General features: G+C 41.9%; 3 protein-coding genes across 5 annotated transcripts; 1 reads left to right on the forward strand and 2 right to left on the reverse strand.

Annotated features, from left to right (window-relative positions):
• Positions 1-23,108: 23,108 nt before the first annotated feature.
• Positions 23,109-43,941, reverse strand: phf10 (PHD finger protein 10). Of its 2 annotated transcripts, none has more exons than XM_088933771.1 (12): positions 43,767-43,941; positions 41,705-41,811; positions 41,450-41,580; positions 40,912-40,995; positions 39,477-39,601; positions 38,581-38,730; positions 37,943-38,052; positions 36,173-36,326; positions 33,313-33,468; positions 26,737-26,803; positions 24,984-25,172; positions 23,109-23,448 (listed from the first exon to the last, which is right to left on the reverse strand). In XM_088933771.1, exons 1-12 carry the CDS (start codon positions 43,833-43,835, stop codon positions 23,363-23,365), a joined length of 1,428 nt encoding a protein of 475 aa, XP_088789897.1. In that variant the 5' UTR covers positions 43,836-43,941; the 3' UTR covers positions 23,109-23,362. The 2 variants fall into 2 exon arrangements, with proteins under 2 accessions (XP_088789897.1, XP_088789896.1); XM_088933770.1 differs by having other exon boundaries at positions 26,737-26,845.
• Positions 43,942-45,762: 1,821 nt separating this feature from the next.
• c15h6orf120 (chromosome 15 C6orf120 homolog) lies at positions 45,763-48,900 on the reverse strand. 2 transcript variants are annotated; one of them, XM_088933575.1, is made up of 2 exons: positions 48,835-48,900; positions 45,763-46,743 (listed from the first exon to the last, which is right to left on the reverse strand). In XM_088933575.1, the coding sequence occupies exon 2, from the start codon at positions 46,684-46,686 to the stop codon at positions 46,129-46,131; it is 558 nt and encodes a 185-aa protein (XP_088789701.1). In that variant the 5' UTR covers positions 46,687-46,743; positions 48,835-48,900; the 3' UTR covers positions 45,763-46,128. The 2 variants fall into 2 exon arrangements, with proteins under 2 accessions (XP_088789701.1, XP_088789702.1); XM_088933576.1 differs by having other exon boundaries at positions 47,110-48,865.
• Positions 48,901-50,473: 1,573 nt separating this feature from the next.
• Positions 50,474-59,706, forward strand: ppm1g (protein phosphatase, Mg2+/Mn2+ dependent, 1G). The gene is made up of 10 exons (XM_088933773.1): positions 50,474-51,023; positions 52,768-52,837; positions 54,116-54,201; positions 54,885-55,014; positions 55,375-55,856; positions 56,391-56,507; positions 57,091-57,325; positions 58,167-58,296; positions 58,602-58,701; positions 58,997-59,706. The coding sequence occupies exons 1-10, from the start codon at positions 50,913-50,915 to the stop codon at positions 59,183-59,185; spliced, it is 1,650 nt and encodes a 549-aa protein (XP_088789899.1). The 5' UTR covers positions 50,474-50,912; the 3' UTR covers positions 59,186-59,706.
• The last annotated feature ends 1,242 nt before the right edge of the window (positions 59,707-60,948 follow it).

Genomic DNA, 60,948 nt, shown 5'->3' on the forward strand with positions numbered 1-60,948 from the left:
ACTCTCTAAAGTATTCTGAAGGAACAAAATTTCAATCTTTTCAAAATCATTGCAGACATGTGTGAGGACACTCTCTTTCACACGAGTCAGAATCACAGAAGTACACATATGGAGATGCGTATTAAAATTTAATTACACCCTCTTTAGGAATATTAATTCTTTCTTTCTAAGTGTATCTGTAAGTGTTTTTAGCAGCATTACTTCAACGCCACAGGCTCTTTTCCAGATCCAACACCTAAGTCACTTGCTGTCTAGCATGAGTTTTGGAAAAACAATTTGTATCTATGCCAACCCCATCTTTCAAAACTACACTGCCATTAAAATCCAAGTATTACACTCCGGCCAGAGTGGTAGATCAACCCTTTAAGGCAAACAACTATGTTTCCTCTGGTCATAAAATAACAGAGAGTTGCTGATTAAGAAAAGTGTTCAGTGAAAGGGGAGCACATGCTACCATGCTTGGGCCAGCAGGAAACTCTGCCTGCTTCCTCCCAGGAGCCCAGTACACTGTGAAAAAGCAAAAACAAGTGATAGATTTGGATTTGGATTAAGGGATTATGATTCTCCAAAATGTCATTTGGTGGGGTCCAATCACTTTTCAAAATACCATTGTTAAAGTCCTTTGGTAGTCATTTGGTTGTGTAGGAAATCTATTTCTATTCAAGTAGCCAAACATCTCTCCTGCAGTTAACAAAAGTTTCAACACCCTTCATACACAGTGGGAACTGTAGCTGTTATTGAGTTTGGTTTTCAAGAGACAGCAAAAAAAGAGCAAACGTTTATCTTCACTACACAGGTGACACTTGTTTCTTCCAACAGCCTGGAACAGACAGCCCACCTGTGACATTGAAGCTGACCGACCCCCAGAGAAGCAGCTGGGATGACTTTCTGGACTCAATAAGGTCAACGGTAACACAATGGAATGGACACTTTGCATGTGTAACTTTCCTTTTAATCCTAAATGTTCAACTGGGAGAGCCCCAGTATGTTTGTGCCTGGGAGAAGGATAAAGGAGTAAATATTACAGCTTATAAAGTTATATAAATGATGTAACATCCTTTTCCCTCACTTCTTGTGATAGCACCTATTCTGCTTGGCTTTGCAGGATGCATAAGTAGTACAAACTGGCTTCTTAGGGTGTTGAAGAAATGTCATTTTGACTCTAAACCACTTTAGTAGATTAGGAAAATGCAAAATTTCTACAAAATTCTGTAATGAAGTACTTGATCTTTAAGCATGTTCTTGATGTTACTTACTGTTCTTAGTTACTAAAAACTACACAATAAAAAGCAAACATATTCAAACTGAACATCACGCAACAGGGACAAGTTTCTGTTGTAACGATATATATGATCCAGAATGGACACAGCCCATAATATCTAATATTGCTCATGAAGATGTATTGTATGTATGTATTGTATTGACCATTAAAACAAGGTTATCACTCACCAGCAAGTACTCCTGAAGAAAGTGGTACACCCCTTTCTGCTAATAAGCGCCAGTGGTTGCAATCTGTGCACTGCGCCACAGCAAGACCTACTGCGTGCTTAAATTGGTGAATTTTCAGGATTTAATTTGTCCAGAAATGAGCCCGAGTCAGAGGTCAGTCAGTTGGAAAGCAGGCCTGCTGACAGCCTGACCGCTTGCGGGAGGCTAATGAGGACACACCACAAAGTGAACGGAACAAAGCCAGACAAATTACATGGCCTCATTTGTTGACTGGAATCAATAACACCAGTCACTTGTACTCACATTATTGGGTATAAGTTTGCCTCATGCTGGCAAAGCTACCATTCAAGAAATGTCAGTGCCTTCTCTTTACACTTGCCAGATAGCGGCGGGACCTATTGATTTTGTGTCCTTCGCCTCAGAGTTGCTGTGCTGTTTTATCCCTCTTGCAAGAAGCCAGGTTTTACTATTGTGGGCCCCATTGTTCCTGTCTCGGCAAAAACACACTATGGGTTAGCTCTCCTGTGTGATTACAGAAAAACTGTTGAGAGCCCAGGGATGAACACTTTCATTATACAGTTGTGATTCCTACAGGTTCTGTTACGAAAGCTGGATTAAAAGTGGATACTGGGATACCGTGTCAGACACTGTGGTTAATGGCATAAGAGGAGAACACAAACACCAAAGCAGGTTTCAACACCAGTGAGAGAAATCGTTGGGCATAGAGGTTGTATCAAATGTAAAATAGAAAGCGCGCATACAACACATTAAGGACACTATCCTGTCACAGCAGTGCAAGGAAGAGGAAAAATGGATATAATGTGATATCATTTAAGAAAAGTTGTTTGCAATAGGATTCATTAAACACTCTGTTAAGAGCTTAATCTAGGCAAGGTTTTTATCTATACATGAAAACATTATGTATAAGACCAAAGCTATCCCGAATCTGAATATGGAGTCTATAATTCTCTTGTAGCACAATGTTTGTGTCAATGCGTGTAGAGATTCTAGTCCATGTGGGAAATATTGTTATGGCCACAGGGGGTAGCAAAGTTTGCTATGTTTGCTTTCCCAGCAAGATCTGTACTTTTCAGAAAACTCAGAACAAAGGTTTTTGTTGTGAGGTGTTTGACTAGCTGCATGTAGGCTAAGATGCATGTAAACGCAGATGATTATATACACAGGCTAATTAACTTTTTCCACCATATTGAAACACATCCATTCAACAGTGATTTGGGCACAGCATCAATACAGAGGCAAGGCAAAGAAAATAAGAAAACAGAGGAGACTGAAGACACAGCGAAAGGGTGAGAGAAGAAAGAACATCAATATCATCAACACCCTCCTCTTCCTCCAAGCTTGAGCTCTGCATCAAATCCTTGTTCTGATCAGATTTGTGGTGACCAAATTCCAGCCATGTAAACTGAGCTTTATTATAAAGAGCTTGCCTGAAAATTCTGGTTTTCTCTGTTGTGGAATTCTCAGGCTACAACCTTTCTCTCCAGCTGGGCCGATGTTAGAACAGGGAGAAATTCCTATTCACTTTTGACATCCGTGTTCAAAGGGAGCTTTAATTCTTAGTAATCATTTTTATTACGACATTGTTTTTTTTCCTCTCTTTGGCCTATTTAAGGTGTTGAAATAGTTCTTTTGGATTACTTGGATTACCAGGCCAAAATTCTGGGTTTCTACACCTGTAGGAAGTAGGACTTTAGAGCACATTGAGCGTAAATAGCTGCCCTTAGTGTGAATTGTTTTACAGATTGTTGTAGTTATTACTAATGAATGTTTGTGTGTCTTGTTTGTCAAGTTTGAACTTGATTTATCATTCTATCACCAGAGCTTTGCCAGAGAATAAAAAACAACTCATGTTACCCACTGCATGGTTAATGCTGGAATCGCAAATAAAATCTGTGACAATATCTTTCTGGTTAAGAAACGAATGAAAAAAATAAAGGAATATTTATTTTCATAGATCTACAACAAAAAGTGGTGTTACACTCAAATTGACACAATTTAAAAAACAAAATCCATTATCAGTGTATTTTCTGGTTGTTTTTATCCTCATCATTGCCTTCGATAAGCTTTCTGAGAGGTTTTTCCTTTCAAATTACATCATGCGACTGAATGGCACCACTAAAAAAATTAAAATTGATTCCTGGTGTTTCTCTGCTGATTGTTATGCCGGGCCAGCAACTTAGGCATGGAGAATCAATTGTTCCGGAGCTCAAATTGCGGTCGAGAAAACAGGTTTATTGGAGAAATGAGTGATATGGAATGGTGATCTGACATCAGGGAACTGGGGTAACTGAGGCCTGGAAAATCCTGGGAAAAGATCCTGGAAGAACCCGAAAGTGTCCTGGGAAACCTGGAATATCCTGGGAAGAACCTGAGCTGGAGCAGACACACGCTCTTCATAAGACTCAAAGACAGAGCCCTGAGGAATGGTTCCCTAATGAGGTTAATAAGCCCGGCCTGATCCCATTTGGAATGGCCCTGACGAGCTCCTTCCACGTGTGGAATTTGATGCAGAAGCACTGGAGCTCGTCAGGGCATCACACTGATGACATAAAGATTCAGGTGGCAATGGGGTTCCTTAGGGTAAGTGAAAGTCCCCCCCACATCTGCATGGTTCAGAAACAAACTTCGATCCTGGGATTCTTCATTCGTTTTCTATTTCCCTGTAATTAATTAGTCTTCCAGACAGGAGATGTCAGACTAGTGTCCACAGCAAGTGCAGATAAATCATTGAACAGTCAGTCAGTAACTTTATTTTGACAATGCTGTGATCGAATTGCCCTAATCCTAAAGACTAATATCTAATACTAAAATGCATTTTGTTGCAGATTGTTCGTTTTTCATTTAATTCTCAAGTCCCTGTGGATAGGCTTATTTTAGAATGTATTTTTTGCTACGTGTATTAATAGTACACCAAAGACTTAGCAAATACAGATGTACAGACTTTAATTCTATTGTATAATCGAATGCAAAATATTTCTAGATACTTCTAGATACTCTGCACAAAATGTCTTCAGTGAAAAGCTAAATTCAGGCATTGCCAGCTGAGTAAGAGGCTGCATCCAGTAGGGAAGGAAGAACACTAATAAAAGGGAACCTTCAGTCACACAACTCTGCTACTAGACAACTTCTAACCATCTCCTTGTTGTCAGTAGCTACTGGTGCATCTGAGCAGCATTGTTCTGCGTCTGAACACAGAGGCTCGAAAACTCCAAATTCCTCCTACACAGCAAGAAATAAGAGGACATGAGTGGAAAACAGACAAAACAAGTGGAAACTACATAAAAGAGCATAAAAACAAGAACAAGGAGCACTTCTTTATGCAAAGGGAGGATTGTGGAAATTCTGGACATGGCTGTTGCTGAAGTCAGTACTGGCTTCCGGCTTCGCTCTAGAAACAATTAGACGAGCTGCTTGGATCAATCAGCTGTTAAGTGCCAGACAGGACAAAGGAGCTGAATGTTCTCCTCTCTTTAGCTTTCTTATGTTCTTAATTTGCTGAGCTATGACTGGATATATTATTCATTAATGTTTGATTAGCTCACGATGTGCCCATGTGGTGCAAAATAGTGGTGTGCAGATTCCTTCTCATAACTGCTGTTAAAACCATGTGTGGGTTCCACTGTCTTTGCCATTATCTTATTATTATTTTTATTAGTGGTGAATAATTATAGTGTATTATTTTTAAATTTTATTTTGAGTCCATCTTTAATTGTATATGTGGATTCCTAAATTGATGGTCAACATCTGTATAGAATTGACACCCCCCAAAAATCCTTCTCCTGAACACACTAAAATTTGTAGCGTCAGAAGCAACCTTCTCATTTTCTCTCATGTTTTTCCTCAAAAATCAAAAAAACAATGCCGAAATTCAGAAGAAACCCTGACTACATCAATATTAATGACTATTATTCTATTACAAATGAGCCCGACTTGTTCAGGCAAATTCTTTCACCAGTGCATGAGGTACATATTCATGTCTACAGCGTTTGTAGGTGTTTTTTTTCTTTGGAGGGTTAAGTCGCAGGGCTGGTGGTGTTTTCCCTCCCAGTGAAGCCTGGGCAACAGCTTAGCTGAGGAAATACAGCAAGACCTAGAGGAAGCCCTGTGCAGGACCCACCCACTATCTACTAAGCAGAGAAGGAAGAAGGAAAGAAAAATGTTCATGTAAACAGAATCACACCAGTCAAGCATCCTACTTGGCACAGTGCTCCCAGGGTCTCATTCCAGTTACTCCCAACTGTGGCGTTAAAGCCCCTGTTTTAGTTTGCTTGTACATTGCCTACATTCCTTCTTGTAAATAGTTTCCTTTCTGTAAATAGTCTCTCCAAAATGGCAAGCTATTACTGACTTTTTTCTTCATCTTTTAATGAACGTAAATATAACTTTATTTGCTGTTTCAAGGCAGGTTTTGGAATTCCACGCACATTATGCTGCTGCCTCATCGAAAGGCTTTTTTTTCTTTAAGGAAACTGCAGCAAAGGATCTCACACGAACTGAAGAATCCCATGAAGTCTCTTGTGATGCTGGCAAGCTGAGAGAACTGTTTTCATTTTAGAGTATAAACAAATCCACTGTTTAAACCACCCACTGGGGCACACCTCCCAGGTAATGTTCGAGAGGTTTGGATTAAACAGCTTCAGTTCGATAATTAGAAGAAAAGGAAAAGAAATATGAGACGTACGTTTCAGCTTTCATCTAATATTTTCACTCAGATGAGTAAATGTATAATTCTAACAAGGGATTACGCCTAAAATTGAGATTTTTTAAAATTTTTAACTCACTCTGCGTCTAGTGAAAATGTGTCTGTGATAGTAAGAAGTCACATTGCTTTGATAAACCTCGAGTCCTTTCCACAAACGTTGTTAGAAAAGCACAGTCCTGCCCTCACCTGTCCCTGTCTTTCACTTACTGAGATTTCCACTTCTCCTGTCACTATCAACATCATGCCATGAACTCTTTCTCAATGGGGGGGGGGGGGGGGAAGTGTGCTGGTGGGGGGTCACTGAAAAGATCAAGGCTTGTTAATCAGACCACAAAATCTCTCTCAGTGACATCAGAAATACGGCGGTCCTGTGTGGCGAAACCAGCACAGAACTATATTAACATTTCACATAGGTCTATATGAACTCTTAAGCCATAGAGGGTTTTTTTTTATTAAAATGAAATATAAATAACAAAACAAATCCTTATTTTGACTTATTTAGCTTAGTTGTGATCGAGTCATGTTTTACAGGAAAGAAAAGACCTGTCTTTCAGTCATGACACAGAAGAGGAAAAGAATGTAACAGTGGAGTATGTGCTGAAACTGCGGGGCCTCTCCGTGGCCCGTACTGCATGTGTATAGCTGCCTGTGAGAAACGTCAGGAACGTTTTCCTTTTGCTCTCCCTAATTGTCTCGTACTTTGTACAGGCTGATGAAGTGGAGTGGTGGCTCGACTTTGCAGCTCTACAAAGCAGTGGGATGTATTTTAGACGTAACGGCTTTGCTCCTTTTTCTGGATTTTTTAAAAGACTCGGTGGGCGCTGGTAACCACGCTGATGTAAAATGAAGAAATAAAGTTTCTGTGTGTGAGCGACTGTGTCCAGACCTGTGTTTCTGGCACAGTACTGTAGTTTGTTTACTGCTCCTTGCAAAAGCTGGATTATCTGAAATTGCGCTTTAGGAGGTACTCCGGGATGAAACCAACGCATCTAGCTGTTTCTTTCATTCAGCTGACTTTGTTGAGTGATCTTGCAATTTTATTTGGCCACGTAACTTTGCATTGCCAAAAACACAAATATATTGAGGCTGTACTAAGCTAATAAAAACAGTTATTAAGACAACTTCAGTGGTTTGGTAAAATTCGAATTAACATGACAGGACAATAATATAAGGTGCTAACATACTTAACATTTTAGGGGTGGCATTAACTTCCCTGGGTGAGGAAATATCAGCCCTAGCCACGAGGTCAGCGTTGTCACGGCCCCCTTGCTTATGAGGAATGAACCAGGGAGCTGCTGTGAGGGTGGAGACAGGGTGGAGGAACGGTGTGAGAAAAGATGTGTGCGACATTTATACATAAGGGAGCAGAGGTTTTGAGCGCACGTTTTGCAACACAACACAAGGCATTTCCGGTCATCACAATTCTTAAGACAACTACACAATAGCACTTGAAGGGGATTCTGAACGGTTTTATACAAGAAAGCTGAGCGATGATAAGCCGCAACATCTGTCCTGGAGCTGATGTGCTTACTGGAGCAGCTCAGGTGCTCTGGCAGTGTTTGCACTGCCGGTTCCCGCGGTCTGTGGTCAGAACTAAGATGAAATGAGGGGAGGGGTGGGGAGGGTTGAGCTCCTGCTGCACTTAGGGAAGTCCACATGACCCTGGACTGCATCCAGAACTGCTGCAGAACTCTGGCCAGTGAAATTGAAAGTAGGTATTGCAGAACGATGAATATCAAGCTGGTATCGCAGACTAATAAAAGGCAAACTGCACAGATCTACAGTACGTGATGGTATTCATTATCAAGCGGAAGTGGGAATCCAGCAATATATCATATTTCTACATATATTTGTGTACATTATTTTAGCTTTATATTTGTATCTCACAGCTTTGTGAAAGGAGATAATGCAGGAGATAAGATAGGTTTGGCAAACAGAAATAATTCGTTTTTGTTGTGTCTTTGATACGTTTTTATTTCCAGGGGGAAAACAGCGTACGTGTATATGCATGGCTGTGGTTGAGGCTGTGGCTCGCTGTGAACAGCGTGCCCTGGTCTGGCCACCACACCACCAGAAGGATATTGCACTTCCGTTCATGATATCTGGACTCCCTGAGAGAACTGACCTGCCAGCAGACCCTATAAAACACTGCTGGAGCCCTGAGGAAGTTCCCATAGACAAACAGCTGATGCTGGAATTTCTATAAATAGTGCAGATGTTTAAGATTTCCATCTGGTATAGAGAGAAGTAAACAAAACAAGCAAACATTTGGTGAACTCTTTCCCAGTGCGATATGAAGATCCTGTTTGTAGCCATTACCCAGACATCTCTTGGGTGATTCAAATATTTTGTCACCACCCTCAGTCTTCACTGGTCTCAGTATATACTAAATAGTCTTCTTAGGCAATAAATGTTAGACTTAAAAGGAGCAAGTAAAAATATAAGCTGACGCAGCTACCTACTCGAACTTCTTCAGTCTTAGACCGAGATAACCCAATGTCTGTAAATATATTACAATGTCTAAAAGACCAGAGATGAGAAGGAGATCATGTATGCAGATGTTTGTTAATTTAGACCTTTATAGATAATTCTACTTATCCTGGGATCAAATTTACCAACTGTGAAATCTGTCTGAACATCCCCCATTTCAGAAAGACAACTTTCGAGAGCCCTGCCTGGCCCATCATGCATGGTTCTGGGAAGTAGGACAAAACCCAAAGCACCTGGCAAAAACATACAGGAACACAGGATGGGGCTGAACATGGAAACGCCTCACAAACAGGTGTCCCAGGCTGGAGTCAGCCCCAGGATCAAAGAGCTTTGAGGCAGCATTGCCAACCCATAACACTAGTAAGGATGGAAAAGGAAATCAGAAAGCATGGTGTTTCGGTGCAATAACAACACAGGAAGTCCAGCTTTACTATTCACGCGCTGTGAAAGCAAGTAACCTCCAAGTCATCAGCCCGACTGGTGATTCTGCACCAGCAGGTGCTGGTGTATTCATTACCACCCCTTCTTGTTATTTCTGCAAGTTGCTTTGCTTCAACGTGTCTGCTACATACCTACTTATTATTGAAATCACACTGCAGTTAACAGTACAACATCCAATAATCAGCATGCATTTAGAGAAGGGGGTCTAGCTGGTAATCTATGAACATAAAAATAATCTAGTGAGACCACATGCCTCAGTGATGATGGATATTGATGTCTGATTGGGAGAAGAGATATGTTTCTTGTCTCCACTTGCTCCTTCAGGACTGTGCTGTGCCCAGTTTTTCAGCAGCCTGATGTTGTAGAAACAGGTTCGATTGTCGGTGTTGCCCTGCCCACATGACTAGTCAGGAACAAGATGGTTTCCTTGGAATCTGTGCCCATTTCCTATCTGAATGAGCAGGGAACTAGCCTTTCCTTACTGAGAGCACTTCCCTCCCATATCCTGAGCCCACCCTTCCAATCTTTATCACTGACTTAACTGTTTCAACACTCCATAGGAAACTCGAGGGGAAAGCAGTTACAGTGAGCACTTAGGTTATATCCTGAGAACTGCTCTTCTGTTATCACTAATAATTTGCTTAGTCATTGCATTCGAAAAAGCTGTAGGGCAGTGACTCAAAAGCTCGGTATTTGACAAATACGTTTTGCGCCCTGTTCCTATATTACAGTGGATATGCCTAAAAACGAAGCACGTTCAAGGTTTTTTCATTTGTGCCTGTGTCGTATATGAATTCCATTCCACTGTTTGCAAACAAAAAGTGCTGTGAAAGATTAGACATTGGGAAGCGTCTCACAGCTTCGGACAATCAAGGGAATTGATAACGATGGTCAGCTCTTGGGGTGAGTGCAAACGTAAGCCATTTTGTATTTGATCAGAATTTGCGTTCATCAGTTATTTTTCTTTATAAATTCCCCAGTTTGGAATGGCCAGTCGTCAGTTGTCTGAGATTCCCAATAACACTCCTGCAGGACCGTGAGAGGTGACAACTTCAGGTGAGTGTGCTTTGTTTGCGCTCTGTGAGCTGCACACCTCCCATGACAGAGGCTGCATTGGGGGAGGACTGTCGCAGTTCATAAACAGGATGCGTTAGAAGGCCTCTTGCATTGAGTTACTAGCCGTGTCAGTGCATATCACTAACTAAAACAGCTGAAAAGAATAAGTAGATTGTTCAAACATTAGGCTTTACCATACACTGTTTGTATGGTGTGCTTTGGCTTGTCTTGGTAATGAGATATGTAATCCAATACCCTACTAAAAAGGGAAACATATTTGTTTAATCTTTGCTTACTCAGCGACGGAAATTCTGTTGCTTGGTGTAGCCTCACAAAACCCTTACTGTCTTCATTCTCAAAAGCACAAGATGTATAAGGTGTCCCAGACTGACGAGAGCATTACTTTTCACCGATGGCATGGAAACAGCAGATGTGCAACCTTACTGCAGATGAAATCCCAAAGCGCTAAACAGGCACACCTGTGCCAGATCAGTCAGCTCCAGCCTGGATTCTCTGATTCACGCTGGCCTGGGTCTTGCCCCAGAATCTCAGGCAGCCTGCTCTGGATCCTTCACCGGCACTGACATACAGCTAGAGAAGCCCTTGACAAAACAGGCCAGCGGTGTCCCATGTACCCCTGAGAGACGCCAAACAGTGAACACTGGCACCATGACCCTCAGAGCTCATTCTGGGAAAGACCAGATTCCGAACGCTGGGCCCCTGTCAGCTGATGACTAATTGACTGAAACACAACAATCTGGTCACAGTTAAATGTGTGGAGCCAACCTGGAGCGTAGGATGACATTTATCTCACCAACAATGGCTCCTCAAACATTTTTAGACTCTACTCTTTAGACTCTGGCTGCCTGCATGTGTTTCGTTGTGTTTTCTGGTTAAAAAGCAACATAATATTCAAAATAACATCCTCATTGAGGATGTTTGGTAGGGCAGGAAGACATTGTTAGTGTGACTTTAAATTAAATCTATTCTGAGCTGACATAGTGTTGAATCACACTCACATTTTTCTTGTATGCGAAGTGTTGCTCCCGAACAAAATGGCTATGGCGAAACTTCTGGATTTTGAATCACGGTTCAAACAGTGAGGCAGGCTGTTAGAAACAGACGAGTCTTTATGGTTTTTAACCATCATAACAAACAATTCCCTTCAAGATGGTTAAGTGACCTCATTCACGTTTTGTGATGGAAATTGAACGACACGATTGATGCTTAATAAAAAATTAATTCATTTAATCAGAATGTACTGCCCCCCAGTATGCAAAACCTCTATTTTACTATTACACCATGTCATTTTCATGTCCTAAACCATTACTTTTTCTTCTGAAAATATTTCAAATAAATAATTTTGTCTGCTTAATCAGATTGTGGGAAAGGACAAATGCCTGTTGGAACACTCTAGAACTGAAGATTTGTATGACATTTCATTCCAAGACTTCAAAGATCAAATGAGAAAAGAACATACATCCTGAAATATTAATGGGAAAATAGTGAAGTAATAGACAGTTTAACTTGTCCTTTATCAACCAATGAAAAACTTAATGTTGACGTTTATAATTTGTAGAATATTGACACATTGAAATGCAATGATTGAAAAATAACTGCAGAAATATCTTCAAAAATAAAAAAGACTGGTTGATTTTAGTTTTACTGTGAATATTAAAAAGGTATCCCTTTTTAAGCTTCTGCGTAACTACAGAAGAAAAGCCATTTCACCCAGTACAAAGGCACTTCCCTTAAAATAACAGGCTAGGATGTTTACATGCTCCACAGAGAGGGTCTCAATTTGCATTAATGAATTCTATTTCTGGAGTACTTGCCTGGTTTTGAAAGTGATTGTGTAAGTAGCTTGTTAAAAACTACATCAAGCTAACACAGGATAAGCAAATACATTGCTTCTAATTATCCCAGTTCACACCAAATGAGGTTCAAATCCTTTTGATGACAGCTGCCAGACTTCAACAAAAGCGATTTTTTTTAATAGTTCAATATTGTTGTGTCTAACATTTACATATCAGTAATACTTTAAGTTTAAAAAACAAACATTTTTTTTTTTAAAAAGTAGCATTGCGGGGGACCTAGTCGACGAGGATGTAAATACAGATAAATGTGTATCTTCTTTTGTGTTTTAAGAGTTGGAAAGGGGGGAAAAAAAACCTTTGTATCTGCGGGGCTGAGGGAGGAATCGTCTTTGCTCGGCCTGGGACTGTGAAAGGCCGTGAACAGAAAATGGAAACCCACTGAGCAGAGAGAACAAACTCTCTGGACCTGTCTGACATGCGGGTCACAAGGTCAGGCTGCACCACTGTAGGCAGCTTAGGAGACTGGAGGTTCTCAGTAACCCTCTGATACCATTTTGACAAACAGGCAGATGGCAGGTGTCACCACTGACAAAGAGCCATCTGTGCCTCAAGAACAGTCCCCATCATTCTCTCACTGGCTACTTCATTAAACTTTCCACTTCATAAAATGACTGAGCTCCGCAGTGCCAGTGTGTGAGGCCCCACTGTTAAGTTTCAAAACACAGCACCACGTAGCCCCGCTACACAGTTTTTTTTTTTCAACCAAAGCAACAGAAAACAGGTTTGAAACTTTCCGGGTTCTCAGTTTGGATACTCCCACCTCCCTGCCCCAACCCCAACTCGGTCTTCCAGATGTGGCCATTTCGGAGAGCTTCAGTCCTTGCTTTGGCTAAATCCATTAGTAGATAACCTGAATGATAAAAGAATCCAATTTGTTAAAAACACATGTCTGTCAGGCAGATATGTAACTACTGGAAGCAGAAAAAAAAAGAATGCTGGTAAGATTTTCCAATAGAAGGCAAGATCAGTTAAAAGCACGTTTGTCTACATCAGGTCTTACATATTTTAGGGAGTTTTGCATATTCAAGCAAAAAAAGATCCAACTAGAGAAAAAAAATATGATTCCTTGAATCAATTATCCAACAGACCATAATACCATCAGGAATATTGCACCATGAGTCCACAAGCAGAGAAAGTCAGAGTTTGAAATTCCACCATGAGGCTGTGATTCTGTCACAGCTTCTTAAATGTGAGAAGCTGAGATCAGTAGCTTGAGAAACAGCAGTACAGGTCTGAAGCTTCTCTGTTACCCATTTGAAATAAGATCAAGCTCAGGGTGTCACTATCCGTGGTACAACCTAATTCTATAACTGAGGGCTGATCTCTTTACTACCAGTCAGCTGGGAGGTGTCAGTAATACAAAGTAAAAACACACAGCAGAAAGCTGAATAAATAATGGTAATGTATTTACATGACAGTGGAGGGCATCGCTTATGGAGTCCTGTAGCTGTGATCCTTGGAAGAATGCATAAATTGCCCCACCTCCTAAGCTTCCACAAAAGAGAAAAAGTACATTTTTGTGAAATCCCATTTAGTTAGGAAAGTCCCTCCAATCTTTGGCGTAACTCCAATGGGGCCATCAAGATTGAAGCACAGTTCAAAGAAAACAATTTGACTTAAAAGCATAGCTATGTTTTGTTGGCAATGTTGTTATGTGTTGTTCATACCCTTCAACATCCGTTTTGATCCATCAGGTCTCAGTTCTATTTCTGGTCTTGAATCAAATTTTAGATTAAGTGTCTGTTTCTCCTATTGTTTTGAATGTGTCAGTTAGTTCCCTGTAAAGTCTATTTTCTTACAAAGTACAGAGATTGTACAGATAAGGACTATACAGGTGCATTTTTTTTAACATTTCCTCCTTTAGGCAAACATATACTCTGTACACACATATTTAGATATTTTATATTTGCCTCAGACTTTTCATGGACATGTCTGGTCTCATTTTAACTTGCAGACAGACTCATCTGGCCTCCATGCAAATAAAACATTACATGTCTTTAGGAAAGATAATTGCAAATAAGAGTCACCAAATTTCCTGTACGCTGGGTGCCCAGTCATTTTGGGAGCCAGTTCTTTTCAATCCAAGCCTGCTGATACAATCTTACAGCCCTGAGGGGTGACAGGAAGGGCACAGATTGAAAGGGCCTAACATACCCACACATGACCTGCGCCAATCCTGCCAGAAAAACGTCACGTCTTGCAGGGTTGTTGGGTTCTTTCCAGCACATCAACCTGCCTTGGACAAGGTGTATTCTTGGACAAGGAGTTCCAGAAAATAGAATGCGCTGTGAGGTCTAGGTGCCAGAAGGTGAAATAGAGGCAAGACCTCACTGAGATATTCAAGATGCTGAAAAGAGCAGAGGTGGCTCCTTCTCTTATTCAGAATAAATTAATCCTACAGGGCACTGGGAGTAGAAGGACTGGGATTTTTGCAGATGGGACTGGATCATGCTAAATTAATGCCCTTTCCTCCCAAAAGAAACTTTAACTTTAAAGTTAGTTCTCAAAATGATGTTCTTATTCTTACTGATATCCTCTAAAAGAGAGCTTTACAGGAGTCCCGATCTCTATTAGATATCTATATCTTGATTTATATACCTGTTATTTTTACAGATAATGCTTTTTATGAATTCAGGAGATGGGCAGTGCCGGATATGCTAGATTCAAAAATGTATTCTTGAGACTGGTTTGGGAAGAGCAATTCATCATGTTGCCGTGAGTGTATTAACTCTGTCATCTATCGGTTCGATACTCTGTTAGTGTGATTTAGGTCTGGAAGCCATCAGGATCCACTGCCTGTCTGGATGGCATTAATAATTCTACTTTTTTTTTTAAATGGCGTCCAGAGCAAAGTTCAATAAGAGAGTTGAAATTCTACAATTTATGTTGGAAAAAAGTCATTCAAAATGAATACGTTTACTATACAGTAGAATGTATTGGTTGACGGCACCTTTCTACTGTTTGTACACTTGTGGAAAAATGCAACACATAAGCATTGGAGGCATATTTTAATATTATATATTTTAATATATAAGTATTATTAGAAAGATATGATGTGCCTTATATGGAAAAGAAGATTATCAAGAAAAAAAAATTCATTTGAGGAGTTTTGTACTCATGATTTCAAGAAAGGCTTGGAAGAGCTAGGAAGACATTTTCACCACGCCACATTTAAAGTCACGCAGTGTCTAGAAACCTTTTCAGAATTCAACACATCAGATTTTTTTTCTAAATGTGGGTGCCTTTACCCACAAACTTCTAGAACTGCTGATGCAATCGGTTTATCTTGTTACACAAAGTTAAGCTCGGATTTGCGTTTGTGTCATTGAAAATGAAGCAATCATAAATGCCATAATGAGTGGGCATCCAATCCATTTGCCTATCCTTCCTTTTTTTTTTCAATTGAATGGTTACACGTACTGTGTTACTCAATTCTCATTTGAAAGTCTGAGAAACAGTGTCAACTTGTCAAGAGTATAAAAAAATAAAATAAAAAAACTGAAGAATCTGCCTTAAAAGAACATTTGATAATGTTCCTTCAGCAAGCAATCGGTGCAAGGCAGGCTACACCCTGGACAGGACACCAGTCCATCACAGAGTACACACAGCCAGTTAACCTACCAGATATGACTGGACTGAGGGAGGAAACCGGAGCACCCGGAGGAAACCCATGTAAACACAGAGAGAGCATACAAACTCCACGCAGACAGCTCCCCTGGACTGGATTTGAACACAGGGCCCCAGCTCTGTGAGGCAGTAATGTAGAAAATTGTCAATGAAAAAACTACTGTAGTATAAAAAATGTGTTGTTTTAAAACTAATTAAGATCTCTAATATGATCTAAAAGAAAACTATGGCTGCAAAAAAAAACATTTTTCTTATTTATATTCAGATAAAAATACATTATGGCTATGAAACCATCGCCTTATAAAGAAAGCAATGACAAAATAAGGAAAAGTTTCATAGTCTTTCACAGGCATAATTGCTAGACAATTACATTCATTGCTGAGAAGAGCTGCATTGTCACACTTAAATGGCGTTCCTGAGCTTAAAACTAAATAAGATATCTAGCAAGTGACAAAAGATCAGTTCTGAAAACAAACTGCCAATGGGTTAACATACACCGATCGGTGTCTCATAAAAAAAATCTGTCTTTGTGAAATACTTGTAAGTTGGCTTTTCTCATTCAGTAGCAGAAGAACGACTGGGAAGTTACGGTGACAGCTGTAAGCTGTATCTCTTCCTGCGGAATCCATCATCTTCTTGTTGGGCCTGAAGTAAATGAGTACTCCCTGAGGTCAGGGGTCATGCTCACTTTCCCAGGAGTCCACCCAGCTAGAACAACTTTCCCCTTAAACAGGAAGGGAGTGCATTGGCCATATGCTGTCTTCACTCAAAAGAAATACAATTTTCTGCAGGGGTGGATGAGACATATTCACGGTTTGGGACAGGAATGTGAAACTCTTCTAGGAAGCAGGAGTAAGTTGTTAAAAAAAACGAAAAAAAAACAAGGACAGAGATCAAAGGCTGCTCAATTATGTCAGGACTTTAACAGGCCACAAAAGTCGACATGGAGACAAGGCAAGGGAGGCCTGCCCCATCGCTCAGGCTCAGCACACTGGGGACAGAAATGGTTATTTGAGCTAATTCTGCAGCTCCATGGGTAAAACAGCTGTAAACCAGAAAGGAATGAATAAAAAAATGTGGCCATGACTTTGGAAAAAAGGCATCTCTCCACAAAACATTCCTATTAAACAGTGTCCTCCAGCACAATGCTGTAGAAAGACAAATGAGACCAACTGATGAGTTGAAGTCATTTAAATTATATATATTCCCTTGAAAATAGCTTCCAGGCTGCCTTTTGAAGGGTCTAGAGTTTGTATTGTCTGTTACTGTGCAGACCAAAGGATTTGAAGAACATCCTGTTGAGTGAGCTAATAGTTTCAAAGTTTCTGTTTGTGTGGCAACAAGGGTAGATACAGTGTCAAGGATGATATGTGACAATATTTTCCTTGACGTGTGTTAGAATCAGGTTTTCCTTTAATGGATATTGCCCACATTTCATACTTGCTTCAGCTTCTCCGTCTGTTCTTTGCTTCTGTAAACAGTCTGCTGGCCCTGGTCGGAGAGGGGAAGTGTGTTCCAGTGTTCGTTGAGAAAATGTCACCTCCCTGATATTGGTTTAATTAGACAAGATGATCAGGATCTTGGGTGGTGCTGCTTGCTGTGCTGGGGCGCTGGGTTCAAATCCAGACCTGGGGTACTATCTGTGTAGAGCTTGTGTTCTCTTGTTTGTGTGGGTTTCCTCCAACAGTCCAAAACATACTCGTAGGTTAACTGGACGTAGGTTAATCCGATGGTCATCTTTTCTGAAATTACCCCTGTATTTCACATGCACCTGAAGAGGTGTAGACAGCCCACTCCTTGGCTGCAGAGACAGCCCCACTGCGTGGCACAAAACTGAATTGTGATGTTCAAAACAGTGCTGGCAAAAAGCTTTGCTTACTGGATAACTCTTTCTTTTGCAGCAAGATCTAGAGACACCAGCTGTCTGAAAAGCATGATTAGCTGTGAAACACTTTCCCTGCCAGAGAAGGAAGAGGCAGAAACACTTTGTGCCTTCACTGCTCTATGACAGTCTTCACTGGTTACTGATAAGACTAATTTCCTGGGTGAAGAAACAGCATTAGTGATTTGCCTCCCTGTGAAATGATCCGTGCCAGAGTATTTCACAGACTTCATTCTGCTTTTTGAAAGCTCTTTGCTTCCACTAACTCCTGTGGCTGAAAGGGTGTTTTCCCAGGCTTCTCCAATTTTCAAGGAGATTGGACCAGTGATTTCTAAATTATTGTCACAATATCAGTCTGGTAAAGTTTAACAGCCTCCAAATGAACCCATGGTCTCTGTATAACCGAAGATTGCCTCTATAGTTCATCCCTTCTGTTATTAACAGGGTTACATTTACTTTTTCCTTTTAGTAAAAGGAAAATAAATGCTCCTTTTAAGTGAACTGGGATATTAATGGGACATAATAGAACTTGAAGATCTTCCCACTTTTATCTCAAGAATACAAGTTATAAATAGGATTTTCAAACTGTCCCCTTATTTGGAAGTGTTATAGCATGTTGAAACTCACAACAAAACTTTAAACCACAACATAATTTTAAATTACATTTTCAGTCCAAATAGCATTCCTTCCAGCAGCGACCTGAAGTTCTTCTCAGGTTTTGGCTTGTTCCTGTTGCAAAACTCCTATCCAGGGGGCACACACATGGAACGTGCATCCCGATGGATGCCACATAAATCATAAATCAAGTGAGTGTCTGATAATACATTCCTAGAGAGAAACTGCAAAAAATTTCTTAGAATGTGAGAGATATATGTGACATTAGGGTGCTCAATCTCTGAGTTACAATCTCTAGTTATACTACTCTATAAGATGGGTAGTAGTAGAGGGTTTATTGCCATATGTACACATATACTAGAATTCTTAATCGCAGTGATCTCTTGGGACACACACAGTACAACAGACAACAACACACAATGTAGACAGTACATTACAAGTATAATAATTAATAACACCAACAGGAACAATAACACTGTTGTGGGACAATAAATAATGTAGCAGTGAGAAGACTTGGTAGGTGGGTGGCACAGTGGTGAGCCAGTTGGTGTTTCTGCACCCCAGTACCGTGATCCTGAGCTCGATTGCTGCCTTCGGAGTCTGTTTGTGTGGCTTTTTGCTCCAGTTTTCCCTCACCTTCTGAAGATGCGTAGGTGAGGTAACTGTCTCTCCCTGGGCATCAGCTCTGCTCCTCACTGTGTTACTAAACTATAAACCAAGTGGCTTTGGTGCTTCTCTGCCCTACAATCCATTCTGATCACGGACGTACGCAGACAGATTGTCACATATGACTTCACCAAGCAGAGAAGCCAGGATGCTCAAGGCAGACACAAGCAGAGCCGATACAGAGCCGATTACCCAATTCAGCTCATGTTTCCTCCTCAGACCAGTATGTGATACAGGTATGTGGCTCTGTGGCTAAGGATCTGTGGCTGTGGCCCCTGTGGCAGGAGGGTTGCTGGTTCAAATCCTGTGGCTGGCAGAGGAATCCTACTCCATTGGGTCCCTGAGCAAGGTTCTTATCCCCAGCTGCTCCAGTGGTGCCGTATAAATGGCTGACCCTGTGATCTGACCCCATGCTTCTCCCCCTGCCTGTGTGTCTCATGGAGAGCATATTGGGGTATGCAAAAAGACAAATTCCTAATGCAAGAAATTGTATATGGCTAATGAAGTGATCTTCTACACATGACAGCTTAAGAAACTTTTCATTGTTTATATAAAAAACCGCAGAGCACTCAACTGAAGGCAACTTCTTTATCCACACCGAGAGGGTGGGGATGTGCAGATAGGCTCGTTCAACCCGCCCACTCATCGAGCCCATCATCTTACAGGCTCTGCAGCCGCACACAGGAGGATCAGTGCTGATTGGAGCAGAGGCACGTCACCCCGCAAGTCAGCAGACACCCCGGAGGGTGCCTGGCTCACCAGGACTGAGAGACGCAGTTGTGAACTTGTGATGGAACCAGTAAAGATTAATTCCATGCTGAAAATATAAGAAAATAAACACGTTTCGGCCGTGGAATCTTCTTCAGGTGTGTGATGAACTTGTGTCATGAACTTGTGATGCCAGTACCAGGGAGCCCAAGCTGTCCTCAGACCAAGGGCCTCTACCAGCTGAGCTACCCAGGAGCCCCCCAGGTTATTAATTCATTTACCTGAGCTGCCACAGATCTGGAGAGGCAAGACAGTCCTTCTACTGCCTCTGCGGAGATACCTGAAGAAAGATGAAGGGAATCCTTCCTTGAAAAATAAAACCGGCAAAAATAGAAATGAAAAGTCTGTTCAGTTTTTATATCCCAAACTGGCCCTATTCATTCGTTAGCAAAAGAATGAAAGGGAAGTCATGGTGATGGCCATAAGCTGTATCTCCTCCTGAGGAATCCATCATCTTCTCCTTGGGCCCGAAGGAAAGGAGTACTTCCTGAGGTCAGAGGTCAGGGAGAAAATGGCAAGATAGCTTGCTACACATTTCAGTTTGGTCAAGATTTGAGCGCGTGCAGTTCCATCTGCTCCGAACCCGGTGCGTCAGGTAATGAGGTGACTGAGACAGCAGCGGTACAATTGCTACGAGTGCTGCATCTGCTCAACTGTCTGCACCGCGTGGCCTGACCTGCAGGTGACCTTCCAGTGTAGGGTTAGTGTTGAAACAAATGCCACGTTAAGGTGAAAAGGGAGACGTCCTAGAAGCCATGTCAAACTTCACGTTTCTGTTCCTTGTTTTACCCAGCTCTCCATCTTTTCCGGGCTTCACAGCTTCCCGAAGGTGTTCAGGGAAGCTCTGAAAGGCATTTACAGCATGAACCGATGGCACGTCTGTTATTCCCAACGGGAGAGCATCGTCCATGGAGCGAGGCAACAGGTGCTTTGCAGGCCCACGATGTAGCAGCTCTGGAGCTTGAAGCCAGTAAATAATGCATGAGGTCTCTCAATTGTCAAGTGCTCCTGTTGGGACAGCCTGGCAGTGGGATGAATCATTACAACCTGGTCTTCAGCTCATTACAGCCATTAGAGAGGATCAGTCCTTAAAACCTTGTAATGAGTATCAATAAGCAATGAGTTTTTCCTTTTTCTGAATAATTCACGCAGCGATATCTGGTATCCCCCAACAGGACTTGAAAGGAGAGTAGGAGGACAAACCTTGAGCCCTGCCCAGTTTGTGATTAGGACAGCGTCCTGCTGTCCTTTCTGCTGTCTAGTGAAGAGGAAGTCTTATCTATCTGTATACGTCTACAGAAGAGGATATGAGGGCTCTTATCAAGTATTCAAATGCTAGAGAACAAGCCTTCTCACTGGAGAGAACCAGGGTAGGGAAATCAATGGTGGTAGGACACTTCTTTCTAACTTATTTTTATTTAAATTCATGGAAGGTTTTTTCTTTTTGTAAAAATTTAATAAGGCAGCGATATGGTTGTATAAATGTGAAATTATTCAGTTATTTTTTTTCTCTTATTGCAGTATTTGGAAAAGTGGAGTCAATCCTAAAAGGATTAACTGGACTGGCTGTTATTTTAGCCCTCATTACAAAGTGTGTTTGAAACAGCCTCCTCTAAGTTTTAAGGGTTTACAATTTAAAAAAATCAAACAGTAAGGAGATGTTGGATTTATTGAGAACACAAAATAAGCTTTCTGCTTGGTTCAGCTATTCCTTCCTCATAAAAGATTTATTTAAAAATCCCATCTTACAATACCCTGTGATTTTGAAACAGTTCTGCAGGTCATAAAAACGCTTACAAATGAGAAGAGGCCATACAGCCAGCCTAGCATTGTTGATCAAAGGATTACATCCAGCTGTACATCCAGGTTTTTGATATCCAGGGGTATCAGCTTCAACATATCTGGGTAGCCTGTTTAAAAAATAGTTTGTGACAATTTATCTATTCTAAATGCTAACAACAACACATCTTAAACTTGTAACGCAGCCTGCAGAGAACACCGCTTTCTCCACCCTCGACACTACGAGATCTACCGAGACGAGTGAAGTGGCACGTTGTCGCCCTCCAGTGGCGACTCTGACAGGGACGGGGACATCTCCGGGAGACAGCAGGTCAGCGTTAGGCAAGCATCCGTCAGACAGGTGGTGCAGCCTGTTCCAACTCAGCTCAGGTTTAAAAGACAAGAAAAAAAACCCAGTGAAATGCATTTTCTTTTTTGCTCCAGTACTGTAGCGAAACATATCGAAGACCATTTAACACCTGTAATGTCCACAGACAAATTAACTTTCACTGGTTGACTAGCCCCATGGGAAGAGGCGGTATCATCTATACACAGCTGCAGACAAACAGCACAAAAGATGAACACATATCATGGCAAGTAATCTGGCTCCATTTCAGACATTTCATTCACAGCGTACACGCCTGTGCCATTAGTGGACAGCACCAGGCATCTTCCAGGTGTCTAACTGGTGGCACCTGGGCTGTGCTCTGTGAAATATACATGAAGCAGGTATTGTTGCTCAACAGCCTGGCTGTAGACAGGATCATTACACAGCACTTGTCAGCTCCTTACCTTTATTATAGCTGACACTCCATAAGAAGCTTGTAATGAGCCCAGTTAATGAATAATACATGCCAACTGAAATCCTAGAGGGGCACTTCTATTTCCTACAGCTAAGAAATAACTACAGAGCACCAGAATTCATGTCACTATTTGGATATGTGCAACCTAAATGCAAGTATTCCTAAGCTTCCTCTGTGAGGGAGTCTCTAGTCTACCATACTTTTCAAAAGGTGTGCTACATTGGCATGGATTACTATGAGCACTCTGCACCTTAAACATCCGTTTTCAGTTGTCAGTTAATTTAATGCAGTCCATCACTTAGACAGGGACAAGTACTCCTGAAAAAAGCAGAGCAACTGAAATGTTCTTGTTTTCCCTTTTCAGAGCAGAATTAACCATTACTTGTTCCTCGACAACCCACAGACCCAGCCAGCCTATTGTTTGACTGTGGGAGGAAACCAGAGCACCAGGTGAAAACCCGTGTAGACATTGGATAACACACAGACTCCACAGAGAAGGAGCTGGCATGAAATCTAACACAGAGCCCAAGAGCTGTGAAGTGGCTATGTTAACCATCACATCACTGTGCCACATAAACAAAAAAAAAACGATTGAATAATTCAATTATCATTTGACAAACTATACTTATATTTAAAAAAATACTTATTTTATACAGAAAGGTATATTGTTTTACTATGAAGTGGTAAAGATGCTTCAGAATGTGACCTACAGGTGCCTGATAAGTACAGTTTAAAATAAGGGGTTTAATGTAGTCACAAATATTGCAGAAAAACTGGATAAATCCAGTGAGTTTGGTTCCATTGAAAAATCCAGACTTTGGTCGCCCTTGAACGAACACTGCACACGCGGATCTTCCTCACGCTTGGCTGCACCGTTTTCAAATGTCCTGGAGTTTAGCAGAATGTGAAAGGATAAGAGGACAACGTCCAAGTTCTTCACACAAACACGTTTCCATTTTATTTCTTAGAAAAAACAAATGACCTGATCTGCACATTTAATACACCACAACAAAGGCAGACACATCATATACATGATTGTAGAGCGTTTTTGCTTACACCTGAGAAGGAAAAAAAAAACTGAAATAGGTAGCCCTCGGAACCGCTTCCTTGAGTTAACTCTTTGGCTGCTGTGGCTCTCGGACGGTGTGATCCCACAGCAGGGCAGGGGAGGGGGGTGATTCTTACATCAGCCATCCCTGTTGGCCTTGCTTCTTCTTAATCCCTTCTTTGGGGCCGGCTGCTCCCTCACGCAACAGTCGCACACCCAGCATCCTGAAAAACACACAGGCCACTGTCCATTCTCTCCCTTCAACACCTCCGCACAACGCAGCCGTTTCTTGCACTCGGAGACCTCACGCCAGCAGCTCCCAAATCCCAGTTCCCAGCGGGCTGCGTTCCAGCCGAACCCCCAGTGACACAATCAAACCCTCCGTTGACTTAATAAGAAGAAGATGAATCTGCTTTGTTCCCAGAGCTCTTAAACGTGTTGGGAGCTTGAACTATTTTGGAAGTGAAATAAAATCCCAAACTTGCGACGAGAAGGGAAATGCAAATACTCAACTGAAGCAAATTCTTAGATCAATTAAGGCTTCAATTATCTAATTAAGGAGGGGCAGAATGACAGCAGGAGTGTGGGTCACTGGGACCAGGGTTGGCCTTAAGCTCTCCGACACCGTGAATTCTATAAAAACAGCCAGGTCAACTGGAACAGCTTGGCATATACAATAAATAAGACAGCGCATCAATACAATGTATTTGTGAGGTTCCTTTTATGATCACTCTTACAGTAAATCTCAATAGAAAAAATGATCACAGTGAAAATGAGATTATGGGGACCATAATTGGACAATTATGTTGAGGAGCCTTCCCTAGTGTCTAATTTACTGATGCCCTGTGCAATGAGCATGTGGATTTCGGTTATCTAATTAAGCATTGGCAAGCTGCCTGTTCTGCTACAAAGACTAAGATGTCAAAGCCTCGTAAACCATCCAGGCATGATAATTCAGGCTTACCTAAAGGACTGAAGGATGAGCATATAGGAAAACTGAAAAATAAGGTCCATGTGATAACCAGTCCAACTGTGCATGCTTTTCACTGCGTCACTGTCCTACTCAATTGTACATCACATCAAACCTCAGTGGTGCAGATGGGACTTATAATTACATCTCGCCACTGTGCACTGCAAGTACATACAAGTAGCCAGCAGCCATATCACTCTGCAACTCACAACTGGCAACCCACTGAAGCAAAGCAAGTGTGGGCCTGGTCCCTGGATGGGAGACTCCTGGGGAAAACTAAGGTTGCTGCTGGAAGAGGTGTTCGTGGGGCCAGCAGGGGGCGCTCACCCTGCGGTCCATTTGGTCCTAATGCCCCAGTATAGTGACGGGGACACTATACTGTAAACAGGCACTGTCCTTCGGATGAGATGTAAAACCGAGGTCCTGACTCTCTGTGGTCACTAAAAATCCCAGGGTGTTTCTCGAAAAGAGTAGGGGTGTAACCCGAGTGTCCTAGCCAAATATCGCACTGGCCCTGACCAATCAAGGCCTCCTAATAATCCCCATCTATGAATTGGCTTCATCACTCTGCTCTCCTCCCCACTGATAGCTGGTGTGTGGGGAGTGTACTGGTACACTATGGCTGCCGTCACATCATCCAGGTGGGGCTGCACACTGGCGGTGGTGGAGGGGATCCCCATTACCTGTAAAGCGCTTTGAGTGGAGTGTCCAGAAAAGCGCTATATAAGTATAAGCAATTATCATTATTAATTATACAAGTGACAAGGTTGTGAAGCCTCTCAAGTTTACCTAAAGGAATGGCGTCCACACCGACGCAGAAGGTGTGGAAGCCACGGTCACACTTGTCGCAGAACATCATCTCCTCCTCGTGATGGGGCTGCTGGCAGACCGTGCAGGTCTTGCACTCCATGCACTGCCAGGGGTAGGTCTTGATCAAGGCCACCAGCGCGGCAGTCATGTCCAGGCAGGAGGGGTGGCCTGCAGCGGACACAGGACACGCCGTTACCAAGGAGCGCCGGGCGGCCCTCAGCGCGCTCTCCAAATCGATTCCTGCCGAAACTCGGCTTTTTATTAGAGGGGGGGCAAAAAAAACGTTTTCAATTCTCATTGCTGTTGTCTTGCAAGCAAAAATCTTGCCTTGGAGCCATAAAGCCTACATGTTGCATTGGTAAAAAAGAAAAGGAAAACACAGCTACGGTCAAAGCAGTCTGAATTGTTTTACTTTGTACGACAGCCTACGTGCACGTTTGGCGTCTCAAACTCAGGTCCTGGACAGCAAGTCTTCTGGCTTTTATTCCCAACACATTTATTTAGTTACATTAGAAGGTCTTATTAACAGCATATTTGTAATACCTCCTACCAGGGTCTGAAGTGATACATTGGGAATCAAAATGATAATGATGGAAATGTTTTGTGTAACCAACTGTAAATTCCATAAATGTCTGGTTCAGAGAATAATCAGGTTAATCGTTTATCTGACTACACAGGTTGCAACAAAGACCAGAAAACACAAGACACTCCAGCAACTGAGTTTGAGAACTCTGCTGTTTGTATTGCCTTAACATGATTCAAAGAACCCCTTAGTGGTCTATTCTCCAAAGAAAATTAAACTTTTATATGCAGTTAGCACACTTATTTTGGTGATAAACTGTAGAGAGTATGCTAACATTATTTCTCACTTAGTAATGTGATGCATTACTATGAAGCATGGCTGCATCAAAATTAACATTTAAAAGCAATTTAAAAATATATTAGTCAACAATTATATGACAAGTACCATACTATATAACACAACATCACTTTATTAGCCCTATACAATTTCTTGTATTATGAATTTGTCTTTTCGCATACCCCAGCTTGCTCTGTATGAGACACACAGACAGGGAGAGAGAAGCGTGGGGTCAGAGCGCAGGGTCAGCCATTTATACAGCACCCCTGGAGCAGCTGGGGTTAAGGGCCTTGCTCAGGGGGCCCAACAGAGCAGGATTCCTCTGACGGCTGCAGGATTTGAACTGGCAACCTTCCAGCCACAGGCACAGATCCTGAGCCACAGAGCCACCGCTCCACCCAACAACTGAGAGAGAGAGAGATGGGACAGAGCGTCTCTCTCTGTATATTAAGAAGGACTGAAAATTAAGATTGGAATGCTCTGAGCAACACAGGATGAACCATGACTGCATTAACCATTTACCTACATTAACCACCCCTGAAGTAAAGAACAGTTATTTGGTACGACATTAAGGTTTCAGGCTACGGTGTCCAGGATTCTGCGTACCAGATAGTACTCGGCAACAAGAACACAGTTTGCATGTCAGCTGGATTTGAAGACTCAGGCTCTGTGCTGTAAACTCTGTTACTACCAACATGCTGATAGTGATGATGTGTGGCAGCACAAAAACCAGATGTGGGTAAAACTGCTATGGAATGGGAGTCTTTTTGGTTTCCCAGCTGTACCACTTTTTAATGGGGCCTGCAAGCTATTCTGAACAGCTTTACTTTGTGTGTGGAGAGTGGCAATCAATCAAAAGCTAGTATCACTTACCACTGTTGCTGCACTGGGAGCAGTGAATGAGACTTTCAGGCTTCCCTTTCTTGTTGGACTCCTTACCCTTCAGACATATTCCACATATAGCATTTGGAATGACCTTTGGCTGGAAGGGCAGAACAATGCTATAAAAACCAGGACAACAGAGCCTACAGCAGGAGTGGACATTGGTATCAGAAGCAACACGGAGACAAAAAAAAAGTTGAAAAAAGTACTAGAAATCATTCCCCTCAAACAGCTTTGTGTGTCCAAACTACAGACAAGAAGTTATCAACTTGCAGGCAAAACACAATCTTGCCAACAAATGTTTTTCAGATATTCAGCCAGTTTTTAAGCTTGCATCTCTCTTTGCAAATATGTAGTCGTTTTCCAGACGCTACAGAAATGTGGAATGATGTACTCCGTCTGCAAAGCCTTGTAACTTTTACTGGTTGCAATTTAAATATTACATGTATTTTCATACTAAATCATTCTAGATTTTCATAACATTTAGGTATAGATTTTTTTTTTACAAAAGTAGAGCCTGCTGAGGGTTAGATAAAACTTTAGATTAGCTGCTTTTCTGAAGTTTAAGTATGCTTTAAACAACAATAAATGTAACGCAGAATTTACCCAGGAAAACAATCTACATCACAGTCAAGAGACACTCGTATTCAACTGGTTCTGTTACTGTAATTGTTAGGGTAGCAGAACACATTAGAACATGGGAATAACACATTGGTGGTTATCCTCAGGCTCACTCTTTTAAAAGAAGCTCACAATGTCACTTATATTTTGTGTGCACATGCATAAATAAATGTGACAAACCCCAAACAATCTGAAAATTACTGTGAATTTATAATCCCAATCAAACACTGCTTGTCTTCAAAAAACGGCTCCACTACAGTCGTGCATTTCCTACCTTCCTACAGCATGATTTAAGCGGAAAGAATAGCAAAAAAAAAATCAAGTGTAACCTAGCAGGAAGAAAGTAGCAGAGAGGAAAAAAAAACAATAGGGATTACAGCAGAATTTTCAGGAATGTGCAAACTCTTTATTAGGATCGGAAGCAGGGCTTGGACAAAAAGTACAATGGAGTGATTACATAAAAAAATAAAGGCCCCTTTCCTGCAGTATACGCACAGAACTAAGGTATAGCAATGCATCGCTGAAGTATGCAAAACAAGGACGTCGGAGAGGGTACACAAAAAAAAGTTTACTTCCTTGCACTTTAAAGAAACAAGAGAATGTTTATAAAGAGTGGCAGAATAATACTGTCTTGACTCAGTGGGTTTTGACTTGGCTGATGTTTCCTACGCATGAATTAGCAATGCCCAAGTAGTTTCTATTAATTAAGATTCAGTCAGGTAATTCCTGAAACAAATGAAATGGAAAAATGTAACCAGAAACCATGTGCATTCTGTCACTGTGGAAAAAAGTCTCCTTAAAAAAAAATGCACCTACGTTTACTAATTTTTTTACTTTACCTAAAGATTCAGGGTATGGACAATACCCTAGAGGCCTTGCTGTCCGAACACTAGCACTGTCAAAACCTTCAGTGCCCACTAGCCACTCGGGAGAAAAAACTACAACTGAATAGCGACTCCACAACGTACAAATTGACCACATTAAAATGAAAGCAACACGAGAACAGAAACCTGGAAAAAATCAGTTTGTAGTCCTATTAAAAAAAACCTGCTGCTATAAAATACCAATTCTGAAACAGCTTGACGGACTAGTATTATAACTGCAACCTTGCTAAAAACAAATATGTGAACCCCATTTTTTTTTTACAATTTGCCTGCAATTGCTTTAATAATGTGAGGAAATTCTTCAAGGGAAAAATATATTTCAAGGGACTCACTATCTATGGTGTTGCACTAAAGAAAGCAAAACAAAAGGCACAATTAATTTTCTTAAAATTACAAGATAACTTCAGATAATATTAGGCATAGATGCAGGCATAAAATTCCCTTTTTTAAATGATAAAAAAATAACTAAATGCGAGAATATGAACTAAAACATACCAAAAAGATAAAACATACCAACGATTAAAAATTACAATAGTAACTGTTTTTACGATCAAAAACACTAGAACTTCTTTTCTTCCCACATTTTTGTAGAAAGAAAAAAAAGTGGAAGCTTAATGAAAGAGGCAGGTTATTTTTAAAAACATTAACATATTTAACAGACTTTTATGTTTGTTTTGCACTTATCTCTAGTTATGTGTTCTGTCAACCCCAGCGAAAATAATTTCCAGAAAACTTGTCACTGTTGAAAGTGACAGCGTACATATAGCAGCAAGATCTCTTTTGAGGAGAATGTCCTAAATGAAACTGTATGTCCATAAAACTACTCTTTAATGAATCACAAGAACGTAACCCTGGAGTTTAAAATCCAAGAATATCAAAATTCGCCCTCTAAAGATGTCCCTTTCTTTTAACTCTTTATACCAAAAATAAGTTTTCGTGACAAAAAAAGCTGCAGAAGAAGATGCTAGAAAAGTATTTTGTTTCATGCTTAAGAACCTACTCTCGGACAACGGGATATTATTATTATATGCAACGAAAACTGTCTAAATAGTGACCTATTCTTGCGTTTTATTTCGGTAGAAAGTCTCGTGGAAAAATATTAGTGACAGCCTTACAATACAAATACCAGCAGCACAACAATTTCAAGACAAGTGGGAAGATAACATGCAAAATATTCAGCAAACACTGTATATCACCATAAAGTACTTCACAGTTAAAACAGTTCATAGTCTGCAAAAATATTAGCTTTAAGCTAAAACACTCCTGACACCACAGGTGTGCCAGTTAAAGAATGCCATAAAAATAGCTGGATAGGTTTTGTGCTACGAAAGAAAACCCTTACAGATCACTGAGGCTAATCCACAAAAAAACTATTCTACTTCACACAGGATCAAGTTGCTTCTAATACGATCTGTACTGTAACTAATGTAGCCCCAAAACTGGGCTATTATTTAAAAAACAACACTGAACATTTCTTCCTGTGCAAGCCTTTGACCAGAAAATGCCAACCCTTCATTGAAAGAAGCTGAATGCGACTGTTCTAAAGTGCAGATCAAAATGGGAGCTGTGGTTCAGAGCTTTTCAGAGCAGAGAACTCAAATGCACAGGCCAGCTGGTGTGCTTGTTTCCCCCGAAGAAATGGAACTGGAAATCCAGGAACGTCTTTAAAGTGCTGATTCCGCTAGTGCTATATTAACCCTCAAGAGAGGTATAAAACATTAAGTGAAATTTACAGATAAAATGTTTACAGTTAACATTTTCCTGTGCATTATGCTTAACAGTCTATTCTATATTAGTGTTTTTCTAAAGCAATAATGAAGGACAAAATCGGCATCCCTTCTGGTTTGGCGATAGTGGTAGTTAAATCTATTTTTCCGGATCTGTAACATTACAAGACATTCTACAGCTGCAATAAGGCTTCTAGCTTGGTCATTCTTACAAACTAAGTATTTATTAGTGTTGCAGAAGGCAGAGACAGGTACTGGACACCCAGTGCAGGATTCACAATACAAGTTCACATAATTCTTTAAGCTTTTTTTTAACAAATTTATGATGTTCCTTTTCTAGGCTTTGTATCTTCACACGTTATATCCTACACTTTACCGTGAGTAACAAAGAACTGTTTCATAAAGTAAATTTGCTGGGCTTTTAGTACTCATTTTCTTCTTGCTTCAGTTGTATATTATGTATATTGTACAGTACTCTGAGTTTGTTGAAAAGAATTCCGAAATAAAATGATCTCTCTACTACAAGCAAGAAACGAGCTGCAGCAGCAAGGAGGTGTACTATATGGGTGAAAAGCTGTGTGACGGCAAAAGTATTTCTCATTCCTATCAACTACGATTTCGGACAAGCACCAACATTTAACTGTAGTGCTCAGACACAGCTGTAAAAATGTTAATTCAGATAACTGAATACCTTCCCCATTACTACATTTATCAGGGATATAAGCAATTAAATATTATAATCAACAAATTCCACTACACTGGTGGTCTTAGAATCAGTTATTGAACATCTTGAAACTTTATATGAAAAGTATAATGAGTCCTAGGGATTTCTAATTAATTCTAATAATTACTCAAACCATGACAAAAGAAACTATAACCACTAGTAAATATGCGTCTCTGGAACATGATACCTCAGTAATGTTCAAGGTAGTGTTTGCTGCCATGAAGATTAATCTCCTTCTGCATCCCAGGTAACTGACTTCTGCAACGAGCAGTCCCACAATGCTGATGTTTTGCAGGGAGGCAGGACGTATTCTCAACAATGATCAGACTTATTATCATCAGTACTGGTGGATAGGCACAAGTGCCACACGTTATGTTTTCACCCTTGTATAAAATAAAAGGTCCAGATTTTCCCCTTACAAAAAAGTAAACGTCTTCCCACAATCCGCCTCTGTAACATTTGAATATGTAGCCAATTAAAGATATACTCTGATAAACACATCTTCTGTAAACATCAAAATGCAATTAAAGGGAGGTAGGTGAAATGTTTCTTAGCATTATAAAAGTAATTCTGAACACAGAAATATGTGATTGTGAACCCTTCAATCCTTCAGCTGCTTAAAAAAAAGCAAGGACCACCGACTTTAAAATAGTAGTAGAGCATCTAACCTAGTAGATGTATGAGGACTTTCAAAATCCCCTCAGACTTCTTCATTCTCCGGTTCTCTTTTTGACTGCAGGCCTGGGGCACACCCATTGTGCACATTTCACTTACTGAATCGGGTTCAATACGACACTCCCGGCATGGCGATTTTTTCGTCATTTTTTCTGTCGTATAAGTGGAGCACACCGTTTCCCCTGCAAAACATGCCTGGTGTTTCTGTCCACAAAACCTGCCTTTCCAGAACTAATTCTCAGCTTCCCTCGACTCCACCATGTAGATTTTTTCTTACCAATATCCTGACATTCAAAGACTGCAACAGAAAAATAGCAAGAAAGATGTTGGGCAGTTTTTTTTTTCCTGGTGAATTTAAAGAGACTATCAGGTTTAAAGATCATCCAAATAATCTAACCTGAAAGCAACAGCAATTTATCAACACTAACGCTCAAAACCTACCTCCTGCCACGTCTTCTAAACTGACACTTCTGTGAAGCTGCTACTTATATCTGGTTGTTTCCAACACAAACATTTCCCTTTTCCATTTTACTGCATTACAACCTGACAGCGCGATATTTCTGGGTGTCCCGGTTTGTCTCGGAAAGGACTCACTAACTCCTTTGAAAGAGAATGCTTTGCAAAATAATTCGCAGCTGTGTTAGCTGCTTCGATACTCAAGGAGTCCATTTGACCCAGACTCTTCACCAAACTTGTGCCCTCCTTTGAAGAGGCCTGGGCACCACTGCCAATGATGTCTCTCAGAATGACGAGCGTACAAATTTAGATAAGTCTAAACATGCCCTAATGTCTGCAGTGAAACAAGGAGGAAAATATACAGTGCAATCAATTATAAAAACGATTCAGTTAAGCCACACAGTGCCTTTTTAATAGATAGGTTTTCTGTATGTTATTTTTTAACATACAAATGGATGTGAAGGTTTGTAGCCCGCATTTTACATTTCCGTCATGCAGACCAGCTACTTCAAACCCAGACTATGCTGCGAATGACCAGTTTTATGATCAGATTAACAGCACTGCTACCATGCTACAAGAGTCCAATTGGTGCAGCAGCCTTGGTGGAAAATCGAAAATCAGATCTTTCGTGAAACCAATAAATACCGTTGAAACTTCCATAAAATGTTTTGGAGACATAGGAAAACAGATTTGGAAATACAGGATATTGTCACACATGCCTCAGGCCTGACCAACCTCACTAAGTGCTCTTTTGATTCACTGTCTGTGCACCTCCACTGACTCAATAAAATGGCAGCATGCCCTGCACCACTTTCTGTCAACCCCAGAGTCTGACCATATTTAACATGACTGCACCTAAATAATCCATCTCGATCTTGGACATCCGTAGTGTGACCTTACAAATAAGCATAAATCAAGCCAGCTCTATCCAAAAGCTCTCAAATCCTCTGGATGGAACAGTAAAATGTTTTTTATGCCACTAAATAGAATATAAATCTAGTTGTTAAAGCCTTTTATTAATATCAAACGTTAGCGGTTTTGCCTCTGTTCACTTGCCTTGCAGTCCTACTGACAGGTTATCAGCTCAGAGGTATGTCATTAAAAGGCATTTGTAAAATACCTAAAATACCAGGAGGCCCAAACCTTAGGAAAAAAGGTCATAAAGTAATTCCAGAACGTGTCACTTGGAGATACTAAAATTATTGCTCTATACGATCCGAAGGAGAGACGGAGACGTGGGCCCACCTTACTCGCCCGGCTCGGAATGCAACAGGAGTGGAAAGAAAGAAGACACACTCCGGGGTTAGGGTGACAAGAAAGCCCCAAGAGAAAATGAAGCAACCTGGACAGATTGTGCGTGGCGTCAGGTCGATTCTAAAACAAAAAAAAGCAGCTGCCGGCATGTTTGCCATGTGAGAAACGAAGGGAGGAGAAAGGTTCTTTTTTTTTTTGCGAAAAGTCAGGGGCTTTTTTCTTCTACCTTGTACCCAGGGACAGATTTGTGTTGCACAGAACGTTTGGAACCATCTTTAGCTGGAGTCGCCGGCCTGTCCTTCGACTTGGACTTCCCCTGCACAGAGCTTTCCTGACTCTCGGTGGGACTGTCCCCATCGGACGTGTTCCCAGAAGAGCTTTCCTGTTGAAAGAACATGAGAACATGAGCTCAGGGTCAAGGAGGGCCATGTGGCCCATCGAGGGAGTTTAACTGATCCGTGGACCTCATCCAGCTGCTTCAACAATGGGGGCAAGGCAGCTCGTTCCCCACTCCCACAACCCTTTGGGTAAAGACATACCCCCTGTTGACAGCTTTGAACGCACTTCCACAGAGTTTCCACTTGTTTCACTGCTCATCCTGGAGAAATCCCCTGAGCTGACTCTGTCAGAGCCTTTGAAGATTTGGAATACTTGTATCAGGTCCAGATTGGAAGGCCTCCAATGCTGTGAACTTGACGCGTCTCCCGTTTGGCAGTCCTTCCAGTTAACTAAGCCGTGCACTCGGGGTAGCTGGGGGACAGCACAGAGCAGTGGGTGAGCCTCTGGACTCTGGCAGGTTACAGGTTCAAGTCCCTGGTGGTGTCCTTGACCACCTCCCCCCCCCAGCTGTACAAGTGGGGGGACCAGCAGGGCTGGGGTAATTCCTGTGCTACACTCACAGGGAGGTGTGGGGAGGGAGTCACATGATCTCAGGCAGGACCAGCTCTGGGCACAGGAGAACTAGGTGACTGACCCAGGGCCGCCAGGGGGTCCCCCCCCCAAATGCAACACAATATAGTGTTTTTAATCACCACATTCAATGGGAGGGAAAATATTAGAAGCCCATAATCATATTAGATTACGACTGATCACAATCAAGTATGTAATAGGCTTTTAAAGTGCAGAAAAGAGCTGGCTTAGCAACCTCAAAACAGAGGCATGCCAAATCAAATAACTGTAAATACAAATCATTCCATTTTATGCAGTATTAATGTGGTTTGGAGTCTGTCAGATCCATGAAACTATGAACGGTAGACCTGCCACATATTCAAACTAGACATGTAGAGTACTTGAGGTGATTTAATAGATTCACGTTTCTCGTAATTGTACACATGCTGTGCGAGTTGGGTGGCTAAACAGTACAAAAGCTCAGCAATTATACTTAATCGACATACAATGCATTGTTTTCCATGCAATTTCTTCTGTATTTCAATGAATGGGGGTATTGTGAAGCCAACCTGTAGTCCTTCACAATCCAGTCTCTCTCCCAGTGACAGCGGCAGGAGCAGAGAGGAGCTTTTCAGAGCTCAAGTTGACTAAAACACACCTGGCACAAGACCAGCTCAGTGGACAAGCATCGGTCATGCAGCAGGTAGACTCCTATCGCATGAAGGTGTACATTAATTGGTTATGATTTTGCCTCCCTTGCCAAAAGTGAGGCAAAGTGATTCATAGAACAATATTTTTATAATTCCCATCTGTTCAGCCTTACTGATTTCACCTCCCTTGTTATTGAGTGCACTCGCTTTTTCTTAAATTTCACACTTAATTCCTTTCTACAAAGATTTCAGTGCAGTAATTTTTGTTATAATTTTCCTGTTTATTGTTATTTATGTTCCTATTCAATACTTTCAAAGTTAAAATTAAATCTTTGTAAAACTGTGTGCTTCTTCTAAGTTATTCATTACGTGTTCTTCAAAGCTTTCTTGTTATATATTTAATTTAATTGTTCTAAATAGTAAGATAAGGTTGGGATGGGGGCTGCTCATAATAGTGTATGTGCAAACTGTGATCTGCAGGGCTCCCAGAAACCTGGGGTCTGCCCCAGTCTCACAATGACTGAGTCCATAGTGCCACCTAGTGGACCGATGACAAATTCCAACCTCAGGTTTTGAAGACCTGAGAACGCAAGGGTTTAACAACACGAACATGTTCTTAGCAGCTCATCAATTGGACGATCTCTTCCTGAAAGACGCCAGGGTAACAACTCTGATGACACGGGTGGGCAGCTTCTTCCAAATACTCGCAAACCTTTGAGTAAGGAAGCCCCTCCTGTTTCTAAATCCACTTCCCAGTGGTTCTTCCTGGGTGTTTTCACATCCCCGAAGAGGACAAAGGCTACTTCCTTGGCACACAGCATGAAGAAATTGATGAAGCCAGTCACAACAGCCACATGGCTCATCCTCTTTTATCTATCAGAGCTATGACTCGTGTGGAGGATAACATCACAGTCTCACGTGATGTTTTTCTGTTGGTTCTTTGGACAGACATCATTCCTGTTGTCAGGCCTAATGAGATTTGGCCTGGAACTCACCTCTCAGGGGGCCCTCACCTCAGCCAAGGGTGCATGGTCCCCCACTTGAACCCCTTGGCTGCGTTTCTAGACTTGAGTCGAATTTGGAACTTTTACCACATACCAAGATTCTCGACTGAAGTCTACGGCTGGGAAAAAACATCCCCCTTCCAGTGCTGAATCGACCATCCTTTAGGAGTTTCACAATGCCCGCCGTAACCTTCCCATCATGCCATTCTTTACATTAAAATATTTTTGACACCTCTTCCCAAACAATGAGGGGGCCTCACAGTGTGAAATGGCCCGGGCCTCATCTGAGTTCGCTGAGGGCCTGCTTGCTGTCCGTCAAGAGATTTTTTTAGCAATGTAAAAGAATAACCGGGCCAGAATATGTGCCACACCAGATGGAGGGCCGACATACTTCAAAGCCTGAGTAAAATGACAAGGGAGAGTGAAAGATTCTCGGTGACCTATCAAAACACAGCGGTGAACACAGGTCGCTCCTGCTGGGCCTTAACCTCACCGGAGCACCCCTGCGAGGGAGGAAGAGCGAGAGGAAGACTTCCCCTCTTACCGAAGAGCCCTTTGTCTTCTTCTTCCCGTCCCCTTGGGGCTCCTCCGCATCGTCGGAGTCGCCCTCGCTGTCCAGGGCCGGCAGCTCGGGGTCCAGCGGGGGCTCGTAGAGGGCGGTGTTTAACGGCAGGTAGCGCAGCTCGTTGGGAGAGTACCTACGTTGAGAAACACAAAACCCGGGACTCAGCAATTATTCTTCCTGACGGGGGTCTCCAGCCTATGTCCTGCAGAGCCCCCCTCCAGCAGGTCTGAGAGGCAGCCTTTAAATCATCTGGATCCCTGGAGCTATGAGCACTTAAACGAGTGGCCTGTGTTCAAGGTCAAGCTCACTGTCGTGTGTATGCAAGCTCAATGAAATGCCTGCGTGTGCGTTTTCCTCACATGACAAAGACAAAACGGATGACGTAAAAGAGGACCTGACAATGACATCGAAAATGACATCACAAATCTTGGAGGGCAATTACAATTTAAACCAGCATTTAGAAAGCAGGTGTGTGCAAAGTTCAGCCGTAGCAGAATCCTGAGTTCTGTGTAAAACAGAGGGGTGCAAGTGGGGGAGGATTTAAGAGGTGGAGTTGAGGAGTCTTATGGCAGTGGTAGAAGCTTTCTTCGAACCTAGAGGACCAGGCTTTTATAAATCTTCTGCCTGAAGGAAGAAGAGAGAACAGTGCATGCCCAGGGTGGCTTATTCGCCGGTCTGAGGCAGCGTGTGGTGAAGATGGTCTGGATGGAAGGGAGTTCTGTACCGGTGATGGCCTCAGCTGTCTCCACCACCTTCTGCAGTTTTGTTTTTCCGTTGCGTGAGCTGAGCAGTTGCCATACCAAACTGTAATACATCCAGTGAGAATACTTTCAACAGTGCATCTGTAGAAATGCATGAGTGCTTCAATTAAGCAATTTCAAGATCATTCAGAACAAAATATCAATTGCTCAAACAAATGCTCCTCGTGATTAAATAACAGGCTATTCGGGATGACTCATTAGAATAACCAGGTTCTGGAGCAGGCAGATTCCTCTGTATACCTATGCATGTTGTGCTTCTCGACAGCCATGTAGTACAATTTAAAATCCCAACAACACACTCGCTGATCGACACACTAGGAGCCTGCACTGAAAATCCCGTTAGGTCTCTGGGAGCAGGAGAGAGAGATCAGACAGAATGTGGCGCGTGTTTCACAGGGTTTGAAACTATCTGCAGGCCAGTCTCATGCCTTCCACCCAACAGGATGCTGAGGATGTGTGGGTTTGAACTGCATATTTCAACACTTATCATGCATTCAACAGGACTGAGATCTGGGGACTGTCCAGCGATCCAAGGCCTTCCACGGAAACAAGTGTTATTTCCCTGGAAGCCCCTAACATTACAGCCAGTGAATCCAAGACTGTCACATGCATGCACACTGAACACTGTGATTTTACTCATACCTCTCCACCACAATGTTTAGACAAACTCAAGGTCTGCTGGCTACCTCCTGGCAACAGATGAAATAGTATTACATCCTGCTTTTACACAAAATCAATTTGGAAATCGATTAAAAACAGCCCGAGAACAATTTTCAGCAGTGCAGCCACTGAGACACTAGTGGGATCTTCAGACGTAAACAAGCTGCTCAGGCGTCACCTGAGACTCCAGAAGTATGGAGACACAGCAAAAGCTGCTGTCTGGACTTCACACATAGGGCATTGCATCACTGGACATGACATTTATAGGCAGATGCCATGGCCAGAAAGACCAATGGGACAGAGACTTTTAAAGGAAGCGTTTTGATACCTTTTGTAATAGTCCTGAAACTGGCCAGGGATCAGGGCTACAGGGTAAGGCCCCATCTTGGTTCTCTCAGGAGGCAGGACTTTGTACTTTCCTTGGGGCACCTGGATAATCTGCAATGAGTGGGGAAAAATGAGACAATTATCGGCCTATACAGAACCTGCAATACCAGTGGACTGCGCCAACGAAGAATAATTTCACAGATTATAACCAAGGAACACATCGTAACAAAACAGCCAGTGTTGGTCTCAAACCAACAAGACATTGGAACCAAACTGCATTCGATCAACGATTACATATGATGGGACAATATACATTTTGTTTTCCTCCTTAGCATTGCTCATGCATCCTCCCAGCCTCTGTCACTACTGCTGTCCCCGAACAGAGACAGTTTCAGCCATGCACACAAAAGCCACCTCAAAACAGGTATTGCTTAGAACCCCCTCCCGAAAGCCAGGAGTCTGAAAGAGGACAACAAAAAGCTAATGAGACAATTCCTCTCTCAGCTTTCTTGCCAGTTTCTGTTGCTTCCCCATCTTTCCTGTATAGGCAGGAGCACACGTTTTTCAATGACACGTCGCGATCTACACGACGGGATACACATCGAAACTGCACTCGGAAAAGAAGACGTCACCACTTGCATGCGTCTGGAGGTCAAAATAAGCTCTTCTTTCTTCCATCCGCTCCCGGTTAAAATTGCTGTTGAACTCGGCGGCTTTCTTCGCAGCTTTCTTGATGTACTCTGGTACTTTGCTGGGTTCAACCTTCTGTGGGTTCTGTTGCTGCATTTGCTAAGAGAAAGAGCACATTCAATTCAACCTCCTGGCATTCAAATGCAAGTGTGCGTTTAAGAACATAAGAACAGTTCCAAATGAGAAGAGACCCTTGGACTAATCTAACTAACATAACATCACTTTATTAGCCCTATACAATTTCTTGCATTAGGAATTTATCTTTTCGCATACCCCAGCTTGCTCTCCATGAGACACACAGACACACAGACAGGAAGAGAAGCTTGGGGTCAGAGCACAGGGTCAGCTATTGTACAGCACCCCTGGAGCAGCTGGGGTTAAGGGCCTTGCTCAGGGGCCCAACGGAGTAGGATCTCTGGCCGTTAGTTACTAAATGATCCAAGAATATCATCCAGCTGTTTCTTGAACAAAACCAGGATATCAGTACTTCACTAAGTACCTCACACGAATTTTAGACTCTCAATATACAACGTTACATCTCCCCCTCCTGGGTTAGCCATGTTTCTATGATTCCAAGTATATCATAATTGCCGGCAGATTAGGTTGCCTTCAACGTTTCTTCCAGGACGTGGCGCAAAGACAATTTCCAGATACACGACAGCAAAGCAGCATTAAAGTATGTTGCCTTAATAACAAGATTATGATTTTTAATACAACGAAAGGTTTCAGATTAGCTGCAATGTGATCAAGCTCCATAAAAGGTAGTTGTAACTACTGAACATTTGACTGGTAAATAGTCAAAGCTGAGCCATCTCAGTACCAGTCCCAGGATTCAGGGTACTTACAGAGTACTCTTTAGTGATTCTCTGTCGCTCTCGCTCCTGAAGAATAACTGAATACTCAGCGTGTTTGACTGGGTACTCTTTAATCATCAGGTCAATGACTTCATCGCTGCGGACAGCCGTCAGCCCTGTCAAAAAGGCAAACTGTTAAATCACACATTTACAAAAGGTCAAACAAGATGTGTTTTAACAATGTCTGTATAGGTTCAAAACCTGGTAACCATTAAATTTGTGAAACATTCTGGATATGCATGAGAGGGTGAGGTATTTCTATAGCTACTACTTTATCAATCTCAAGAACAGCATTTTCTTTTTCCACAAGTGCTTTCTGACCAGCAGCTACAAAATTGAAGCAAAAGACGCTGTTTTTTTTTTCAGGTGTCATTAATCACAGTAACGAAGGCCATGAAAGTTGTTCTTCCATCTGCTGCCCATCTGAATTCCTCTATATTGCACCAATAATTTAACAGCTCTTTAGCTTTCTACTCTTTGGTTTCTTCCAATATTGTCTATATGCACAAGCCGAGAAGGGTAAACTAGCCTCACTACAATTTTAGTGGCTGCTTGCAGCTACAAGTTACTCAGAAACACACGTGAGGAAAGTCTGAAACGAGAGGAGGCCATTTAGCACATCTAGGTCTTTTGTTTTTTTTAGTAGCTAATTGCTAGTAGCAACATGGGAACATGTTTGGGAAGCTTGTTCCAGATACCCATTAACCCAACAAGATCAACAGCAGGGAGCAATTAAAACTTTGATTAACTGTGCTAAGCCATTCCTATTTTGTAACCGAGAGTGTTTTCAAACCTAATAAGCTAAAAACTATCCCAAGTGTCACTCTCTGGATAATGTATATCTCAGTTGCTGAGAGAAACAAACCGGATCATAAATGATATACTTGAAGCTACATTATTTTCCTTCTGTGCAACTTTGTGCATTTCAGTCATTTCAATCTGCCTCAGGTGAAGTCTAGATTCATAGCTATGAGGTTCAGTTTCTCTTTACTCAACTTCATTTGTCACTATACTTACATGGGTGCATAGTATAGTGAAAAGTGTTTCTCATTAGTCTCTCAGGTGCAGTATACAAATAGAACAGCAGACAAGACAATAGACAGAAATACAATAACAACTACAGTGTAAAACACAGTATGGTGCCAGTGCAAAAATTATCAAAAACTGTGCAAATACACAAACAGAGAAAAGTATACAAACAGGACAAAAACAGTGCAAAAGTAATACAGCAAAAAAACAGTGCAAAAATAATCCGGCGATTATTAAATAGTAACAACCAGTACAGTTTAAGTACAATTTTGGCTTGCATGCAGTTGTCGTGTATGTAGTGGTGTAGGAGTACAGTCATTGTGGGTACAGGAGGAAGTGAGGAGAGATCATAGCATGATGGGAGGGAGTGAGGGCGTCACCAGCTTGACCGCTTTACCTAATGTGCACTGCGTTTCCGTTATGACATTCTGCTCTCTCAGGTACAGCTTTTCCTTGTGGGACAGGTCCCGCCGTTCCAGGTCTGTAAAAAGAACAGCTGCATGTTAAAGCAGTAATGTCTCACAGTGAAGCCTTGATCACTCAGACGAATTACATCAGAATCTTCACCTTTTTGCTTCGCATGCTTATTTCACTCATACTCCGATTTTACACCAAGATAAGTGCACTATCTTAATAGAAGCTCCGAACTGCTTCCTGTGCGTCACCACAAAACCGGGCCGACCCAAACTCCAAACCTGGCTTCCTTCAGCCCACAGAAAACCCCCCTTGAAGCAGTGGCAGATGGCAGGTGGACTTAAGTTATCATCTGGTTTAGGCCAAAGACAGAGGGAAGAAACCAGATGTTTGGAATGTTTCTTCTGAAATAATGTTAAAGCAAGGCAGAAAAATCACAATTCTTTTATTGGTGAGGGGGCAATGTCATCAATGAACACCTTTTTTGTGTGTTTATTGGCATACTGGTGTCGCAGGCCTACCTGGATATTTGCGCTTGAACGAGGTGACCCCCAGGTATTCGCTGACTTGTTCCTGAAGCATGTAGTATTCTCCTGTGTCGTCAGAAGGCCATTTGTACTCGATGAGATTTTCTGCGGGGAAGTATGTGGACCTGAGAAGAATGATGCTATTTCAGGGATATATGGGCACATGAGCTTTGTTATCCATGTTATCTATACACAGGTGTTTAAGGAAATCATCTTAACTTCCAGCAAAGACCAAGATGATGTAAATACCCCAGATCCTGGCTGGAAGTGTCACAGCTTCTGGAGCTGTCTCCCGATCCCATTCGACGACGTTTGGGAGCCTGGCTTCCATCATTGGAATTCTCCTCAATATCATCCTAAGGAAGAGAGGCCAATCAGAATATACGTTTCATATATTAGAATACGCTCTATATGTTTAGCTACACTGTATGTTGCCGACTACAGATGACTTTGCGCAATAGCTGCAAGCAACAGAGCTTCAGAATTTAATTTTAAAAATGTAACTTGAAATTGACATGCAACAGTGTGCACTGCTTGTTTTATACAAAGGGCTGTTAAACCACCACAGCCAGCTAGACGCGTCTTGCTAGCACAGCGGTCTTCTTCAGAGCCAACGGAGAAACACGGCCCAGAGGACACGACTGGGAACTACGTGGAAGCACACCTAGAACTGAGAACAGGAGACATAGGAGGGTGCAGGCTGGATAGGCCTCCTCTGGTTTTCATTCGTAAAACACTTGCCCACAGTTCAGAGCTTCCATACATAAAACAAAATCACTCTGTGGAAACAATAGAGAGGATATGTCTGCATTCTGACCTCTTTAAGTAACAAAATTTGTCCAATAATAATAATTGGATTGGATTTCAGCACTGATATGAATCTAGAAAAACATCAACAGCTTCCTGAGCACATCTGCCACATTCACCACTGGAAAGTCCAGCAGAAAGTCCAGCAGGTAGTGTGTGTTCAGTCTGTTGCTGCTGTATGTAAAATCCCCAAGGGGCTCCTTCAGAATGAACAGGGAAACATGAGCCTGAGCACACAGGGGGACACAACGGGGATGTGTGCTCACAACTCAGAATTAGACACACGTCATTTCCAGGGGCTGTGGGAGTCTGGATTAAGCTACTCAGCTAGTGAACCTGACACCTTCACTTCTTTCACAAAACTGCTGGCTGTGCCCTTCAGATGAATTAGCTATAACTAAACAGGCTAGATGTGCCTAGCCTCAAGAACAGCTTCCAAACTATGTGTTATTTTGTACACCATTAGTGTTGAACTGGTTTTACTTTTTACTACTTTTGAAGTGCAAATCCAAAATCAATTTAAATGCAAGCTTCGTTTTATCGAGATATCTCTTTGCTGGCTCCATCTACGGACAGTATCTTAATACATCAAGCACAGTATACCGCATTTTAAACCATTCTGCCCTACATCACGTCCACGTTTTTACAAAATAAGTTTTTTTTTAATTAACAAAATTTCATCGCTGATACACAAATGAAACTAATATTTAATTTTGTCACAGGTTACCCAATATCAAGAGAACATTCGTTATATCAATGATTCAAAATAAGACGTTAAAACCTCTTGCCAAAAAAAGGTTCCTAAAGCACCACCTATTTAAAAAAAATAATTTAAAATATTTAAATATGTCTGAATAGTTCTATCCTCCTTCCTAAATAACGCCGTTTTCGGTCCCATTGCTGAAGTCAATGAAACTTGAGCACATATCCAGTTAGGTTTTTTTGTAATCTAACATTACAAATGTACGAAGACATTAATCTTTGTCTAGACAGTAGCAAACGAGGACTGAGCGGAGAAAGACACGATTAAATAAATAAATGCTCAACTAAAAAATCAGAAATATGCACCAGAAACTTTTGACTTTAATGATCATTTTGGATAAAGCGAGTAGTTATGGTACAGACTCAGGTACGTCTTGCAGATGACAGTAATTCTCGCTTGATCAGACGCGCTCTGCAAAACGCATTATACAAAACCTGTCCATATACCTCCTTAACCAACAGCTGAACACTTGCCGAATACGAAACAGTGTTAAGCACACCTCAAAACACACACACAAACAAAATAACAAAATACAGACATGCCATCATCCATCCAATACTGTACCGATGGCACTTTTGATGACCGAGTTTTCCCAATAAAAAACAAAAGAACTTTGTCAAATCGACCGTGATCTCTTTCCCGTTTCCGTAGAAAACACTTTCCGTGTTATACTTCTGCCTCTGCAGTGCACCTAACCTGGTTCACTGTGTGGCTTCTTGCAACTCGTCTTTCTTTTCTTACCTTGGTGGAGTGTGCCCCCGGAGTAGCAGGGCTGCTATCACACGATCTCGACGGTAGGACTGCAGCCATGTTTACACTCTGCGGTCTCTTTGTCCGGCAGATATAAAGCTACCCCAAGGAAACAAGCTACGCGCAACAGAAAGTACCCCCGTTCGTGGACTGTGTATCCTTTAAAGTTTTTTCGGCTAATTTTAACATCTATACAACCCTGCCTGAGATGTTCGCTACGGATGCAGCCCCCAGCTCGTCAGATGTAACCATTATTCTTCATAATAACGCCACAATATAAAACTTTTAAAGTTTCGTTTTTTTAAGGCCGTGGAACAGACTAACCGTTCTGTTTATTTATGAATGTCAACTTTTTTAAAAAGGTTAACCTGCATTAAACCTGCAGTTGCGATTTCGATTTACAACAGTTTCCATCGATAAAAAACGGAAAGGATCCTAACTAGGAGAAAAATGGCGGGGACTCGGGGTGAACTACGCGGAGAATAACATCATTTTGATTGATGGGCGTTTGTAGACGCCATCTTACCTAGGTATCAACACAGTGGATCGAAGCCACTTCAGCACAATATTTCCACACTATCCACCCGTTATCGGAAAAACACTTATTCCTGGCCAGGGTCGCTGCAAACCCAGCAAGCCTGATTGATTAAGGGTAGCAGAGCAGTCTTCCACAGTACATTTCAATTTTACAACATGTAATACTACTCATAAAAAATATTTGGTTTTATATTTCATCCCAAAATGCTTCATAAATAAAAGAGAAATCTTCACCCACCACTGAATTGAATCCCCCCATTTTGGAGATTTTATAATAATAATAAAATAATAATAATAATAATAATAATAATAATAATAATAATTGATAACACTTACATACTGTAGCACTTTTCTGGACAGTCCACTTAAAGTATTTTACAGGTAATGGGGACTCCCCTCCACCTGTAAAGATGATGTGACAACAGCCACAGTGTGCCAGTACACTAACCACACACCAGCTATCAGTGAGGAGGAGAACAGAGTGATGAAGCCAGTTCAGAGATGTGGATTATTAGGAGGCCATGATTGGTAAAGGCCAGGGGGAAATTTGGCCAGGACACCGGGGTAACACCCCTACTCTTTTCGAGTAGGGATTTTTAATGACCATAGAGAGTCAGTACCTCGGTTTTATTTCTCAAAGGACAGCGCCTTTTTACAATATAGTGTCCCCGTCACTGTAGTGGGGCATTAAGACCCACACAGACTGCAGGTGGAGCCCCCTCTACCGGCCCCTACAAACACCTCTTCCAGCAGCAGCCTTAGTTTTTCCCAGGAGGTCTCCCATCCAGGTACTGACCAGCCTCACACCTGCTAAGCTTCAGTGGGCTGCCAGTTGTGAGTTCCAGGGTGATATGGCGATTTGCAGAAGTTCTAATGTGCCAGCAACCCGACTACAGAAAAGAGTGCCATGGGAGTTTTAAGGGCCAGAATATTAGGACCTCAGTTTAATATCTCATATGAAGGATGACAATTCCTACAGGACAGCTTCCGTGCTTCTGCTTCCATAGGGATCAGTTCAGTGATATTGAAAACCACTATGTTCAATGGGCTTTAAACACAAAGTCCACCTAAGTGCTGCTGTCAAAAGCCTTCACAGAATGTGGATACATATTACATGTATTGACACACACATTCAAAATATAATTACTGTCAATTAATACATTTCTGAATAATGTCTCTTAGCCAATCACTTTATTTCTTAGAGATAAGTTCTTCCCAAAAGAAATTTTCAATTACCGGGTTTAAATTTGATGCCCTATAAATGTTTACAGTATAGTATTTGTATCAGTGGGGAAAGGTATTAGAAATGCTTGATATTAGTTCATAAATAGTGGCTGAAGTATGATGGTCAAAGTAGGTTTGTTGTAGTTTATTGCCCACTGTGTATGTACACCTGCCACCTTTACGCATAGTACTGAACAGACCCGAGTAAACAGTTCAAATGTCAATGTTTCTTTATAAATCAAATCCAAACATAATATTTACTTCACCAGATTGACAAATAAAAAACAAAGATGTTACCATTTGGGCCACAATACAAAAGCAACCGTACATATTGTTGGCTGTTCTGACTGGTGCTTTCCATCCAAATGCAAATCAACATTTTTTTTTTATTTTAGCACAAATAAATATAACACATCAAATTCCAAAATGTTTTTATTTCTGCATTTGGTCCCCGTGTTTAAACCCATTTTCCCAGATTGCTGCACATGATCAGGAGGATCTGTTAACTGAGACAGTGGCGTTTTCCCATAACAACTTGTTATTGTTATTGTTGTTAGCCTTCTTAGGATACAGAGGACGCCGAGGCATTGCTTTAAAACAGTATTTCAAGTATTATTTTGAGAATTCCAATGATGATGGTCCAAAGTACTGATTCTTCTTCCTGTATGTCCTCCGCAGAGACCTCCTGGTACCTTTTCTGCTTCACCATGTCTTCTGGAGAATAAGAGCCTTTGGTAAAGGGATCCTCATGGACAGTCTGGTCATAATAGACTCTCATTTCAAACTCACTTTCCTGGTGAAACGGGTGCCCATAAATGCCAATGCCCACAGGGCGTGAAAAATCCATGGGCACCACGACTACGTCTTGACCACAGGTGACCGACTGCAGTTTGTAGGTGTCAAAACTGGGGTGCAGGGTGCTATCAGAAACATAAAGGTCAGCATCACCTTTGAGGCTCTGCATGTGCAGGATGATCTTGCCATTGTGGTTTAGTCTTAAGTAGCTGTAGTTCCCTGCACCGATATGCCCCTGTACCACATGCAGGAGAACCCATTCATCAGGGATGACTTCCTCCTCAGAGCTGTGCAAGAAGCACCAGGCCTGCGAAAGGAACAGCACTGTGCACAATTTACTCCAGTGCAGCACCATGATTAGGAAAGGCTTTCCTCAAGGAAGGGAACCCAACCTCTATCATCTGTTAGTGGCCTGCAATAAAGAAAATCGCAGTTTAGTCCCAGGTACCGACACAAGCAATAAAAATATGATCACATGAAAAAATAAAAATGAAATTAACTTGAATAAAATCTCTGGACACCATTTCTTCAGAATGCACGACCTGTTCCATAACTGGCTTGTTGTACTTCTTTGGAAATCACATCTTACAGCCCAGTTCCACATGCACTCTAATGTATCAGAATAAGTAGTACAGCAAGGCACAGCAGAAATAGATTTCGTTTACATGTATGAGGAAGAATATCAATGAAAGGAACAAACTAGCAAACTTCTCAAGGCAGTGATTTTAAATTGTGTGACATATAAGCCTAAATAAAAAACATGCTGTAGTTTCCATACCTGGTTTGAAGAGTCATACCAAACACCCAGACTGTAAGCTGACACCTGCGGTAACATGGAAGCTCATATCCAATCCCTACTATGGCTTCACAGCGTCTGAGCTATTAATAGTACAGAAGCATTTGCGTTCATAAGCACCAGTAACGCACTGCTTGTAATAACACATATTATATCTGACAGTTTACAGTTCTCCATTTGTAGACATTTGCATGAAAATTGCAGACTCACTGACAAGAAGCTGGTGCCTGGCTGAAGCTGTCCTTGAATAATTATGTTTTTTACTCATTTTGCCAAGAGCAGAAAACAATATCTTAGGATTCTGGGGAAACCAGAGTTCATAAGATCAATAATTTAGGAACTGGGGAAAACAAAACTGCTGTCTCAGTTTCGTTTTCACTCATGAATTATAAGATAATTTACTCATACAGTATATTACTTGTCATCACAAAATCTCAAGAGATAGTAGAAAAGTCTCAATTAGATGATGTATTCAAGTTCACTGTAAACCCTGTCGATTTCTGCTGAGTTCAGTCCAATTCAAAATAATATATTGATTAAAAACAGATATATGGTCAGTATGTAAAAATGTATATTTGAAAACGTATATGATTTCTCACAAAGGCATTCTGGCTGAAAATATAAGAAGTACAAGATGAGAATGGCTTATTGGTAAAACATAAAAAAACACCTCATTACTGTAATGCACAAACACCCCTTGTCTTTATGGGCAACAGATCCTGCAGTTTTAATCTTGTTACATTAGTAACCATTAGTGAAGTGTTGCATTGGTCAAGTAAAGCAAAGTATCAGTTCAGTTAATTGGCACCCAAAGACACCAGAGTTCTGCAGCACTGGTCTTTACCCATCTCAGCTTATATAGGGAGCAAAGTGTTCTAACGCAACAGTAGTTTGTAATACCAGCCACGCAGATCTCTTCCACATCTGTCCACTTGATCTTCATCAAATGTGGGATAAATTTCACAGGCACTTGCACTATCAACCCTGAAGCAGCTGATTGGAAAAACAAAGATGCAGACTTTCAAGCGTACCAGCTACAGCAATCAAAAAAGGCCTACAAACCGAACTTTTTTTTCTATTACATATGAAGATATGGAGGGGAATATGGTATATATTGGCTTTAAAGATCCGGGTTTTTGTTTTTCAAATCGATGTTTCATCACTAAAGAAATAAAATGCGATTTTGCCAACATTTTAGCACAAGCCCTCAAGGTAGAACAAAGTTCAATTTACAATACGTGCGCTACAGTACAGGCTGCTTAGAAACAAAGAAGTCACTTGTAAAATGATAAAAGTCATCTGTTGTTGTTGCTACGGAGCTCCGGGTGAACGGTGTAAATAATGTCACGCTCTTTGCCTTTATAAAAAGAGCAAGGCTTAGATATTGTAGAACTGCGTCAAATTAAAAATAAAAACACTTTACCACTCAGCCCAATGTCTTTCCGTAAACATAAGCGTGATCTGAAAAATAAACTGACAAACGTCAGCATTTGACAGCGGTCAAAGACGGCCACAAGCTGAAAAAAAGTTAACTTAAGACTAGAGCTCTTACGATGCACCCTGAACAGCGATCCTTGCTTAGGACAATTAAACCCCGAATAATGATGAATCACGTACAAAATAAAAACTACTAATGCACGTGCAAAAAAAAAATTAAAACAACCCTTTACCATAACTCAACCCTGTTGTGTTTAACACGATTCTTACCGAAAGCAACTCTTGCCCCATTTCTCCACCATGCCAGGAGGCACACAAACACCGTTCGGCCTCGCGAGATCGCAAGGCCTCTCGTTCAACTACCATAGATAGAACAAGATTACTAGATGCGTGTAGTCACACTCGCTCAGACGTGTAGTCTATTACCATATTGGTAGAGTTTAAAATACAGTCCCCTCCTTGTCCGTTAAAAAACATAGTCCTGAACTATGAAACTACTTAATCAATATATGTTGAATTCTAAGCATTATAATCAAACCTTCAACAAGACACAAACACAGGGAGTTTTCACAACTTATGAATTCGTGACAGGTATCTCCCCATGTTAGAATATATGCTGAGCTGTAAGACATTCTTTTATTTACACCTTATTAAGACTTTATATACGCAACTAATTATATGCTAATCAAAACGCTACAGTAATGGAACTGTGAGGCTGATCTGTAGACTCACTCAACATTCAGGTCATGGTGCTCTTCTGTACTGGGTAATCAAATCTACAATACAGAACCATATTGATACAATGTATTGGATCATAATGTGTGTTCAATTTAAAATAAGTGAAATATATCCATCCATTTTCTAGCCATTCTATCCAGTGCAGAGTGACAGGGGACCTGGAGTCTATCCCAGCAAGTAATGCTGGACACCAGTCCATCGCAGGGCAGACACGCACACACCAGGGCCAATTTTCCCAGATGCCAATTAACCAACCATCGTTTTTTTGGGACTGTAGGAGGAAACCCAAGCAAACATAGTGAGAACATGCAGACAGCATCCCAGGTCCAGAACGTCCGTCCCCTGTAAATTGCACTGACTCCCTGTGAAATGTATAGACTGTTTACATGTTTCTCCTGAACATATATAAGACGCCGAGTGGTCAGCCCGGGTTCTGTTCAGGAGTTATCTCTTGCAGACAGTCCAGTTCTTCACCTTACAGTACATCGGTCTTCCCACTCTGCCCAGTCCTGCGGAACTGGTCGTCCAAATTCTTCAAAGATACCGAGACTCAGTTCAATTCAGTTTACTTGTCGTATGCACAAGTGCAATGCAAAGTTTATTTATATGTATGCTCCGATTCACACACTCTAAGGAATCACCCAAACATAAACACAGAAGAGCAGCTGAGTTGATTTAGATCCAGATAAGGTGTACCTAAGTTTAAGTTAAAAAGTATTGATCCGATGTCCACAAGCAAGAGCAGGTTGGATACAAAAAGCCCACAACACAAAACAAAGACGTACAGACAAGGAGCGACGTGCAACACGTCGCCACTCTCAGGGGCCATGTTGTCAACATTTTAAAACTTTCTATCTTACACTAAAGCTTTTGATGTCGAATTTCCTTTTACTCTTGGTTTCAGTAAAACCATATGCTGTTCAGTGCACAGTGTTTCTCGAGAAGCGCGCATAAATCTGACTGTATTGTCAGAATAGTCAAGTCTTTTTCTCCTATGAAAAGTGTATTTTCATAACATGATATGACCCTTGTGCACAATTAACAGTTATGTTCTTGTCAAACCTGAAAGATATTTATATGCTGCAGATTTCGAAGGCGCGCGCGAGGCCGGCTCTCCGAGAGTAACTACGGTAACGGCTTCCAGACGGACATGCGCGTTTGCTTTTCCAACCCTCTTCCGCTTCCTTTATGCCTCCTCTGGTCGGCTTGTGGAGGTTGTTGATAATGGTTTGTGTTACACGTGCTGGCATTTTTCAGCGTTTTCCGTGATCTCAAAGAGCAGGGGACACAAGATCTGTTCATTCTCGAGTACTTTCGCGTCTAGCCTTTGCAGTTTTCCATCCGAGAGACGCCCCCATCCACTTATTCCGATCACGTTAACTAGTAGGAGTTAGAAGCCAAGACGTCTTCACTGACTCTTACCTGTGTAATTTGTCGCCGAATAAAACTGTAATGAAATTGGAAGTATATTAAATGTTCATTGGGGTTCACGGCTAGGTAGGCTGGTTGTTATTTTTTTTTTTGGCTTCGCATTTTTTGGGGTGTTTTGTCAAGCATTCCGCGTTTCCCGGGGATTTCTTGTTGTTGGCTACGTTTTTTTTTTTTACATAATGGGGGCTTACTTGTCGCAGCCCAACACTGTAAAAACCACTGCCGATGGAGGGAATACAAGTCTGAGCTACGGATTTGCAGCCATGCAAGGCTGGCGGGTTTCAATGGAGGTAAGAGCTCTCCGTCGCTGGCTTTATAAAGGTCCTTGGCACATGGGGCACATTCCCACTAATTCTCTCCACTTTTGATAAAACCCTCCCGGCTTTTCGGACACCTCTCATCTTGGCACTTGGGAATCTTAAAAGACTTCAGTTTTTTAAGCTCTTCTATTAAATTGCCTAACAGCCTTTGAGAAAAAGCTAGAAACGTGCTGGCTTTATGGCGCGGGAATCGAATGAAAATATTTTGTTACCTCTAGAAACGCGAGCCGGTGTTTTATTTACTCCTGATCTGATTTTCCACAGTCCGAGACTCCTTCTAGCGCTTTAGTCTTGCACAGTTTTGAGCCTCCGCGTTGAATTCCCCCCCCCCCCGACCACGTCACGGGCACTTGTAGCTCAGTCATCTGAGCATTTCGCAAACTCCCAGGTGCTGAGTCTGCGCTCCATAGCTGGCCTGCACTACTTTCTTTTAGATTCCATGCTTACGGTATTGAAGGAGGCTGAGGCGAAAAGGCTGTGCTGCAGATAGATGGCATTCTAAAAGAATTAATGCCGGGGTCATTGGGATCTGTCTGAAAATATAGGAAAATGTGGATGTACACGATAGAGCAGGGGATCTCCAGCCTTTATCTTCAAGGGTTGAATTAAGCCATTACATTTACATACCAACCAGGGCTGTGAAATGGCTGTGAGGGTTAGTTATTGTAGGCATCTGTATTAACTTATGCTAGCATGGAGATAGATTCTTGAGCAATCCTATAACCATTATGAGAGTTTGCAAGCAGTAGGCCAGATGTCTGATAATGACTTATACTCATTTAGAATTCAAATCCCTTGTCATACTTGCATATCTGAAATAAAACGTATAGACAGCTGAAGCACCCTGTTACATCGGTACGTTTTACAAAATTCTATGCACATGTTTTTCATGCAAGCCTGAAATGCACCACGTTGACAATCCATCACGTGCTGCAACACGGAGGCTTTGAATACCAGCTTCAGACAGCCCTGGAGTTGGAGATTATGAAAGGCAACTCTTTTCACAGGGAGCTGGTGGTGTATTGATAACCAGCTGTGTACCCATAACAGGGGAGATGAGTCTCTGAATCTTTGAAAGAAAAGTCGGAACTGCTGGTTCTTATTTACAAACAGCTTTAAGTGACTGAATTGAAGGGCTTTATTCTTACTTTCAAACTGGAGCTCTTTGGTTTGCCTTGAACCAGTGAAGCTGCCTGTGCTCTGTGCCTCAGCTCGTAAGGACTCTTGCCCGAGCACGGATTCACTCATCTAGGTGTCACGGGTTAGAGTCGGGGGTCACGTCGCTCGCCGACAGAAGCACTGGTGCTCAGCCGGTAACGAGGGTAGTGTTGCGGCAGTGGTGGCTCGCTCGGCTCTCGGCGGCGCTGACGCTCCTGTGGTCTGCCGGTTACCTGCGAGCGCGCAGTGCCGTCGATGTGGGCGTGCCTCTCCTGTCCCTGGAGCTGGACCTCCAGCCCTGGACTGAGGCTCGAAGGTGGACGCGTCGGAGGAGCTGCCTACAAAATGCTTTCTCCCCTTATATGTGGTCCAGGGGGATTGTTTTTGTGTCCCGTGGCTACACACAATTTAAGATTATAACAGAGAAAGAATTGCCAATACTAAGACGTTAAACGAACTGCTCGTGTCCATCGTCTTCTTTTTAAGGGGCGATGTACTGCTGCCGTTTGTTAGACTTTGCTCCGTGACGTGATGTTGTTTTGTTTCCTCTTTCCAGGATGCTCATAATTGTATTCCAGACCTGGATGAGGAGACAGCCATGTTCGCGGTGTACGATGGGCACGGAGGTAGTATCGGCAAACAAAGGGAAACCTGGCTTGTTTTATTCTGCTGTATTGTCCTGCACTGTCTTTACTGGTCTTGGAACAGCTTAGATTTATACACAGTGACAGTGTAGGTTGCTAGCAGCCAGGAGACTATTTGACAAATACACTCAGTCCCCTCCTTACAAAAAGGTTGTGTTTTAAAGCCCTTTCATACTTCAAATTGTTCTTAAGTCAGCACAATTTGTGGAAGCTTTTACGTGTTCCAGAATTCTCTGTCCACTGAATAATTGTCCCTGTAGTCAGATGATTAAGACCAAGAGCATTGCAAAGGCAAGACAGTGTTTCACTGCTTTCATGCCTTTTTGTGATCTCCACTTGCGTTCCGTCTTCTTTTTTTAGGATTTGATTCGTCTTTGTCACTTTGCCTATCTCCTTCCTCAGCCATTTTTAAGGGCATTTATAACTCATAGTGACCTCAAGATCATAAAGCAAAAGTCAGATGTTAACGTTAACACATCCATGCTGCCAGTCAGTCAGCAGCTCACTGTACCCAGTAACACTGATCAGCAGCAGCCCTTCAGTACGCTAGTGAGCGATACAGCGAGTTAATTCACTATTCCATCCTGTGAAATTCTTCGTATTTCTCAGGGATTCCGTTCATGTGCTGTTCTTATGTACGGATGTGCATGTCTTGATCATTTGTATGTTGAGGACTGAGTATATTTAATAGAATTAACTGAGCAAATGTTTGAAACATACATTTTTTCACTCTTCTGCATTTTATTTAGTATAATGTTCAATTATTTTTTGATTGATACAAAGACTTGTACTAATCATGATCACCATACAAAGATCAGGAAGAAAAAACACCTATAATGCCGGGAGGTGAATAAGTCAGTTTGCCCACAAGGAGAATAAGCCTCCATTTTGTACCTGAAGGCTCTTGAGGTCTCTGTATGGTTCCATTCCTGGATGCACTGTTGCAGCGTCTTTCTGGTCGCTGACAAAAGAAGAATGACTGAGAGCTCCAGCAGCCTTGTAAATAGGAGCTGATGGCCCTTCTGTCACTGAAGAGGGCAGTTACCTGTTGGGCTTTAAGTAAAATTCCCTTCAGAGCTAGGCATAAGTCCTTTTACAATTCGGCCAGAATGACCTCTCGTTTGTCTCATTCTGTATGTTATAATGAAAGGAGCTTTTGTTGGGGAAGAGAAATAGCTGAACGAATGGATTTCTAGTAAGAAGAGTGTTTGGTTTCCCTTGTCCCTGTAAAAAACACTTGGTGTGATTGTCTTTTCAAAGGTGAAGAAGTTGCTTTATACTGTTCCAAATACCTCCCTGAAATTATAATGGAACAAAAGACGTACAAGGACGGCAAGCTACAGAAGGTAAGGTTAGATGTGTGGTAGAACCATTTCCAGCTCATGGACAGAGCATTCTCTTCTAAACAATTCCTGGACTTTAATGAGGCACAATTAAACTAGTAGGGATGGCAGCTACCAGATGTGGCTAGATACTGCTGGAATTGATCTTCACATTGGACAAAGACTGTTCTGAAGATGTTTGTGTGCCTAAATATGAATACATGTTTCTACTAGCCAGCGATGCTGTCCGAGGCTTCTTGTGTGAAGCCTGTACGGGTACTTTTTTTAAAGTTAGAGGGCTACAGTCATCACAGATGGGAATTGACATGGGCTGTAGTATGTTGTGACTTTCTTGTGGTTTAAAAAAACAGTAAAATAATCATAGAGAATAGATGAAATCCTGTAAAAACAAGCTGTATGCCTAGTTACCTAGAAGAGCAGAATTGAATTAATTTTGTCCTAAGTGCGAAAGTGAGCTCCTAAAACGTTTCCCAGCAATACATTAGACTTTTATATATAGAACTTATATTTCAGAGCTCAAATTCTTCACCAGTCAACCAGCTCATAGTACAGATTGTGGGAAGCAAAGTAGCACGAGAAGTTAGTTATTCGGACTGAAGCAAAACGTGTTTCCTGTTAGCCTCCGGTGTGCATGGTGCAGATTCTTTGGGGTTTGACACTGATCTGTGGTTTGAAATGTGCTCCAGGCTCTAGAAGACGCCTTTCTGGCGATTGATAGCCGGATGACCATGGATGAAGTGGTCAAAGAGCTGGCGCAGATTGCTGGCCGACCTCAGGAGGATGAAGTGAAAGAGAGAGTGGCTGATGAAGACGACGGTAAGATTCCTTTTGAGCGACGTATAGGTTGCATAGGTTGTGACCTAGAGCCACTAGAGTCAGCGTTTGAATAGAAAGAAATACAACCTTGCTCTCTGTAAAGTGCCTGTAGAGTTACTGAATTCAATTAAATGTTTTAGATAATAATATTTCCTACAAGAGAGCAGTAAAACGTGGTTTGTTGCAACAATGCCAGCTGTGCACTGATGTGCTGTTATTCCTACATGCTGTTTTACAAAACGTTATTTATAAAGCATCTTTCCAGGTCAAAGTTCTGGTAAGGCGAGAGCCCGCCTGTGAACGGTAATGATGCTGTCACATGGTTCATGCCTGTTTCTTCCTCCGTCTTCATCGCCGCAGTCGACAACGAAGAGGCGGCCCTGCTGCACGAAGAGGCCACGATGACGATCGAGGAGCTGCTGATCCGCTACGGGCAGAACCTCAACTCGATCAAAAACGCGAAGAAACCCTGCCACCCCACGAAGAAGGCAGCCGGGCCGGAGGACGGAGAGGACGCCTGTCCGGACAAGGACGTTAACGGGGAGGCCGGGGGCACGAACTCGGAGCCGGGCGGAAAGAACGGCAAGCCCAAACCCGCTGCAGGGAAGAGCTCCGGCTCGGACGCCAGGGGCAGCCGGAGTTCTGGCGACGGGGGGTCGGGCTCCTGCCCCGCCGATAAACCCCAGGCCGAGGGGGAGGCCGCGTCGCCCACGGGGGACGCCGGACCCTCCTGTTCCTCCTCTGCTGCGCAGCCGCAGTGGAGCTCCAAGTCCAAGTTCTTTGAGGACAGTGACGAGTCAGAAGAAGCAGAGGACGAAGAGGAGGAAGACAGCGAGGAAGAGGTGCGTGTGAATGAGGGGCAGGATTCTGGGCTTCAACGTTTCTCCCCAGATCTTACTATCGCAAAACAAGCTTTTACAGTACTTGGTTAACAATGCCTGTCTGCTGTACCCTGATGAGCTGACCTGTTTCAAGGGTCAAGATTTCATATTCACGATTGTGTGACTTTATATTTCTACTTCTAAACAGAAAGTTAGCAAAATTTCTGAAACTACTGATTAAATTACTTGTAGTTTTCGGTAAGCATTTTGTACTTGTTTGCTGGTGATGTGTAAAGTTTAAAGGTCAATAGAAACCACGATTAAAATAAACGATTTTACTAAAATTACTAAATTACTAAAATCAGTGTTTTGGATTGCAGTTCGCATAGATTGGAGCTTTGACAAAGTGATAGCCTCTGTTGATCCTTCTGGATTCCAAGAGAATCCTGTCCTTTATTCTCAGTTTAGTCATTTCTGACTGCATTCTTGTAAAGAAACTTTGAGGCATTAACGGTGTGTTTCACGGTTCAAGATGAAATATTTTCTCTCCTAAAGGATGGAAGCGAGGAAGATGAAGGAGAATACAGCAGTACAGAGGAAGATGAAGAGGAGGAGGACAGTGACGCAGAGGATGAAGAAATGTGCCTTCCTGGAATGGATGGAAAAGAGGAGGTATTTCCTTGTTCTTGTAGTTCTATGTAATTCCTTGTTCTATTCTGTTCTGTGGGTATGTAGATTAAAAAATCGCATTACTGAGAACTTCTTGTCTTATTTGAGTAACAAAAACATGAGATTTTTTTTAATTAAAAATATCAAACATTGAACTTTTTCCAAAGTCCATGAGTTACATCCCAAAAAAAATAATTTTAGATTTCTTTTAAAAATCAGTACTTTTATAGGAGTTTCTGTCTTGATACTTTGTGATTGAAAAAACAAGAGTTAAGCTTGATTCAAGCATGTCAACTTAAAAAAAAACATTTCTCAAACTACAATGCAGTCTATCTGGCAAGCTTGTTTTCTTTCTAAATTTGCCCTTCAAAGGTAGGGTATGTAGAACAGAAATTGAAAAGAAAAAGGTTAAGGACGATTTGTGCAAACTCGCAACAAGATCCAGAAAACTCCTTTCTCTAAGCAGATGCAGCACACAGATTTCCAGATTGTAAGTTGTACTTAATACACCTGTGGATAAAGGTCTGCAGAGATGGTGGGAATTTGGAACACCAGGACTCTGTACATTGCTCTCCCTCGTGTTTAGCCCGGCTCAGACAGTGGGACCACAGCAGTTGTAGCTCTGATCCGAGGAAAACAGCTGATTGTGGCCAACGCCGGCGACTCGCGCTGCGTGGTGTCCGAGAAGGGGAAGGCAGTGGACATGTCCTATGACCACAAGCCAGAGGACGAGGTGGAGCTGGCGAGGATCAAGAACGCAGGCGGCAAAGTTACTATGGATGGGAGAGTTAACGGGGGGCTCAATCTCTCCAGAGCCATTGGTAAGAGCTTTTTTATTTTCCTGTGTGAGATTGCACCATTATATATATATAAATAGCACATCTCAGGGCGGAGCGGTGGCACTGTGGCTCAGGATCTGCACCTGTGGCTGGAAGGTTGCCGGTTCAAATCCCGCGGCGGCAGAGGAATCCTACTCCGTTGGGCCCCTGAGCAAGGCCCTTAACCCCAACTGCTCCAGGGGCGCTGTACAATGGCTGACCCTGCGCTCTGACCCCAAGCTTCTCTCCCTGTCTTTGTGTCTCATGGAGAGCAAGCTGGGGTATGCGAAAAGAGGAATTCCTAATGCAAGAAATTGTATATGGCCAATAAAGTGATCTTACCTTATCTTATCATGGTGTATCAGCTCAAGGATTTGGAAGATCTGGGTGCTTTGATCATTATATTAGATGTAATGCTTTTCAGCCAGCTGTCTTGCAGAATTCAGAGGAACCAACAGATAGCGTTTAGATAGTGCCAGGCATATTTATCTTAATTTCAGTAATGCTGAAAAATATCCCACTATGTTCTCTGAAGATTCACCCACCTTGTATTGGGTGAACAGGTTTTCGGGGTTCTCTAGTGTTGAAGACAGTGCAGTCCATTTGATAAATGGTCAAAACATGATGGCATCTTTTCACATTTGCTGGATGCAACCTGAATCGGTTCAGCCATCCATCCATTTTGGATTGTAGGTTTTGGAGGAAACCAGATCACCCAGAGGAAACCCACACGAACACAGAGAGAATATATAAACTCCAGGATTGCACCCAGGGACCCAGTGCTGCAAGACAGCAATGCTAATGTACCGCCTGAATAAGTTATTGTGATGTTGTGTTATTTCAGGCGATCACTTTTACAAACGGAATAAAGCCCTGCCTCCCGAAGAGCAGATGATTTCAGCTTTACCCGATATCAAAGTGTTGACTCTGAACAAAGACCATGACTTCATGGTCATTGCCTGCGATGGAATCTGGTAAGATAAAAGAGTATGGAGAGGGGTTGCTGGGGAGGGAGATCAGTCGTTCGGTTCGTTCCTGACTTGCAGGAAGGGTGAAACTGCTAATATACATTTTGAAAATTGTAGAAACTTGCATTCGTCATTTAGTAGTTACACATTCTTTAAGGCACGATAACCCAGAAGGAAGAATGATCTCAGAAGAGACACAGTGCACCCACCTACACCACGATCTTTCTGGCTTTTTATTTCTCTGTTGTTGCTTTATATTTTAGGTAAGTATGGACAGCATGTCTCTAAACAAATGTCATTCTCTTCTGCAGGAATGTCATGAGCAGCCAGGAAGTAATAGACTTTGTCAGTGAGAGAATTAAGCCAAATGAAAATGGTGAAGTTCGACTACTGTCCTCCATTGTTGAAGAGGTAGGTTATGTACTCCTTGGAGCGACACTTAAACGTAAAGAGAGAATTTAAATATGGTTATGATGACCTTAATGTGCATCTTCTCCACAAGGGCACAGCAATATTCAAACGCTTCTGTCTGTTGCCTTGATATTCAGGTGCTAGCAGTTCTTAAATGAGCCAGGTCTCCATGCAATACAGACATATTTTAAGCTGTAAAAATGGCCGTTGCAAATATATTAATTCCAACTTAAAGAAAACCCAGGTGAGACTGGACCAGATTCATTGCTGGATGCTGTTTCCTCTCTCGTGGCAGCTGCTGGATCACTGCTTGGCTCCCGACACCTCGGGGGACGGAACCGGATGTGACAACATGACCTGCGTCATCGTCACCTTCACGCCACAGCCCTCCTCCAGCCCAGCCGAGGGGAGCACGAAGCGCAAAGCAGAGGAGAGCGCAGCCGAGAAAAATGGGAACGACAGCAAGAAATCTAAAACAGAATAGCCGTCCCGTTAAACGGGTTGATCCTTTTTAGAAACAAATCAGACTTCAGACTTCTTTTCCTTATTTTTTTTTAAAGGATTTTTGCCGAAGTATTCAGCTTTGAAGAATGTCCTTGTTCATCGGGGGGATTTCTATTAGATTATCTTAAATATGGAGAAATTGTACTTGTAAATCAGGAATTGTTCGTTAATTTTTATTTTCCATCAGTCTGTTTAGTATGTCATATGTTGTCGTTCCCCCCCCCCCCCTTGCCACATGATCATAATTATGCCTCTCCCATGATATTCCAGTGCTCAGATATGAACTACTAAGAAGGATTATGTTTTAAGAAAGATGAAAGACATCTGTGAATTTCAATGTACAATGTAACATGTATATATGTTCTTTTCCATATTTGTCAACTTTTAGTCTAAAGATTGCATTAACTTTTTTTGGGTAATTGTGGAGCAATGTGACATATGGTGCCTATTCCTTCAACACCAGTATGTAAGTACATTCAAATACATTTTTTAAAAAATTAACATGCAGAAAAGATCTGGTCTGTTTTGTTTTGGATTTTTATTTTCCAGTAGAAGGCTTAAGCATATGGGAAGCCGAAGTCTCACCTCACAGATCCAGACAGCTTCAGGGATCTTTGGTTTTATATCCAGCTCAGTTCTCATTACCTTAATTAAACGCGTTATTGGCTTGGTTAGTCAAAATGAGGGAGCTCTTCAACCTCCAATCGCAGACAGACCCATCGATCCTGGAGGGTCAGGGTTCTCCAGGACCAAAGCTAGGGGCCACTGATCTAAAGAAATCTTTTAGTCCTATTTCTGATTCTTATTCATTCAGGGAATTCAAAACAAGGCTTCCCAATGTGGTCCGTTTGGTTTGCCAAAAACCTAAATTGTTTTTTAGCAAAGGAAATGAAAGGATAAAATGAATTCCTGTGATGGATACTAAAGGTAAATATTTATTGTCAAGCATTTAGTTGTAAAGAGACAATAGTGTACCTATGAAGAGAGAGATGATGGAATTTAGAAAATTGTTTCATCTGGGGGGAGCCTGGCTTTATTCCTGGAGGACCATTGTTTTTTGTCTGATATCAGACCCACATTTACAGCGAAATGGTTTGTCTCATCTGATGTACTAATGAAATTTAGGTCTTCTCTCTAAGCCTTCAAATGGATTGTGGGCATTGTGCTGTGTGAATAAAGTCCAATTTGACCTCAAAGGCGAAGTATTAGAATAATTAGAAAGGGGTCTTAAAATGCTCTGTGGCCCCTGAGGACCTGACATCCTCCCTGCCTTACAGTCAGTGTTCCACGTTTTTGGTTCTTGTTTTATAGCAACATACCTCCCTTCAAAAAGCCATTATCAGCCATTGTGTCTTTACTAAACCACACCTGAGAATGTATTCACTGTCCCCTGGGTAGAGGATATATTGGCTATAATTGTTTTCAGTATTGTAATTTTTCCAGTATTCTATATCGGGATGTCTCCCTTCACCACTGGTGCAAATAAATGCACAGCAGTATGGAGCTATAAGTTGGGAGCGTACAGGACTGAAAGTAAAGAAACAAGCAATGACATTAGTGATCTGTATTTCCACCTGTAAACTCCTACAGGAACTCATGGCACCAAACTGTGAGGCTGAGAACTTAATTGCAAGGCAGCTCTCCTTGTTTCATAATTTCTGTGTTTTTACCTGGGAAGCAGAGCCAAAGGTAAGTTAGGTGTCACATGAACAAAGTAAACACTGAAAATGTAGCCTTACACTG

This window comes from Atractosteus spatula, chromosome 15 (assembly GCF_055471065.1).
Source record: "Atractosteus spatula isolate fAtrSpa1 chromosome 15, fAtrSpa1.hap1, whole genome shotgun sequence".
NCBI lineage: Eukaryota > Metazoa > Chordata > Actinopteri > Semionotiformes > Lepisosteidae > Atractosteus > Atractosteus spatula.

Excerpts from the sequence above, each read along its gene's own strand:
- phf10 (XM_088933770.1), bottom strand. The coding sequence starts at position 43,835 with ATGGCTGCAGTCCTACCGTCGAGATCGTGTGATAGCAGCCCTGCTACT. Across the intron at positions 36,327-37,942 it reads TTTCAGGACTATTACAAAAG|GTACTCTCCCAACGAGCTGC; the intron begins GTATCAAAACGC and ends TTCTCAACGTAG. Across the intron at positions 33,469-36,172 it reads AGAAGACAAAGGGCTCTTCG|GAAAGCTCTTCTGGGAACAC; the intron begins GTAAGAGGGGAA and ends TTCTTTCAACAG.
- c15h6orf120 (XM_088933575.1), bottom strand. The coding sequence starts at position 46,686 with ATGGTGCTGCACTGGAGTAAATTGTGCACAGTGCTGTTCCTTTCGCAG.
- ppm1g (XM_088933773.1), top strand. The coding sequence starts at position 50,913 with ATGGGGGCTTACTTGTCGCAGCCCAACACTGTAAAAACCACTGCCGAT. Across the intron at positions 55,857-56,390 it reads AGGAAGACAGCGAGGAAGAG|GATGGAAGCGAGGAAGATGA; the intron begins GTGCGTGTGAAT and ends TCTCTCCTAAAG. Across the intron at positions 58,702-58,996 it reads TGTCCTCCATTGTTGAAGAG|CTGCTGGATCACTGCTTGGC; the intron begins GTAGGTTATGTA and ends CTCTCGTGGCAG.